Below are 72,089 nucleotides of genomic sequence, written 5' to 3' on the forward strand. Positions count from 1 at the left end.
GCTCTGACCCAGTCGTCCAGACATCACAATTTGGCCCTCGTCAAAAGTCACTCAGATCCTTACGCTTGCCCATTTTTCCTGCGTCCAACACATCAACTTTGAGAACTGACAGTTCACTTGTTTCCTAATATATCCCACACCTCGACAGGCACCACTGTGACGAGATAATCAATGTTAATCACTTCACCTGTCAGTGGTTTGAACGTAAAGGCTGATCGGTGTATATATATCCTACCGATCAGCTATATTTGCCATCTATTGTTCAGAGAAGCAGGTAACACTTTTCAGAGCTCCACCGTCCCTGGTTCGACGATCCTGAGCTCGGATTTTAGTTTCAAACGGTCTGGCCCGGGTTTCATCCGGGTTCTCCGGTTTCCTAACGAAAGACCATGCGTATTATAGGCGGATTAACTAGCCAACGTATCTAGGCGTGAACGTACACGTACAAAGCGCTGAACCGACCTACGCTCCGGGGTGAAATCGTCTCGCCCGGTGTTCCCTGGACAGGCTTCTGGATCCACCCTCACCAGGATATTTTTAAAAAACTATATATATATATATATATATATATATATATATATATATATATATAAAAAACTAAGCCCCCCACCCCACCCCCAAAACCCCCCAGAATAAATCAAATCAATTTGAGTCTACGAGCATTGTATTTAATTTAATCCGAAATCAACTTGAATCGCAGCTCTTTCTTTCTTAGAAACGGTCAAGTGTACATACAAGTGTCAAAGTGTGCATTCTTCGGAGGGGTGAAAAAGTTTATGTTTATGTTTATTTTTTAAAATAATAATAATAATAATAAAATTATTATTATTATTATTATTATTATTATAAATTATTTGTTGCTGTTGTTTTTTAAAAGAAAAGAATCTTTTTATTCAACCCTTACCTCAACCCTTACCCCAACACACACACATACACACACACACACACACACACACACACACACAGATGGCTCTTTAATCCTGTATGTAAATCACAGCCAATGGATGCGGGTGTTGAGCTGGGCTGGGATTAGCGAAAGCGAATGAGTTTCAATTTTACTGGATTACAGAACAAAGAAAAGGGGAAAGGGGACACTGTCCCTGCGTTAAAGACAAGAAAAAAGGACGGGGGGAGGAAAAAAAAACGCAGCAAATCTCGCTGTAATCTCACCCGGAAAGGAAGACGAACACGCTCCAGATTATGCGGGTTTTGTGAAGTCAGTGTGGCGTTGTTTTAGACGGGAATTCCGCCCTGCACTATTGGATTAAACACGGAGAATCAAAAACCCCAACAACAACAACAACCCAGTCTGGGATTGACAAGGTAAATACAAACCACAGGAGCTAAGAAAGCATTCGGTTTTTAATTTCTAATATGTCAAATTATAACCAGGTAATAACAAAACCTTTCTCGAACACGTGACTTTTTTTTTTTTTTTTTTTTTTTTTTTTTTTTTTTTTAATGGCTGAAATTACAGATTATAATTCTCCAGGGGGAGGAGGACGGCTAGTTTAGCCAGTGTTTCAACTGTTAGCAAAAATTAGCAATGCTAACCTGGGAGGGGGGGCAGAGGGGAAAACCCCCCCCAAACAAACCCGCCTCTGGATAGTGTTTTTAAGATATTTATATGAACTCTGCGGTGTTTAAGGAAACATATTTCAGTTTCCGGTGCTGTTTTGAACCGAGTGTACCCTCTGGTCGTTTTTTTCACCGTTAGCAACTTGCTGTAAAACTGAACACTTTCCATTGTTACTGGCGTGAAGAGGTGTGTTTGGAGAGGTGTGTGTTTATGTAAATAACAATAAAAATAAGAATGAGAGAGAGAGAGAGGAAAAACATTCAAGAAAATATTGTGGTGTTTTTTGTTTTTTTTTGTTGTTGTTGTTTTGTTTAGAGTTCTGCTTAGAGTGTAATAGACATTAAAATGTGCCATGAACCGAGAAGGTCATGTTTGCAATGTCAAATGCACATTATTACCGCTGGTTATAACAGGTTAGTGTATCACTAGGCTAATTGGAGTAAATGACACAAAGCTGGATGGGACAGCAATACAAACTCACACCTTCTTTTAACATCTTATACTTCAATTTAGCTGTATGTTTAGCTTATTTAAAAGGTTAACGTTATAGGGTTTGAAACAATAATAAAATATATATATAATTTAACATTCCTTCTAATATCTTTCTCACAAACCCTATTTGGATGGGATTAGTTTTACACCTGTAAGGCGAAGGAATGTGATTATAACCGGAGTCGGTCTAGGATTTTAGTTCCTTCTGAATGTAATGCATCTAATATATCGGTCCTTCCAGGATTTCGCAGGAGAAAATTCAAGCAAGCCGCGGTATTTCGGAGGGACTCGCGATTTTTCGAAATCGCCGCAGGTTTTCCGCGGGTCCGGGTCGAGACGCGTCGCGCGACGTCGTTCGCGTTCGGCCGAAGCGCCCTTCGATTCGCGTGTACGGCTAGGAGGTCTCGTTTTGTCGACAGACCTCACTGCGAATGGTGGCGCGAAACGATTTTGACGCGGTTGCAATTTCACAAGTCCGAGTAGTTTTCCGCTTGTAAACACGCAAAAAAAAAAAAAAAGCCGCAGTAAAATCGAGCATTTTTGGTCGCAACGATCGTGTAAAAATTCTGTGGAATCCAGTTCGGACTAGGGCTGGGTATTGCGAGCGATTTGGTGAATCGATTGTTCTTTATATATTTCGATTCAATCCAGTATCGTTTAGTTTCCTTTAATTTCATTTAAAGTGCTAGTTTTACAGACATGGAATCCACGTTTTAATATGAATGCTGGTAACGGAAACCCTCTTACTTAGCTATATTACTGAAATACACATTTACTTTAACAATAGCGCCCACACAGTTATCTTGAATTGCTTTTTACTTTTACTTTGAGTAAGAGACATTGTAATAAGAAATCATAAATATTTGCATACGATACACACAAGGTAAGCGCAATCTGCACATTGATGTAAAAAAAATAATAAAAACGTTGTAAACGTGCAACAGTGAAATTCATGAACAACTTGAAACGTGTTTAAGAAATAAAACTGTTTTCAGAATTCAAAACATGAACGATGGCGAACGTGTTCAGAACGAGAGGCTGACTACAGATAATATTCACATCATCTCAAGTAAAGCATGCGCGTTAAGAATCGATTTGGGGATTTCTCGAATCTGTATCGTTTCGTTAAATTGAACATCGATTAAATTCGGAGAATCGATATTTTTTACCCAGCCCTAGTTTGGACTTCCCCCCGTGCTGCGGGGGTTTCCTCCGGGTAGTCCGGTTTCCTCCCCAGTCCAGAGACATGCATGGTAGTCTGATTGGCGTGTCTAAAGTGTCCGTAGTGTATGAATGGGTGTGTGAGTGTGTATGTGATTGTGCCCTGCAATGGATTGGCACCCCGTCCAGGGTGTACCCCGCCTTGTGCCCGATGCTTCCTGGGATAGGCTCCAGGTTTCCCCACGACCCTGAAAAGGATAAGCGGTATAGAAGATGGATGGATGGATGGTTTGGACTGACGTCCCGTCCGGATAGACACGATCGCACCGCGTCTGGTCCGAACGAATAGGTTTTGCATTTTTTCTTTGGTGCAAAAACATCCCAGACACTCCAGGAAGCATCAGGGACAGTCGTCTGTAATTAACGTGCTTGTCCTAGTATGTTATCGTTTTTATAGTAGCGACTCCTTCATAGGGACTTGTATGGCAGATGCTCCACATAATCTAAGGCCAATGATTAAAAACAAACCATTATTTTTTAACGTACAGTTCTCCTTTCAGTCTCCTCTTTTGTCCATGCTCAGTGTTTGTGTAATGCCTCTGATTGATTTTCCCCCTCTTTTCTCAGCTTCAAAACGGCTTACTTTTCTCCCATAGACAGCTGTCTGATCTTCATGTTGGCTTATCGTTTTTAACAACAAACGTAGTCTTCACAGGTGAAACCGAGATTAGATGTTCACAGCTGTTTACTGTTTAAACAGTCAATCTAACAGGACACACCTGGGTCTGATGCACATTGTGCCATGTCTTTGAACACATCTACAACGCAAATACGAGGAAACGAAAGCTGAAATTCCCAACTCTCTTCTCGTGTTCATCTTTTGAGCTCAAACCCGAATGTCGTCAGTCTACAGCAACAACAAATCGATTTGACCCACTGTTCCAATAGTTACGGAGGGGACTGTATGTATTGATAAAATCTAGCCTCTCCCGGTATCGTGATGTGATTTCTTCTCTTTTTTTGGCACGTAGCTAAAACGCCACTAGTGCAATCTACCCAGTAGTCGAGTTGTTAGTATGGTGAAGAGTTTGTACTTTGTCGTCTTGTGGTGAACGGGGAAAATGCGATTCTAGTTGTCCAAGAAGACAGTTTTCATAAAGTTACAACATTCAATCAAGAGCTATTATACTCTATATGTTCCTGTACTTGCTTTAAATGTACTAGTTAGGATCAATTCGAATATGAACTCTTTTATCAAACACTCGCTTCTTGGCCACAGGGATTTCATGTTACTCCAGACCAAGGTTACGTCATGGCAAACCGAAGTACAGCGCCATCTCCAACACTGCATTTTTCTATTTCTGAATGAGGGTATTTGTTAACCATGATGTTCATAATGTATATAAAAAAAAAATCCAGATGTTATTGTTTGGATATGTACTGAGCGTCGTTAAAAGTGATTATCCAAGCTGATGATTTCGCTGGCCGTATAAGCTTTGTAGTCAGGAAGAGACTGATTGCAGCCATCACACAGTTATTAGCCTTTCCCATCACATTTCGGTGACATTTGCCTCTTTAGCACTTCATCACATGAATTTGATTACTGACCAACCAATGACAGGATGGTGGAGGTGAGGGAAAAGTCTTTAAAAAGACCGCGTGAGTCCTGAGCATGATCATCAGACGTGTCCAGGTGGAAATGTCATCGGACCGGATCGTCTTTTCCACCACGTTGGGTTTCGCTAGCAGCAGGAGCTGCACGCCTCTTACGGAGAAACCTGCTCAGGGGTCCACGAAACGGAAGAAAAGCTCTCTAAAATACCACACGGGCCGTTTGTTCAACAACTTAGATTTCCAGAACGTTTCTTCCAGGGCTCGAATAGCCGGAATAAATAAGTAAATAAAGAGCCGTAGCCGGGCAGAGAGACTCCGAGCGAAGCAGAAGTCATTAATCTGACCGCTTAAGCATGTCAGTCTGGCTTGCTCTCTCTACGTTTGGGAATGTTTCTAAAAAGCTGATGCCCTTTTTCTTTGCCTTTGTGGTCTCATCTGGTGAACTGAAAACGCTGAAAGAGACACTTTTACCCACCACAAGTTTTTTTTTTTTTTATCTTCAAAAAGTGCCAAAATGGTTGTTTCTATGTAAAGCAACCCCATAAAGGGACTTGGCAGCACTAAACATGGGTTTAGAAGCACGCAGCCTAAAAGCATCTACGATCGTTTGTGATTTAACACCTCGAGTCCGCACACTGGCTACGCGGTGACCTCAGGAATATGCACGCACATGAACCAATATGACAAAATCACAACTGTAAAGCGAATGCAGCGTCCCGGTTTCGCAATTGCACGCTAAGCGGGATCGCAGCCGGCCGGACGTGAGCCGTAATGGCTTTCGGAGAGGCCTCGCTCGGCTTCAGACGAGTAGCCGTGCCTGGGCTTCGCTGGCTCTCTTCACTGGGTTCGCGTGTGCGGTTTTTGGCTTCGCCCCGAGGCCAGGATAATGGCTCCCAGTGTCTGCAGAGATTAAAAGGCCCGGGCCGCATTGTTCGCATGCCTCGAGATTAGTTTCCAAGGAGACGGATTGCTGTTGCCATGAGAATGCAGGGCCAGGAATTAGGATTGTGATCTTGTTTTCTTCCCTGGACAATCCACCCCGTTTCTTTTTAAAGATTGGCCGTTTTTTTTATTTTCTTGGAAGTGTCTTTAGGTTTTGATTACACTGATAACACGTAGCTTGACCCTCAGTGGCATCGTCTGTGTCTTTCTTTGTTTAAAAATCGACCGGAATCATAAATGAGATTCTGGTGGTCATTTACAGCAAGTGTCTTCATTCAAGCAAATCGTTATTTGTTTATTTTCCAGTGAATTCTTTTGAGCTACAGTTCCCGACTTTACCCAAAATATGACTATTTTATCTTATTTACCTATTTATTACACGGATACTTTTATGATTATTGTTACAATACAATTATGTAGGTTGAAGTTATGATACGTTGCTTTTCTGTTTTCAAGAAATGGTGGCTTAGTGGTTAGCACGTTTTGCCTTGGCACGTGTTCTCCGTGTGCTTCGGGGGTTTCCTCCGGGTACTCCGTTTTCTTCCGCCCGGTCCAAAGACATGCGTTGTAGGCTGATTGGGATTTCCAAATTGTCTGTCGCATGTGAAAGTGTGTGTAAAATAGCGAAAACGTTTCGTGTCGCTTACGTTATAACGGCTACTTTTAAACGCTGTAAACAAACAGACGACACAAAACGATAAACAGCGTTACCTCCGACAGTTTCAAAGGGCCGACACTGGAGACTCCTTCTGTAAATGTTACATGAAGATCCCCTTACGGAAACGTCGCCATGTCGACGATTAAACGCTGTCTGTTTATCTTTTACAACAGGAACGAATGCATTAACACACACCTGCGATTCGAGTTAAAGCCGAAACGGCTGCTGTTATAGCGAATCCCAGCCAACGCTACTATTACTAATCGTACGCTAGGTCCGGGTCGGCATGACAACGTTTGTTTAATGCTAACCGCTTAGGTGTAACGTTCCCAATTTGGAAGCCAGGAATGTAAAGGAGCCTCCAAACACCACGGAGCCGCAGTTCAGTTACAGATTATCTCTCTCGCCAGGTGGCGCGTGGTTTCCGAGAGCGAATTAGCAGCAAAGGGCATTAAGGCAATAATCTGAGCCAGTTTTAATTGGTTGACAAAGGCTTATCGTAATTAGCAACTTTCGCATGTGTAACGGATTTCGGTGCATTAGCGCACATGAGGGTATTACTATCACTTTTTAAAGCTTCTTAAAGGTTTTTATATCCTCGACTGCGTTTCTCAGACACGAAAGCAGCTTTCGGAGAAGAGCACCGAGTCAAAACAGTGCTGTTTAAAGAGCAAAGACTGCGGTGCTGTTCTCATCCAGTCCATACGGTCTCGTCTATATCGCCGATTATCAGCGCTGTATCGTTTCTCTGAACGATCTTGATGTTGTACTTCTGCTCTGTGATACGGTATCGGATGTGATTTCTAACCGCGACGTTTGACCCTCCAGAGACATGGCGCAGCTGCGGAAGCTGGGCTGCGAAGGGATGAGGCTGAACTCTCGTGCCGAGCTCCGCGGACCACAGACGTCTGCCAGACACGAAATCCTGACCAGCTTGGTGTCGGCGCTGGACTCTGTGGTACGACTCGCTCTCTGCTTCAGTGAACATTTTTTAGAGGAAGCCGACTCCAAAATGCACCGTCTCTCTTTTTACTACAGGAAAATAATTAGTAATAATGATTTATTATTATTATTATTATTATTATTATTATTATTGGGTCCGGCAACGTTTTTTGTACTGGAATCAGCTTGAATACGCTGCATTATAGGCGTTCTAAATGCTGACTTTCTGTCATTCCTGCAGTGCACTGCTATGTCTAAGCTGAATGCCGAGGTCGCCTGCGTCACCGTGCACGAGGACAGCGTGATCGCCGTAGGAACCGAAAAGGGGAGAATTTTCCTCAATTCCAGGAAGGAAATACAGACAGACTTTCATAAATTCTGCAGTGAGTTATTTTTTTTTTTTTTCCCTCAGACGGCTTTTCTCCACGTGTACGAGGACGTGTACGTTAGACCAACATCTCTGAATTATGAATTTCTCGAAGATGTTATTCCTTTAGCCAGGAAAGGGATTTAGCCCTGCAGAGCATGACATTAAAATAGTATTTGGCACTGTTGTCTAGTTGTTTTCTCTGTATGTTTATTTGAATATATTTATATATATATATTTTTATTCCACAGGGGTGTCCTGTCTGCAAGCATTAAATTCAATCAGCTCCCACGCCAAAGCTCCAGACCCAGAAAGCAGCCATACTGGTAAAGACGTTTTACCGCCAGCGAAACAGCAGCGAGCCTTAACGGACGCTCACTCCAATATCTTTGTCCTGAGGAAGATGGTGGAAGAAGTCTTCAGCGTGCTTTATAGTAAGAACTTCAACCCTGTAATACCGAGTGCTCCTTTATTTCAGCGCCCAAGTCTGAAAGCTTTCTGCCGGTGTTTTCAGCACCACCCTGGCTGTGAAGCATGGTGGTGGTAGCATCGGGTTATGAGGTGTCCCTGGCCTCTCGGTTTATTTCCCTGACTAATCCCCCTTTTTTACTTGGTCACTCTTGCTGGATATTTAGATGCATCGCGTATCACGTGTAGTGCTGTAGATGTTTCCGATTTTTTTTTGCTTGAGAATTCAAATCACGAAGTGACTACAAGGTTATACCACCAGAGCAGCCGTCTTTTGACCTTTTGCAGCGACCTGGATCGCTGAAAACCTGATGGACCACAGAGTGTGATGTGTTTCAGGTGAGGCTGTAGGGAAGAGCAGCCTGGTCCCCGTGCCTTATGAGTGGATTCAGAAGGAGCCTGGTGCTGTGCTCATTCATGGCCTCCCTGATGGCGTGACCCTGAGGAGACCTGCTGATTACGACACCAAGACCTTAATGAAGATCCTGGAGCAGAGCAACCGCATTCGCTTCATCGTCAAACGGTCAGAGACGAGAAATCCTGCATAATAATGATCCTTGACACGTAGAAAACATACACGTGGTATGGTTTGTGGTTTCTGTCGTTGTATAATTACAAGCGCTCGAGTCTGATTTGTTTGTTTAGGATGTTATTGCTCTGTTAGTATGGCTCTGTTATTCGCATGCAGGCTTACGTAAGCGGGTGGCGGTTAGCTAGCTACCAACATGGGGATTTTTTTTACAATGTCCACCCACAGTTCTGAACAATAGAACATCTCTCCTGCTAAAAACAGATTCTACTATTGATTGTATAGGTTACTGTTAAGGGCTGATTCACCTCAGAAATGCTAGCATGACTAACAGAAAACCAAAGCTAACAAGCACCAGTTAGCAATATCGTGCTTAACACTATCTTCTTACCGTTAATTGCTAATAGTAATATTAGCAATTTTGTTTTGAAGTATTACTTTTTTTTAATATATATACTTACTATTTTCATTTTAAACTAAAGAATTTATATGGAGAAATTATAGCAAGGTGTATATTAATATAAAGGGCTAATTCACCTCAGAAATGCTAGCATAAGTAACAGTGAATGAAGGCTAAGAACAACTAGTTAGCATGGTTCTGTGCACTTAACTGCTCCTTCTCTCTCTCTCTCTCTCTCTCTCTCTCTCTCTCTCTCTCTCTCTTTTTTTTTTTTCCATCGCTAGCAATGTGAATAGTTTTCACTTAAGTACATCTGTAAAGGTCTGAGGTAAAATGTTGATGCAGAATTAATATACAGTACTGATGATAAAGAAGTTTGGCTGTGGATGTTCAAAGGGCTAGTGCAGTTAACAATTATTAAAGGCCAGAGGGTGCTAGTTCGTGCGATGGTAAAGCTTTGTGTGCTTATTATAGCTAGAAACATTAGAAGAATATGTATTTCCTAATGTGTGGGAGGTAAAATGTTGATATAAAGTCTAATTTAATGATTATAAGGATCCATATAGATTTGGTTGCTCTGTCAGTTGAAGGTATTAATTCACCTCCAGATCCCTTTTTATCGATGAAGCATGATTAGCGTTAGCATGATTTGCATAATTCTTCACCATTTTTTTTTTTTTTTTTTACACATCTATCAGGCTTTCATATGAATTTTGTGACATTTGTTGTGATGCCCACAGATATGAAACGCTAGCATGACTAACATAGAATGACAGCTAACAAGCTCCCGTTAGCATGAGTATTAGCTCTGATAGCAGAGTGAAGCAGCGTAGCTGGAACTGAGATAAAATTCTTTTCTGAATTCAGAGTGCCAGACGAAGCCCCACGCGATGGTAAATCCTGTCCGGAAACCAATCACCACCCCTCCCCTGCTGTTAAGAGTGCCAGCAACCACACGTCTGTTAAAACCCCTGCACAGGAAGTGCCTGCTAGCAGCTCCATGCTCTCCAGCTTCCTGTATGGAATGCCCGTGCCTTCCCAGACGCACCCGGACGCTAAGGGCGATCCAAAGCCCTCGGTGCTGCACGGCCTGGTCAAGGAACGGCTATCAGCGTGGGCACCGAGCGACGAGAAGGCGGCTGCGCCCAAAGAGGCCACTGACAACGGTGAGCGGTTTCCCACGTGCAACATAAAACATGTTACATTGATCCACTTTAGGTAGTATATCTCATTTCGGTTTTAGCAGACCGTGTTCGGCAATTTTGTTCGTGTTTTCCTCATGAGTTTTATTTTTTTTTGATTGATGGATTACTCGGGTGTTTTCCAGGTGAGCGGATACCACTTGCCGGAGACGTCGCTCAGAGCCCTCCCAGCATCCACATCTCCAAACGCCTACTCTTCTCCATAGTACATGAGAAATCAGGTGTGCAGCAGATCCAAAATCGTATACACAGTGTAATGATAATGATAATGAGTCTTTATTGGTCACATATACATTAAAGCAGAGTGAAATTCTTTTCGTTGGGGTCAACCGTGATACAGCGCCCGTGGAAAAGAGAGGGTTAAGGGCCTTGCTCAGGGGCCCAACAGTGGCAGCTTGGCAGTGCTGGGGCTTGAACCCCTGCCCTTCCGATCAATGACCCAGAGCCTTAACCGCCAGCCAACAGCACCAGCCAACAAATTAACACCGGAATTACTAAACACATTCAGTGTCGTTCAGGGTGGAGTGTTCCTTGAAATTTTCCTTTAAGCGGAATCCTGAGCAACCACTGGAATCAGGACCATCCATCCATCCATGCATTTTCCATTCCGCTTACCCTACACAGAGTCATGGGGGAGCCTGGAGCCTATCCCGGGGAACTCAGGGCACAAGCTGGGGGACACACTTGAAGGGGCGTCAACCCATCGTAGGGCACAATCGCACACCTTACAGACAATTTGGAAATGCCAATCAGCCTACAACGGATGTTTTTGGACTCAGGGAGGAAACCGGAGTACCCGGAGGAAACCCCCGAAGCACGGGGAAGAACACTTAAGCTCCGCACACACAGGGCGGAGGCGGTATTCGAACCACGAACCCCGCAGGTGCGAGGCAAACATGCTAATCACTAAGCGACTGTGCCCCCCTCCGCCCTTTAAAATCAAGACTTTAAATGTAAACACTTAAATACCATTGAGCCCCTAAAGAAATGACCAGTGGTGGATGATTTAAAAATATAGGAGCTTGGCCAGGACACCACAGCCTTCAATTTCAACTTCTGTTTCTTCAGAACGAGCAACAGGAAGCCCTCAGACACTGCCAAGAGTCAGGACCCGCGTTAATTGTCTCCACTGACTAATACAAACAAACCCAGTAGACAAAACAAAGAGCTGGATCTCGACAGCACGCTGTAGGAAAGACACTTTTAAAGCAGCCAGGGTTTTCAGACAAACGTGATTTAGAGCTGCTCTGATGCCAAAGGTTATGCTTCAGTGTGGCGCGAAATGAAATAACAGTATAATTATAACTGAAAAAGAGACACTAGGGTATTGATTCAGTCTTGGTCGCCTTCCAAGCTATTGTCTGAAACGCACTGCTTTTGTGTTCGAAAATATTAACGTCCAGTGCATCGATTCGGCTCTTTACATCTCTGCAGGAGACCACACGGTCTTAACGTTATCTTCTTGTCTCGTGCAGAAAAATGGGATGCGTTCATCAGAGAGACGGAAGACATCAACACACTGCGGGAATGCGTGCAGATCCTATTTAATAGCCGCTACGGTGAGCCGTCCACCATTACCTACTCTCACGCACACACAGGACTCTGTTCTTATAGTTGCATAGTGGTTTTACGGTAATACGGAAAGAAGGAATAAAACACAGCGTGGGCGTTTTATTAAAGGAAAATAACAAATGGGTGGTATGACGATGTGATTATTTTCTAATAACGTTTTGTTCCTCTTATACCGCAGCAATTTGCCAAGACTAATATTTTTATCTATTTAATTTTAGATATTTATTTATCTATTTATTTGTTCACTTTCCCTTGTTGGAAAACGTAGTTATAGCTTTTTTTTTTTTTTTTTTTACAACGCTCCGACACTGGAGACTCCTTCCAGAAATCTCCTCAGAGATAACTTCACCATATCAACAATCAGCCACATTTTTAAAAAAAATAAACATTCGTGGAACCTTCATCATACAAGTTTCTGCGTGCGTTGTTACTATAGAAACAAAAATGTATAAAAACATTTTTTTAAACCACATTCATATACTATATGTCAGATTTTCCTCCTGGCTGGCCTTTGACCAATCAGAATCGAGAACCCAGTAGAGCTGTGGTTTAAGGCAAAATATAATATCGTGATACTACAATATGTATCATAATATTTAGCTTTTTCAGATTGCAAGCAAAATGGCCTGTTCGATCTTTATTTTATTTCTTCCTCCTGTCTAATTGAAATGTTCAGTGTTTAACAGAGTCTTGAAGATATTCATGTTCCTGTCGTCTACTGTATTCGTCTATACATTGTGATACGTTTGTTTGATCAAATCGCCCAGTCCCGATTATCGGTACTTATAAGTAACCGTGACTAATTGTACGTGTTGAAACACCAGCTGAAGCGTTGGGCTTGGATCACATGGTCCCCGTGCCGTACCGAAAGATCGCCTGCGATCCGGAGGCGGTCGAGATCATCGGAATCCCGGACAAGATCCCATTTAAGAGGCCGTGCACCTACGGGGTGCCCAAACTCAAACGGATCTTGGAAGAGAGACACGGCGTCCGCTTCGTCGTGAGACGGTGAGTCCTATCCGTCATTTGATTTGTCTTTAAAGCTGATTCGTCTTTAGTCGTTCTCAGATAAAATCGCAAACGGAGACAGGACCACGTTAGACGTTGGGACATAGAGTATTACCGAGCCCATCCCAGTCAGATGGATGATGACATACTTTCTTAAAAGTATAGGCAGCAAGATACAAAAAAAAACAACAACATTTCCCCTACCAAATTTGCATAGAACGAATTTGCATTAACCAATAGTATGAATCTCAGCGTAGGCCTTTTTGTAGCATGTGCACGTGGAAAATGACGAAATAAATGACATCCGGTGTGCTTAAGGGTTCAAAATTTAGAGTTGGGATTATCTAGAGGGTCTTGACTTTTCCAAAGAAATGACTCGGATGCCACTGTTAAACATTTGTAAATAACTAGATCCCTGAAACAGATGTGACGGAGACGCACAAGTTTAGCGATTCGGTTCGTTTACTCTTTTCATTTCAGCTCAACAGCGACTGCATGTACAGAAGTGTCGCTGTTGTTTTTTTGTTTTTTTTGTTTTGTTTGTTTGTTTGTTTGTTTGTCATTCTCGTTTATCTCGTGAATAAAGCTTCCAGCCTCCTGGTGCCATCTGGCAGATTGGCGTCTGCCGTCCAAAGCGTCGCGCCGCTCGCTGGGTGTAGTACCCACTGCCATCCACGTGCCAGCGTGCGCCCGCCGATTTGGCTTAATGAGGAAATCTCCTGCTGAGTCGGCAGCCTTGCGCATCCAAATAAAGCAGTTCAGTATGCTGGGGTGCATGCCCGCTTCTAGGCTGTTGTTTGTTTACGTACTTGTTTATTCCTTTTCAGGATGTTTGATGAGCGGATCTTCACTGGTGAGTGACGGATTTACTGAATCGCATCTCACAGCGGGGTTTGTGTTTGCTGTGACAGGGTTTTGATGTGCAGCTAAAATTACATTTGAGCATTCTGTTGCTTAGCTTTCTTTTTCTTTCTTTCTTTTTTTTTTTAATCAGCTGCAGGGAAAGTAGCTAAAGAGGAAGGCAAGCAGGACGGCTCCTCCCCCGAAGACGGCTTCCCGGAAGGGCTTAGGGTGCCGAGCTCCGCCCTCGAGCTAGTCAGCAACACCCACAGCAGCAGGTACCTGACGTCGGCGTCGCGACTGGCAGCTCGGCTAATTAGTTTTAAACGCCAGAGCCTGTGCGCTCAGCCAAAGCAAACGGTGCTAATTGTTGTTGAACTTCAGCAGAGCACTATGCTCTTTAAGCGGACCAGCATAAAGCCCTTCAGCGACACTTTTAAATTATTCCCTGCCAGTCAGGGTTAGCCGTGTTTACTCGCTAAATTGCTCTTGCTTGTCCTCTTGCTTTGTTGCTTTAAAAGTCTTTGTCTTTCAGATCCACCAGCTCCTGTGTCAGTCCCTTAGCCGACTGTGAAGCAGGTGAGCCTCCATCACTCTAAACTCAGCTTAATGGCAGTAATGGCTTCAGAGTTGTTTTCTTTGAACATTCGTTTTTTGTTGTTTTTTTTTTGAGTTATGGACAAAGAAATGTGTTTTCTTTAGGGCCTTCGGGAGACTGCGTAGCTTTAAAAAAGGTCAAAACTGAGCCACCAGATGGAGAAATTATTCAGGTCACTGTACCAGGTAGGAGCTTCCTTTCCCCCTGCTGCACGTGATAGACATTAATTTCCACTTAACCCATAATCCTCTACTGCATGAATGATTACATTTACATACTTTTTTTTCTTACTTTAATTAGTTCAAGTAATACATTTTTATTTATTTTGTTTACTTATTTATTTATTTATTTATTTTGGGGGGGGGTTGGTATGTGCAATGGTGGAATGCATCATACAGTCACAAATAACACAAATAACATAACAATTATTGCATTTTCCCGACTATAAACTGTATTTTTTTTTTTTTTTTTACCACTTGAAGACGTGTAAAAGTCTAAAATATCTTCTAGAAAGGAATTACAATAGTAAAAAGTGTGAGGATGGATTTACTCACTCAGAATACATACAGAAAATCACACCCAGACATGTTTCGGGTGAAGTATCTTTTTAGTTCTTTCTCTTGAATTCTTAACTCTTTCTCTTGAAATATAGCATTTAGAAAATAAGGTGTAAAATGTCTGAAATTACGACCGTGTTTCTTACTTTGAATGTGAAAAAAATGTAAATATTCTATTGGAGAAAGCCGCTGTATTTATTTATTTATTTATTTATTTATTTATTTATGTGCTATGTAGGCCTGTTTCAATTCATGAATTCACAGTTCCATTATCGCATGTTGTTGCCGTATGGCAACAGTTACATTTGATCACTTAACTTCATACTCAAAATATATAAACTTAAAAAAAAGCTTCTCAGATAGTGTTTAATTTTTTTTAATACCTTCATCATGTCATGTGATTGCAGAAAAATGTGCACCAGTACTTCCTGGTCATGTGACATGCCATTTTTTTTTTTGTGTTCAGGTCCAAATTCAAACAATTCCTAAAAGGCACTTTATATCCTAACCCTAGGCTGCGTGTAAATGTATCTGGTCTTTTACATAAGTCAATGAGCAAGATGCCTGTTTTTTTTTTTTTTTGGCATATAATTATTTGTGTTAAAATTGATCGTTCACACAGTTTGAATCTGCAAGCTAGTTAGATGGCTCTGTTTGTAAAGTCAGCAGGATAGCTGTATAATTCTGTTATTTGCTATACGTTGCTGCTCCCTTAGGGGAATAAAGCTCATTAACGATTCAGACCCATCACCCTGTTTTGCATGGATTGCAGCGTCTCATCTCCCCACATTTGTTTGGATCGTTTCGTCTCGCTTAATACTATTTAGATAAAAATGTCTTCTGATGCATAATCGGACGTGGAGGAGGATACCGAGCAGGAGAACACACGACGACTCAAAACCGATTTCTCTCCTTTAGAGAACACTGCAGCTTCGGAGGAGCCAAGTGAGCCTCCGGTTGAACTTGTGACCCCTGATCTCCGGCGCCCCCTGGAGCCTCTAGCAGGTAACTGCATCCTTGTCTTTTCTCCCATCAGGAGCTGGGACGCCGCCCCCTTCTGGCTTTGGAAATCTCTCCTTCGGACACGGTGGTAGATTTCAGTGAACAAAAGCAGGGAACTGGTGACGGACCTTTCTAGATAATCACCCCGTCTTTTCCCTGTCGCTAACGTAGCTTCCTTGTCTGCTCCCTAGTCCACGTCCCCTTGTGCCTGTGTCGAAGAAATAAATCATTTTTAGTCCGATATTACACGGTCAGCTTCAACTTGTCTTGAAATCCAGCTCCCGCCTGTTAGTAATCCAGTATTGGATGACCATCATTTGTATATTGGAACCTGATTGGCTGTTATCGTTTATGACGCAACAGCGCTTGAGTGGGACATTTTCACTCAAAGTGATCACCTTTGAAAAAATCGGATCCTGAAAAAAAAAAAAACACGTTAAGTTTGCCTCAGATTGATAAAAGCCGCATAAAGTGTAGAATGGATTCGCGCATCGTCGCTGTTGAATCTGCTGTTTGTTTAGTTTAGTTGTTTGCTGAGAATCTGCGTTGGCGTTGGAGAAAATTCCGCCCGTGTTTTGTCTCGGAATAAGAAATCATTTTTTTCTTCTCAATAAAACTTTATTGGAATAAGAAATCATGAAATTTTTTACCTTTGCAAATTTGACACTCTCCGAAATTAGTCCGTAGAGGACACTTTCTGGCGTCAACTATATCAGGTATCAGCTAAACAATAGTCCCAGCTCTGAGAAAGAACCCCTTAGATGCCTTTTCTTCCCTGTATGTTGTTCTGTCAATCCTAGATAACTGTAGTGCTTTCCCTTAGTCTCCCAATCCTGGATACAATACCAATACCAACCAATACAGTGTTAGAGCACGAGTTAATATCACTGTTCAGCTCAATCCCGAGGTAGCCACGAGTAGTATCGGTCAAAACCGTCAGTGTGAATTCCTGATACTCGATATGAAAGAAATTCGGAATATAACCTGTGGCTGCACATCTGGAGTTGAATTGTTCCTATTAACTCGCAGTTATTACTATTATTATTATCATTTTTTTTTTATTTCATTCGATTAATTTCATTTAATATGTTATTTTAAAGTCTGCTTTACACAAATGGTCATTGGAGTAAGCGACAGGTGAGTGGAACATTAAAAGTAACATCTGGGAGTATTAAGAATAGCTAGTTTTACCCATCCACATACCAAAAGCCGTGGCTTCGCGTGTTGTGTAACGTGAGCAATCTTTGCTGTTTAGTCGAAGAATTGGCGCAGAAGTCCGCACCGCAAGGGCTCAAGAGAGTCGTTGAAGGTAAGCCGCATTTGATCAAACGCTCGCGCGCGTTTACGCAAACGCTAGTCCGTTTGTTTGATTGTCTGCCCGTTCTTCTAGAAGACATCGGCGAGATGATTCTTCAGCTGCGAAAGCAAGTGGAGAGCCTCTTCAGCACGAAATACGGTGAGGGAGCCGCGTGCGGCGTTACGTGGGTCCGTAACGGAATTAAAATGGCGTCACTTAACGAATATCGATGTGGTGAGGAGGTATTTATTTCACATTTACGGAAGGAGTCTCCAGTGCTGTTGGTGATTGTTTTCCTATAACAGCACTCCAGGGTATGTGGTCAGGGGTATATTTTGTAGAAGACTTATTTCTCATTTCCACACTCTTCTCTAGCGGAGGCTCTGGGCCTGCCTGAGCCAGTAAAGGTGCCCTACTCGAAGTTCCAGATGTATCCCGAGGACCTGTACGTCACAGGACTGCCAGAAGGGATCACTTTCCGGAGACCAAATTGCTTCGGAGCAGCCAAACTTCGGAAGATTCTCGGTGCCAGTAACCAGATCCAGTTTGTGATCAAAAGGTGGGTCGAAAAAAAAAGAAAACAGAAATTACAGCACATTTATGTATCCGATTAAAAATTCAGGGCGTTTACGTACAGCAGTCTATATATGGAACAGGCAAAGAGTAACGACAGATTAATGAAATGATTTCGCTCTCAATTCCAGGCCAGATTTGCTAACCGAAACTCAACTGAAGCATGAGCTGCCCTCTCAGCCAGTTTGTGATCCAGGTAAATCTTTTCAGAATTACAGTTACCCTTTATTTAGACACAAAAAAATAACCAAAAGATTTGAGATTGAGACTGAGATGTTTCTCGTCATTACGGCAGAGTGCGATCCTAAAGACAACCCGGCGGAAGACCCCGGACCTGCCTCCAAAAGACCTGGATTCTTAGGTAATCACGTGACCAGACTACACACGGTTCACGTTTGAAAAGACTCTAGGCCTAACCGCTGTCTCGTCGTCTCGATTCACAGATAGCTTAGAAGCCAAACTGTCTCGCATCGACTTGGCCAACACGTTGAGGGAGCAGGTCCAGGATCTGTTCAACAGGAAGTACGGCGAGGCACTGGGCATCAAGTATCCCGTGCAAGTGCCTTACAAGAGGATCAAGAGCAACCCCGGCTCGGTGATCATCGAAGGCTTGCCTCCGGGAATCCCGTTCAGGAAACCCTGCACGTTCGGCTCGCAGAACCTCGAGAGGATCCTGGCTGTGGCTGATAAGATCTCCTTTACCATTATGAGGTGAGAGAATTATTATTGTTTTGAATATGATGATGGGCAAGCTACAATGGAGAGTAGGGGAAAAAAATAAAAAATAACTGTACATTTGGTCCATGGCTTCCTATCTGATTTCCCCCCCCCCAAGCCCAACAGACCCCTATCTGACCCCCCTCCCAACAGCACAAGAGTTAGCATCTAGTCCACGGCTTCCTATCTGACCCCCCAACCCCCACCCCAACAGACCCCTCCTTCCAACAGCGCGAGAGTTAGCATCTAATCCATGGCTTCTTATCTGGCCCCCCCACCCCAACTGACCCCTATCCGACAGCCCCCCCCCAAAACGAGAGTTAGCATCTAGACTTTCGCCCATGAAAGGAAAAAAACATGATGAGGGTGTACAATTATAGGAAAATAATCAGTGATGCAGTGGTGCGAGGCAACTCGATTACCTTTCCTCCCATGTTATTCGTTATTTTCCTTTCTCAGCTCATTCTGAAGTGTTTAATTCCTCTTAAACCATGGCGATTTTCCAACACTGACAATTTGACAAATACAACTTAATGCCATGCGACCTCCTCGAAACAAACTCGTTCCTCTTATCTACAATACAGCTTTACCTTTGACCGTTACAAAGCGCTGACACTGGAGACTCCTTCCAAAAAATCTGCATCATTAGTTCCTTAGCAATAAATGCCAAGCTTTTAATAAATTGGCGAAATAAAAATATTTTTTACTGGCAACTTGTGGACTTTTCGGAAACTTTTCAAAGAACAGGAGAGATATTTAACATACTCGATATCTAAAATTTCATTCCAAAAGCAAACGTTTTGTTTTGTCTTTACAGGCCTTTCCAAGGACTTATCCCCAAACCAGGTACGTATTCTGGAAGCGTTTTACTTAATCGCCTCGCTTAAGAATGTTTCGCATTTTTAATCCCTGCCGGAAACCCCCCAAACAATCCAGCTTGCACTAGCACGGCTTGCTTGCGCTAAAGAGATTTTTCTTCTCTTCTCTTTACCAGCACCGAGGAGAATCACTTTACTGAAGAAAGCGTACTCGTCGATAAGCGGTAAGAAGCGTTGTATCGGTTCCTTGTTATCTACATTTTCATTTCGTGACGCCATAAATAAAAACGCACGTTCGTGACATCGCACGTTTGTCCCCCACGGAAAAAAAACCCCGTCTTCGTTATTATACAGCAGAAGAGGAAGACATCAATCGCATGGGTGAAAAAGTCATATTGAGGGAACAAGTCAAAGAGCTGTTCAATAAGAAATACGGTCAGTATAAAGATAACGTTAAATCGTTTACGCTTACGATACAAACGAGCTCATGGCTCGGACGTGTGTATATGTTTAGGGGAAGCTCTAGGTCTGGATCGACCCGTCGTGGTCCCGTACAAGCTGATCCGAGCCAGTCCCGACTCTCTGGAGGTGTGCGGACTCCCGGAAGACGTTCCTTTCAGAAACCCTAACACGTACGACATCATTCGCTTGGAGAAGATCCTTCAGGCTCGAGATGACATAACTATCAATATCAAAACACCTCTTCAGTACGTATAGAGCGTCTTATACGAGTATGTACTGTACTGCATGTTGCGACTTTGTAGTGAATTAATATGGTATAGTGTTATCTAATGTGTTTTTCTGTTTAGGCCTTTCGTACAGCTTTGTCCACAGACTTCAAGTTCAGGTATGTTCCTGGGATTCATTTTCACTAGTCAGCCAATTAAAAAAAAACAAACAAAAAAAAAACTCAACTAGTCACCTTTTTCATTCAGGGCATATAAATTTTTTTTAGCGCAGTTAAATGCTGATAAGCAAAACACTTCCTGCTTGAGTGTGTTTTTATTTTTTTTACGGCCATACTGTTAATGATAGAAAATAAATAAATCAGTGCAATAAATGTACAGAATAATTCATCTTCGTGGACGCTCGGCTGAAAAATGTCGATTCTGGAAACGAGAGCACGCAGCTTGGAAGCTCGCGTCGGTCCTCCCGAGCTCTCCTTATAGCTCTGTGAGCGCTCTTCCCAGGCTGATCATGAGCTGGGGGTTGAAACGCCGCCACCATGTTCTAGAGGCAACCGAAAACAAGTCTAGATCGCTCAAAACTAGCCGAACAGGATCGGAAAGCGATGTGCAACCCGTGGCTCTGAACACGCCCCTACAGACAGTGCTCGTGTCAGTGCAAGAATGTTATTCTGATTTCATTTCACTTTATAGGTCCACAGAAATAACTGTTGGAGGAGTTCTTTCAGGGGTGCACACCTCTACATGTCATACAATGTAATGATGTAGATGAAAGCAATATGGAGACTAGCAAGATCCCCCAAAGCAACGACTAGCGAGTGTGTTAGTTGAATAGTTTAACTCTAAGCAACCCCTATCCCAATATGTTCAGCAAGAGAAATACAGATTAATAATTATTTGGAACACGTTGTACATTTTTGCCAATCGCTTGCAGAAGGAAATGAAGTCGCAGTCAATCGACGCAAACGGAAACGAGTGCCGGATAACAGTCGAACTGCGCCGCCTGCAGGAGCGGACTCTGCCAATTCGACCAATCAGATCCCAGTGATGGTACGCACCAACCGCCGTTTTCACACTGACTGCTGCTAATTCAGATTTTTTATTTTTTTTTTTACATTTCCCTGGCTGAAAATGCTGAATATATTCCCTCTCTCTCTCTCTCTCTCTCATTAGCAATGGCCCATGTACATGGTGGACTACAGTGGAGTGAACGTCCAAGTTCCAGGGAAGGTTAAATACTAAGAAGGACAGAAGAACCCTGCGGGAGATCCCCGTTTTCAACTCGTTCGGAGCTCTGCGTCTGATCGCGCTGTATACCAGACCCGTGCGTGGAAAGCCGGCAATCATGAACTCCTCGAGCGTGATGACAAACAGAACGAGGACGTGCTCGTCGTGCTTTCAGGATGCCGGGTGCTTGATTGCGAAATTACACAGGCCGTCACTTTCCAATTTGTCAAGTTGTGCTTTATTTCCGAGAAGGCTGTTTGTGAAAGGAGTGTTTTCATTCTCTAGTGAGTAATGCATTACTTTGCATTATACGGTTGCCCTGTACATGAGGCCCTGCGAGCAATCATTAACTAACACTCTCATTAAGGATAATGCAAATGGATTCTGCTGGGAAGTGTCTATTCCTCGAAACGATTATTGATGGGAAGAAGAAACCTAACTGGTGCTGAACACATGCATACTGCATATCTACTCCTGTAGTAACTGGCTTTGCCTCATCGCTAAATGTTGTATTATTTATTTATTTATTTAAATAAAAGTAAAGGAATTTGCATATGCAGGGAATGTAAGCTGTTCAGTACAAAAGTACTACGTGCTGAATTCTGTGACTGATAACACTAAAACAATTAGCTACTGTATGTACTCAGAGAGGTTTTTATTTTGTATTATTTTCTTTCTTTTTCTTTACTGATTACATTGAGTTGGAGTACTCTAACATGATAGCACTAACATATTCCAATGAAAGGCTTTTTGTATTATTATTATTATTATTATTATTATTATTATAGCCTTGTAAGTTACTCCTACACTCATGGATCGTGGAGGGTGATATTTCACAGAGAAAAAACAAAGTGAATGTATTGTATGTAAAGGAAAGACTGGTGTAATGTTATTCAATATGGACCGTCTCTGGAATCACCAGTATTTATATGCTGTATTTTAATGCCATTTAGGCCTTTTTAAAATAAAATGTGTTGCCTTGCGTTCACTGCATTTGAGCGTGATGGTGCATTAAAGATGTCACACTGAATTTTTTTTTTTGAAAATAAATGCCCATAACACAGTTGATTCCATTGCAAGTAGATATTTCTGCATGAATGTAAAGAAACAGTATTACTGTAATATTCAAAATCGTTTTGATCTCCGGGGTCCAGTCACGCTTTGCCGGTAACGCCTTGTCGTGAATTGTTGCGCAAAACACTAAAGAGATCATAGATGAACATACTGCTTATGTACCATTCTCATACTGGTCGACACAGGTTTTGTGATGATAGCTCAGCGCCAACCCTGACAAATTCATGATGAAATCTGATAATCCAGTGTTTCTCAATTATTCAAGTTTAGAATTCCAGCTACAGATCATCACAGCAATACAGATACCAAATCTCAGCGTACAGCGCCCCCCATTGATGACCATGCCCCGAATTTAGCAGACGTCTCCAGACCCTTGTTCTAAACATACCGTAGCTTGAAATGTTTTGTGTGAATTTATTGCTGTCTGTTCAGAATTGACTGAGAAATGTGACAGCCATGTTTTGAAGATCTCTGAAAATTTAAAAAACTATAGCATAAGTATGGTAAAGGTTCTGTAAATTATTCAAATTAGCCTAAAATATAAGTGGGCAGAGCTAAAGAGTCAGAATTTCTAATTTGTTCAAAATTAACCAAGGAATCAGATGGTAAAAAGCGTCATCTGCTGGTATAATTTGGGACTTTACCCAGATGAACATTACATGTTTTTTTGACAATGGTAAATATACATGAAGAATAGACAAATTTTATTTATTTATCTATTTATTTATTTAACATATTTTTAATACATAACTTTCAGGAAATCAAATATTGATTTTGAGAATACACATCATTCTAGGCAAATAAGAACAATACTACTACTACTACTACTAAGTAGAAGAAGAGGAAAAACAACAATACTATTAGCAGTAGTAGTACTACTTGCTACTACTGCTAATAGTAATAATAAGAAAAAGAACAACAGCAACAATACTAGAAGGACTTTTACTACTACTACTACTAAGTAGAAGAAGAAGAACGGCAACAATACTAGTAGTATTTTTACTATTACTACAACTAGTAGTAGAAGAAGAGGAAGTGCTACTACTACTACTAGTAATAATAATAATAACAAGAGCAACAATAATACTAGTAGTAGTAGTACTCTTACTACTACTACTACTGGTAATAATAATAATAATAATAATAATAATAAGAGGAAGAAGAAGAAGAAGAGCAACAATACAACAACTACTACTACTACTACTACTAGTAGTAATAATAAGTTGATGAAGAAGAAGAAGAAGAAAAAGAAAGTGACAAAGAAGAAGAGCAACAATAATACTAGTAGTAGTAGTACTTTTACTACTACTACTTCTACTACTGGTAATAATAATAATAACAATAATAAGAGGAAGAACAACAACAACAATACTACTACTACTGCTACTACTAGTGGTAATAATAAGAATAAGAATAACAACAACAACAAAAACAACGATACTACTACTACTACTGCTACTACTACTAGTAGTAGTGGTAGTAGTAGTAGTAGTAGTATTAATAATAATAATAATAATAATAATAATAATAATAATAATAATAATAGAAGAAAGGAAGAAGACCAAGAAGAGGAGCAACAACGATACTAATAGTAAAATACTTTTACTACTACTACTAGTAATAATAATAATAACAACAATACTAGTACTATTACTACTACTATTAGTAGTAATTATAAGAAGAATTATAAGAAGAGCAACAATACTACTAGTAGCAGTAATAAATCTTCTTATTATTACTGTTATTATTATTACTGTTATTATTATTATTATTATTATTATTATTATTATTATTATTGTGTATTTGATGCGATGTTTTCAGTTTAGTTTCTTTCCTCAGGGGGCTTGTGTATTGTTCAGAGAGAGCACACTGTCGCTGGCTTCCCGCTTTTGTTTTCGTTTGTTTTGTACTTCGCTTAGCGACGCCTCAGTGAGCATAGCAGCGGACACACACACACACACACACTTCAGGACATTTTTAACTACTTAGGCTCATATAAAAGAGGGGAAAATGGTTGTGTCAGTAGTTTATCTCACTGTAACTTGATCGTTTATTCAGGGTTTGGCGCTGTGAAGCTGAACTGCTAGGTTGTAGGTGAATCACTGAGGAAAAGAGGCGCTAGCTGGCTAACCCCCGACAGCTAAATTAGCTAGTTAGCTTTAGCTGTTAAAAAGAAAGAAATATGCGAGCTGATTTTTAGCGAGACTGAAACACTTTGTAAGAGGAGCTGTGTTTAACAGACAGGCGAACAAGCTGGGTTATTCAGAGGAGAAGGCATTTCCAGCTCCTCAGATGAACCTGGTTAGCTAGCGGAAACGGCTGTTAGCTCGCTTTGGAAAAATTAGCTACTTTGGCACCCGCGCGAGCGTTTCCACACGAGCCTGGTCCGAGGAATGGCCACCGCTTCCGGTTTCTCTTCTGGCGTGAGCGGCTCGCGGAGCGGCGCGTCTCTGACTGCGTCCTCGTCCGGAGCGGGCGGCCAGGCGCAGGGCATGGTGGCGGTGTGGGAGTGGCAGGATGATGCGGGATCGTGGCGGCCCTACAGCGGCCAGGTGAGCTGCTTCATAGAGCAGTGTCTCCAGCATCATCGGAGCGCAGGCCCGACTGTCACCACCATCTCCCTGGGGCAGAGTGACCCGAGCCTGGCCGCCTACATCATCGACATCCCGAGTCTCAAGCAGTTCCGACAGGACACCGGTAAGCATCTCTTTCTAACACGAGCTATGGTTTTCCTGCCTGGTTATTAGGACACTTTCCATCCATAGGGGTGCCAATACATATGCGGGGACCCATAGTTTGTGTAATTCACTTTTCAGCCAGTGACACCACCTTATTGAACCCGGGACAGTAGAGCTGTGAGGTGCCATCACCACCATGCCGCTACCATCACCACCATGCCGCCACCACCACCATGCTATCACCACCATACCACCACCACTATGCTATCACCACCTCCTTAAAGATTTGTATTTTTATTTCAAATGTTATAATCCAGCAAGTCAAATATTAGGCTCGTTATTTAAATGGTCGTTTATTTCATCCGTAGTGCGTTTTTATTCCTGAACACTCCACTAAGAATCTTATTTACATTATTATAAACATTATTTATAAGGCCATTTGTTTTTCTTTTCTTTTTTTTTATTGAGGTTTGGATGAAGTCTATTCAATTCATGTGACAAGTCAAACATAAATAAATTATAGGCCTCCTGGCTATGCGTCACAGACCCAAAATTGAGATCAGCTGATTTAGTGTGTTCTTGGACAGTCTCGAAAAGTCCTGAAAATGGGAAAGAACCCTGTTTAAAGTGAGTCGGTTAGGTTTTATCCCGAGAGTCTATACAGTATGACGGTGCTGGGTGTTTCCAAAAGAAATCCTCATGATCACGATGTCTGAGCTTCAATAGAAAGCGCATGCCTGTGATCACCGCACCGGACCGGAGCCAGTACAGGAAAAGTCCGACGCAACTGTGTGTCTCTGCTGACTCTGTAAAGTCTGTGACACGTGGCCTTTTCCGCTGCGTCAAGTGCGGTATAGGGGCGCTATCGGTTCTCTTTAGTGTCTCCACGATGGCGACCTTGTTTTCGAAAGACTCGTGACACCTGCACTACCCGCTGACCGAACAGGACGGACGAGGAAACAATCGCAGGAAGCATGCTTCGGGTTTTGACAGGAAGGACAGAGTTTGTGGCTTAAAAATAGTACTTGCGCAAACTACGAGGTCATTTTAGGTATGTTTCGCATTCGTAAGCAAAAGCAGCCGGATAAGTTTTTAATGTTGCGTTTGTGGAAGAACAAACAGGCTCATAGTCGTGATGACTGCTAACCCGATCACGGTCGTATCGTATCATCGTGGACAGCCTCTTGTTCGATCCGTCTGTCTGCGCTGCTCTTATCTTCGGTGTTTTCTTTTCCTGCAGGTAAGATCCGCTCGGTGCGACGCAGCATCTTCCCTCAGTCGTCTGCACTGGGCAGCGGCGTGCTCTGGGAATGGGCCAACGACGAGGGCGGCTGGACGGCATACGAAATGCACGTCTCTGGTTTGCTGGAGCACAGTTACCTGGCACACCAGACCACGGCTGACTTGGGACCACATGGCCATAACTACGTGGTGGACTTCACATCGCTCGAACAGGTTAACAAGAGCTCCGGCTATCGGCGGCGCGTGCGCAGGCAGACCGGCCCTCCGTACCCTCCCGCGGCAGCCTCGGGCACGGGCTCGGTAATCCACTCAGGCCCAGCGTGCACGTGCCAGCAGTGTTTGAGCCACGGACCCATGCCCGGCCGCTCGCGCCACTCTTTCTCGGCTGGAGCCGGCCCGTCCTCGGCATACTCTCCGTATCCCAGAAGGCCGCTCTCTGTAGGGAACATGGCTTGGGGAGGACCCTGGAGCCCAGCAGCTACGTCTATGGCTCAGCCTCCAGGGCCGGTGCCGTCCTTTCCGAGTACTCCCAACGGCTCGAGGTGAGAACGAGCGATTTGGGCAGGGGGAGTGTTTCCAGATGTCAACCCTGAATGCTGGCCATTTGGCCCTTGTGCAAACTTAGTTGAGGTTCTGTATGATCCTGTTTGGAGGACGGTTTTCACAGACCTGGTTCTATAGCATAGCGTTTCTCTTATTCTCGAGTTCTCTGCTTTTGAAGTTTTTAACGTGTCGGATCAGTTGGATTTGACTCGGCTTCCCTCTGACGCTCAGAGCGTTGAACTTCTGCTCCTTGTTTCTAAAGCTCTTCTCACCTCTTTATTTTTTTCACTCTCTCTCTCTCGTTAGCTTCTTACCGTTGTCTGTAGCTTCCACGCTGAACGCAAAAGAACGAACGCTTGTTTTAGTTTAGCTAAGAGATTTTCTCGTCGATCGGAGGCGGGCTGGGACTCTACGTGGCGTTCAGAGGCGCTAGAGGAACGGCAGAAACTGAACGTCTTTTCCCACATACTCGGCGTCTTTGCGCTGATGTGTGAGCAAACTTGCGTTTTTAACTGGGGGAACAAAACCGATCTCGCAAGCGATCTGACGCACGCATGCCGCTCTGATCAAGCACGAGATACGAGTAACATTTTTGCTAACGCTTGAAATCGGACCGCCAGGCATGTGATTGGTGAAATGAAACGTTTCGCCTGCCGTTTGTGCGATAATGGAAAAACGTTTCCGTGAATGGGCGGTTTACAAACACGTGCTAAGTTGGTACAAAAGTGTATGGTTTATTATGTTTTATTACATCCTGATGGGGATGAGTTAATGGTGATGAGTCAGCTTAACAGTAGGCTGTTTGTGTGTGTGTGTGTGTGTGTGTGAGAGAGAGAGCGCGAGAGAGAGTCATTAGGGAAATTACACGGTCAAGTGCACCAGCACAACCTCAGTCACTGATGAAATGAAAATAAAATGCTCTAACATGGTATGACTGAAGGGGTGTAATAGAAGCGCTCCTGTACTGCTAATCGTATCCAGTCTTAACGCCATTATCTAGTTCTTTAAGCAAATGGTTCATGACTTGCAGCACTCCGCGGTGTCACGTGACGTCCAAGTGGCGTCAATGTTCTCGTTTTAGCTCTAGCCAACGTTACAAAGTTTGGGGAAAGGCTTTTGCTTTAAGGCGACGCCGTTCTACGGTGTCTACGTAGAGACGTCAAACACGGAACCTTTAAGGCGAGGCCGACGCGGCGATCCGGACCGCCGTCCGAGCCGCGGTCGGTGCGCAAAATGAATTATCAACTGATGATTTTTATTCTTTCTGTTTCCACAGCATTCCATCTATTCCCTTACAGCTGAACGGCTCCAGCAGCGTGAGTGCAGCCCTGGCAGGTACTGTACACACATGGTCCAAAAAACAACCCAGCTCCCACCACAACCCCCCCCTCCTCCTCTCATGTGTCTTTTGTCTTTAGTTCCTCTACGTTACCCCTAAATGTACGTTTAGACCTTGTGAGTGTCAGTCAGTCAGTCAGTCAGTCAGTCAGTCAGCGAACCTGGATCCCCCTGCCATGAAGATTAGTGTGTACCCTTGACTTGGCTCAGATATTGTCATCAATTCCCAAAAGTTTCCCAACTGGTCCAGTCATAGATCATCATCAGCATGGTATGTCCTTTTTTTTTTATTTTAAATAACATACAAAAGCTGTCCCCCATCTCAGCTTTGCTCTTATTTTTACCAGCAGGTCATACGACAGCCTAGATATTCTAGTTTTATAGATTGGAAATGACAGGATCTCGGGGGGAGGAGGAGGTAAGGGGGAGGGATTTTTTTTTTGGGGGGGGGTATCTGTAGCTTATCAGCAAGAAAGAAAGAAAGAAGGAGCTCGGCGAAAGACAGAACTAGGATAACGAGCCGTTGGCCGCACCTCCGCGGCGAGCCGGATGGGAGTCTGACGGAACGACTCGCTAAAGCGCAGTCAGGTGGATGACACTCACTGTCAGGTTTCCTTTCCGTCAAGGGACGCTCCGAACCCGCGCCCTCATCACAGCATGCAACCACCCCCTCACTTGTGGTTGGCCTGCTCCACTTTTTTGGCTCATCACTTTTCCTCTCCTCCCTCCCTCCCTCCCTCCCTCCCTCCCCCGCATGTTTTCCGCCTGGCTCTCGGGGCCGGCTGTCCAGGCATGGCTTCCATTTTGATGTCAGCAGCAGGACTGGGAGTTCGCTTCATGACCAGCCCGTCCGGCAGGCCCAACCAAGCCCAGGCCAGCTCCGTTAAGAGGGCAAAGAGACAGCACAGGACAGGTAGCTAAGCCGTGCCAAACCTAAACACCAAACCCCGCACCCTTGAACTTCCCCTGCTGCCCACACCCCTCTTTTCTTCTCCTCACACGATTCTGCTGCCTGCTCTAAACGCCGCTTTGCTTCGTTTCTTTTTGTTTTTTGTGTTATTTACGGAAAATTCGAATGTGTGTGTGTGTGTGTGGTATTGTGATTCACTGCTGGTCCGTGCAATAACGGAAATTACATTGCACATGCGCTCCACAACCACTCACGCCGCCGCCTTTTGCCATGCCTGCATCGCTTGTCTGTTTGTGCTCGTCCGTTACTGGCTTTGTGATGTGCACGTCCTTTACCCCCTGCGAGACTAAACGCACGTGTACACGTGTCGCATGCCAACACCGTGCAACGCGCTTCCTCTGGCTGCTTTTCGTTTCCGAAACCGTTCAGGCGGGGAGGTCCGACGAGGTTCAGACAAAGACTGACACTTACAAGCAAGCCTAACCCACTTCCTTTTCATATCCGCTAACAAAAGCGTTTCAGTGTCGACACGCTGCGCCGTCGCAGCATCGCACCTAGAATCCGTACCGTGAAGCGCGTCACAAAACCGCTGCGTATCGAATTCCCTCGCTATAGCTGGAGTGTTACTCTGGGAAAAGTGCTACTAGACGATTGATTTTTGTCTTTAGTAAATCGTACTTGCTTTGACGCCGGGTTGCGTGTTCAGGAAATGGCGCTGGTGCAACTATAAGCGAAACCCTTTCCCAGAGTAGGCCGAGCTTAAACTGCTTAACGTCTCAGCGTGGTCCTTTTTTTTTTTTTTTTTCTTTTCACGTGGTTTGTGGTTCTTAATGCTGGAGCGTGGCTTTTTTTTTCTTTCTTTGTTTCAGTGTAGAACTTGCGTTGTCACGGAGAGTCTGTCAGAATCGATTTTTTTCTGAGCTGTAGCTGCGACAGATTTGTGTATATATATATATATATATTCTTCAGTTGAAGGGATGCTTAGCTTTCGGATTTTTCAGTGTTTCCGTTGTGTGTCCCCAGCTGCCCAGAAACCTGAAGACGTCATTAAGAAGTACATGGAGGAAATGCGCGTGATCCCCGACGAGGTAAGAGTTGCGTCGTCATCAAATTGCGCCTCTCGGCTGTTTCGAGACGTTTATTTATTACGTGTCGTGCGACAGCACTGTGTCGCTCCACGGGTGTTTTATTCCTTAGTTAATAGAAATATAATCTCTTGTTGGACTTAACGCTAGGAAGATGACTGTGAGATCATGGGTAATGGAATTTAATCGCTCTTTGCCACTTTGTCGTTTCAGGACTGCATGATTTGCATGGAGCGTCTGTCGTGTCCGTCCGGCTACGACAGCCCTGAAGGTTGCGGCCAGGCCCTGCAGCCCGGCACGGTGGGCAAATTCACCAAGTGTGGACACACCTTGCACATGCTCTGCATGCTGGCCATGTACAACAACGGCAACAAGGTAATGACGCTTTCGATGCCGAGCCTCGCCGTGCATGATGTAATGCTAGATGTTCGCATGACCCAAAGACCAGGTGTGTTTTCGACAACAGAAACGGATTTGATCTGTAATTCGGTACCAGGGGTTCCAGCAGTATGGCTTTTAAATGGTCAAGAGTTTACGGTACTTAGGGGGGATGATTAGTTACGTCAAAACCAACAAATGTTTCACTTCTCAAAAAGAACCCCAAAACAACTTGTAGCACACAGTCTTTGAGTAAAGCCGTGTGTAAATGTTTGCATGAGCCAAACGGAGTTGAAAACATATGCCGGGGATTTATAGAGCTTTCGTAAATGTCCGCTTTTCTTTGTGTTGATTAATGGCAACGACCCATTTAAAAAAAAAAATAAAAAAAAAAAAAGAGCGGAAAGTGAGAAATGGCGACTGACTGGCCAAAAACAGAAGAATCTCTCGGAGGCCGAAGTTGAGGTAGTTTTGATTCGAGTCACAGCATATAAAAAGGCTAATTTATGGAGAGAATTTAGGTGTGTGTGTGTGTGTGTGTGTGTGTGTGTGTGTGTGTGTGTAATATTTCCGTAATGTCATTTAGGCCTATCCCTAGGTATAAGATTCAAAGCCGGTCAATCGAGGCTTACAGGATTTTCATGAATACCTGGTGGTTGTTGTTTTTTTTTTTGTTTTTTTTTAAGTTTATAAACTATTTACGTGTAAATCCATTCGTGTCCTGCTTCATAAATGAGTCCCATTGATTTTAAAGCATAAACAACGGTACTTTCATTTATTTATTTATTTTTTACAGGGGTTTTTAAAAAAAAATTTTTTTACCGGTTAACATTTTATTAGTGTTTCCCACAGGGACGGGGTCAGGGGTCTTTAGACGTACACGGAATATAACGACAGATGTTCGAAATAACAAAGGCAGCTTTATTTCCAGTTGTTCTGTGTGTGTTTGTGTGTGTGTGTGTGTGGGGACCTGCATCAGCTCAGCTGTGGTGGAGTTTCTGTCTCAGACGCCATTTGTTCTCCTGAAACAGTAGCCTGAAATAATAACTTGGCATCATTTCCTCCTCATTCTCTAGGCAGCGTTGTTGTGAAGTTCTGCGTTAGTTCACGGGTATTTATAACCAGCGTTTCTGAATTCAAGGGGGTTTTGTTATGTGGCTATGCATGCCACAGTAGCCATAACGCATGCAGAAAACGAAAGTGTGCTGCTCAGTGCTCTCTCTCTCTCTCTCTCTCTCTCTCTCTCTCTCTCTCTCTCTCTCTCGCTCTCACTCTCACGCTTACTCTTTCACTTTAACCCTTACTCTCTCTCTCTCTCCTCTAACCCCAAGCTGCGTTCATGTCGCAGCCACAAGGTGTGCTGTGTTAGCAATCAATAAAAATGAAAATATCTAAAATAAAAAAAAAAAAAATATATATATATATATATATATATATATATATATATATATATATATATATATTTTTTTTTTTTTAAACTTAAGAGCCTATATACCTCTGTGCCCTGTATGGAAACACTCGTCTTTCAAGTCCACCGATATCGCACTTCATCTAGTGCACGAATGAAGTAGAATTATTTCTTGGTGTGTTTGGTCACCCGTTTTGACGGACATTGAGAAAACGCTTTAAAACAAAATATCTTTACGGGCATGCGTGTTGTTTTGAAATGACCTCTGTATTTTTTGTATGCAGTCTTTTCTGTTGTGTGTGTTTCCTATTTTTGACTTTTTTTTGTTGTTGTTGTTGCTGTGTCTGTTCTACGAAAGGACGGCAGCCTGCAGTGCCCCTCTTGCAAGACAATCTATGGGGAAAAGACGGGCACTCAACCAAAGGGCAAGATGGAAATATACAGCATCCCTCAATCCCTCCCGGGCCACCCCGACTGCAGCACTATACAGATCATCTACAACATCCCACCTGGAATGCAGGTAGGAAATGTATTTCAAATGCAATGCTACATAAAACAAAGGCAACCTGTGTAAACACTCTATATATATATATATATATATATATATATATATATATATATATATATATATATATATATATATATATATATATATATAATTGAAACCAAAAAAAATAAGTGATCCAACACCCATCACCAGTGTGAAAAACGAATTGCTCCCTTAAATGTTCAATCTGGTTGTGCTACTCTTTAGCAGCGATAACTGCAACCAAACGTTTCAGATAACTGGAGATCAGACTTTCACAGCGCTGTGGAGGAACTTTGGCCCGCTCTTCTTTGCAGAACTGCTTCAGTTGGGGGAAGATCTTCGAGCATGATCTGCCCGTTTAAGCTCCTGCCACAGCGGAGGACTTTGACTAGGCCACTCCAAAACTTTAATTGAGGTTTTTTTTTTTTTTTTTTTTGACCTATTCAGAGGTGGAATTTCTCCTATGCTTTGGATCATTGTCTTGCTGTATAATCCAGTTGCACTTAAGTTTCAAGACTGGACATTCTCCTTTAGGATTTTCTGCTGGAGAGCAGAATCCATGTTTCCCTCAACCCTGCTGTAGCAAAGCATCCCCACACCATCACACCCCCACCACCATGCTGGACTGTAGGTATGATTGTTCTTTTTGTGGAATTCAGTGTTCGGTTTGCGCCAGATGTAACGGGACCCCTGTCTTCCAAACAGTTCCACTTTCGACTCATCAGTCCACAGGACATTCTCCAAAAATGTTTGAGGATCATCAGTTTGTTTTGGTAAAATTCAGACAAGGCTTAATGTTCTTCTGGGTTAGCAGTGGTTTTCACCTCGCCACTCTTCCACGGATGCCATTTTTGCCCAGTGTCTTTCTGATAGTGGAGTCATGAACAGTGAACTTTACTGATGCAAGAGAGGCCTGTAGTTCCTTTGATGTTGTCCTTGGGTCTTTTGTGACCTGCTGGACGAGTCGTCGCTGTGCTCTTGGAGGAATTTTGGAAGGTCAGCCACTTCCAAACCTTTGGAAGGTTCACTACTGTGCCGAGTTTTCCCATTTGGAGATAAAGGCTCTCACTGTTGTTCTTTGGAGTCCCAGAGTTTTTGAAATAGCATTGTAACCCTTCCCAGTTACAAATGAAGAACCGGACACGTTAATTACTTTAATCAAGAGTTTTGCGTTTCTGTCCTTAGGGTCCCGAGCACCCCAATCCCGGCCAGCCGTACACCTGTCGAGGTTTTCCACGCTTCGGCTTCCTGCCTGACAACGACAAGGGCAGAAAGGTATGGAATGGTTTTAATTTACACAGTCAGTGAGGAAGAGGAAGAGTTCCCCCTAGACAAAACAGCCAAAAGTGTGTAAACGACAAAGAATGGTCCAGAATGTCCGACAAATAAGGTCTGAGTGTTCTATCATTTTTGCCAGTTACTTAACAGTTCTTCACTAACGTAAGCCAAAGCATTTGTTATTCGCCGACGGACCATAGTGGAGAACACGTCGAGGAGATTGCAAATAACACTGTGTGTTAATATCATGTAAGCGTAAACATATCTTAATATTGTAGAGTAAAACAGTTGGAATTTGGCTTGTAAGAAATCAGTTTCAAGCAGTTCTCTCAGTTTCTTTAACAATAAGTATAAAATCTAGTGCCTATGGAGTACGTTATCTAATATTTCTTCTTCAGCAAACTGCATATGAAACGACTCTAGATCAGTCTAGTGGTCTAGATTACAGTTACTATTGCGTCAGGGATGGCTGGTATAAACGGGGCTTCATTTTTCATCCAGATTAGATTGTACATTGTTAACAATTGGATTATTTCAGACTTTTACTGAACCGAGTGCAACAGCACCACCAAATGACATAAAAAATAAACCGATTGGTATGAAGAAGCGATGCTGCGACTGAATTCTCTCTAGCCCAGACTGTAGATTCATGCAGCTCAGTGTCAGTCGATTACACAGAAAGAAACACCCCTAGTTTTGATCTCCGTTTGGGATGGTTTCCTAACAAGGACGCAGATGAAATACCATCACTTGTACGTTGTGTTTGTTTGCGCTAAAAAGTTTATGCTTCCAACGTGCTCTATGCTATTCCTTCACAGGTTCTGGAGCTGCTAAAGGTGGCGTGGATGCGGCGGTTGATCTTCACGGTAGGCACTTCCAGCACGACAGGCGAGCCTGACACGGTGGTGTGGAACGAGATCCACCACAAGACCGAGATGATGTCGAACGTATCGGGCCACGGCTACCCGGACCCCAACTATCTGGACAACGTGCTGGCAGAGCTGGCGGCGCAGGGCGTAACCGAGGACTGCCTGAAAAGAGACACGCCTCGGTCACGTGAGCCCGAGTAGCTTGCCAGACCCCTACGCGAAATCTGTGCAATCGCTAACCAAGCTTGACAATAAAGAGACACCGTGTAAGATCATAGTAAGATTTTGGAGCATGTAGAAATGCTTGGATTAATGGCGTATAATCGTAAGATGCCGTCACTGGAAGAAAAAAAACATACAAAAAAAAACAACCTGTATTGCATCTTTCGCGAAAATCACCTAGCTAGGATTTAAGAACTGATTCTCTGTAACATCTAGGTTTTTAAAAAATATATACATATAACAAAACGGCTGTGCACGTAGGTCCAACATACATGAAAACAGCCTCCTGTCAGTGATCGTTCTCCATCGATTGGTAACACAGACGTTCAGAACCTTTACGAAATCTTACTTGGTACACGAGAAAATAAGGGAAGGTCGGTTTACAGTATGTTTTTAGTGAATGTATATACGCGTAGGTGGTGATGGGATCAACGGAGGATTTCTCCCCGTCACTTCAGTGTTTCTGAACGCTCCGGCGTCTCCATTTCCGAACAGCTACGTCACTTTTACGAGACCATATGAGAGGCAGCTATGATTTGGGTTCGAACATGCAATTTTCCGTAGCACTTTAGCTTTTGCGGTGCTGTGAATCATAAAGGGATTTCTAAAAGCCAAGTGTAGCTTTAAAAAAAAAAAACCCAACAAAAAAATAAACATTCTTTCCCGGCATGGCATGTATTAAAATACACAGTTTCTAGTACATTCCGACACTTCTTCCAACTTCCCTATAACAGATCTCTTCATATAAACCACCAGGGAAAAGATTGACGATTCATGTTTAAAATAAAAAAGCAAAAAAACCAAAAAAAAATAGCAGTGGCATCGTATAGTGGAGTCGTATTACAAAAAAAAAAAAAAAATTATACTATGTAATTATTGCAAAACAATGCAAATAGTTTTTACTAGTACTGTATTAATTGTATTACAAAATTAAAGTGTTACAAATTGCGACCATTTTAATTCATGCTTTTTGAAATGCTTTGTTGCTACTATTAATAGGATATCTGAAAGCACAAGGGAATTGTTTTTTGTATGATCTATTAATGTTTATGATGTTTCTCTGCCCCCCCCCCCCCCCCCCCCCCCCCACACACACACACACACAAACACACACATCTTGCCTCTACATCTTCCCCCAGACAAAATTGAATGGACTCTTCATTTGGAGAAACTAATAGCACGTTAACTTAAGATGAATAGGGAAATGATTGCAGAGCCAGAATTCCCACAATGCAGTGCAAGTTCCATTACTTGCCACAGCTGGTGACACTCTGTCCTCAGTGGCTACACGTTGTGCTGCTCGAATTTTCTTCCCAATCATCATCTACGACGAGCATTGGGGGAAATAAAATGTATGCAAACATCGATCCATTTATCTCTTTCTCTCTCTCTCTGGTGTGTGTGTGTGTGTGTGTGTGTGTGTATATATAAATATATATATATATATATATATACACAGTGGGGGAAATAAGTATTGAATGCGTCAGCATTTTTTTCAGTAAATATATTTCCAGTTTTATTTTCACCAGACATCAGTATTAACTGAAGAAATCTGGAAATATAAAGAATTCACAACGTTAAAGTCCATAAATAAAGTTATGTGTAATAAAGTGGAATGATACAGGAAAAAAGTATTGAACATGTTAAGAAAAAGCAGTTCTCCAAAGCAAGGTAAGGCAAGGAACCAGCTGAAATCCGTAAGTAATTATAAATAATTTATAATTTATTATTGTTAATAAATTGATGGTCTATAAAAAGGCTTTTCGTTATCAAGGTGTCACACAAAAAACATCTCATGATGGGTAAAAGCAAATATGAATTTGTATTACGTATTTCAAAACTTCTGAATCTTCCAGTAAGCACCATTGGGGCCATCCGCAAGTGGAAGCAACATCACTCCATCATCAACCGGCCACGCACAGGAGCTCGTCGCAAGAATTCTCAGCAGGGAGTCAGAAGAATAGTCAGAAGAGTAGTCCAAGAGCCAAGGACACTCAGAGCTCCAGAAACACTTGGAGGCAGCAGGTGCCATCGTAACAGAGAAAACATTTGGCAATGCACTCCACTGCTCACGCTCACCCCACAAGACTGCATTACTAAAGAAAAGGCATGTCGAAGCTCGTTTAAAGTTTGCTACAACTCATTTGGACAAGCCTATGAAATACTAGGAGAGTGTAGTCTGGTCAGACGAGAGCAAAGGTTTGTTACACCATGTTTGGAGAAGAAATGGCGCTGCACATCACCCTAAAAACACTATAATAACAGTGTGGAGTGTGGAGGCATCATGGTATGGGGCTGTTTTTCATCGCATGGTACTGGCACAGACTTCATCTAATTGAAGGAACAATGAATGGAGCCCTTTACCGGGAGATTCTTGAGAAGACTCCACCAGGATGATGAAGAGACGTGGGTGGAGCTTCCAGCAGGACGACGATCCAAAGCCTACAGCAATGGAAACTCAATGGGTTTCAGAGAAAAAAAATCAAGGTGTTAGAATGGCCCAGTCAGTCACCTGACTCGAATCCCATTGAACAAGATTTAAAGACAATATGTTTAGAAGAACGGGCCAAAATCACACCTGAATACTGCGGCCCATTAATTTCTTCATACAGGAAGCGTCTGATAGTATTTTATCATCTTCAAAGTAGACACGCTTTTTTGCTTAGAATTTCCAGAAATGTGTTCTTAGCATTTTCTCGATCAGTTTCTTGAGGAATCGCCCTGAGATGCTTTTTAAACAGTATTAAAGGAATTCCCGCCTACGCTGGACTTTTTTCGGCTGCTTTTCGGAATATTTCGCTCCGAGTCATCAAATGAAATAAATGAATATATTAGCACAATTATAGTTTTGTCTACATCACTGATTTCAAACATTTAATCATACACTTTCAGATTAAAAGATTTTTAAGATCATGGGAAACATTTCGGTCGAGTCTCTCAGAAGTTTTTACATACACACACCGATCAGCCATCACATTAAAACCACATGCCTAATACTGTGTAGCTCCCCTTTGCGGCACTAAAAACAGCTCTGACTTGTCGAGGTATTGACTCCACAGGGCCTCTGAAGGTGTGCTGTGGTATCTGGCACCAAGACATCATGAGCAGGTTCTTTAAGTCCTGTAAGATGACTCTTTGTCATGTTCCTCAAACCATTCCTGAACAATATTTGCAGTGTGGCACAGCGCATTATCCTGCTGAAAGAGACCACTGCCATTAGGGAATACCATTCCATGAAGGTGTGCGCTTGGTCTGCAGCAGTGTTTAAGTAGGTGATCCGTATCAAAGTATAATCCACATGATTGCCAGGACCAAAGTGTTCCCAGCAGAATATTGCATAGAGCAGTGGTTCTTAACCTGGGGGTCACGTGAAAACTTTTATTTTAAACGATTGTACACCGAGGTTCACAGAGAAGCTACTGGCGGATTTTTGGATATACGTGCACGCCGAATACGGAGAACGGAGTGACATGGCATAGAAAAAATCTCCCATTCACATCAACCTATCTCTGTGAGGCTGTTTTTCTAGCACAGGTGTACCTGAAGAACAAGTATAGAGCCAGACTCGTGGTTGATAGTTTACATCTTTTCCTCAATCATGACTTGACCGCATCGCATCCTCTATCCAAGCGCAACAATCCCACCGAGTTAGTAGTCTGAAACATTGGGCGGGGCAAGTGGGGCTGGGTGAGAGGGGTGGGCTAACGGGGGGGGGGTTGAGGGTGGTGTCACAAAACGATGTCATTCTTAAAAGTGGGGTTGCACTCGCAAAAAGGTCAAAGAAAACAAGGAAGGCATTCATCCAGGCGCTTCTCTGTTTTGGCACCTAGGTGGTGGAATGAACTTCCCCTAGATGTCCGAACAGCTGAGTCACTGGTGGTCTTCAAACGACGTCTAAAGACCTACCTCCTCTTAAAATAGTTAAATGAAAACTTACCTCCCCAACAGAGTTTTCAGACTGATGGTATTCTTAGTCCGTGACCTAGTGAACCAGTATCGGGATGTATTTATTGCTAGAGACTTCAAAGCACTTCTGTAAGTCGCTCTGGATAAGGGTGTGTGCCAAGTACCATAAATGTAAATGTAAAACGTGATTCATCAGACCAGGCCACCTTCTTCCATTGCACCATGGTCCAGTTCTGATGCTCACGTGCCTATTGTAGATGCTTTCAGAGGTGGACAGGGGTCAGCATGGGCACTCTGCAGTTACGCAGCTCCATACACAGCAAACTGCAGTGCACTTTGTGTTCTGGCTCCTTTCTATCATCGCCAGCATTAACTTTATCAGAAGTTTGTGCTACAGTAGCTCTTCTGTGGGATCGGACCATCCAGGCTAGCCTTCGCTCCCTACGTGCATCAATGAACCTTGGGCGTCCATGACCCTGTCAACGGATCACCGCTTGTCCTTTTTTGGATGACTTTTGGTAGGTGCTAACCACTGCATACCAGGAACACCATACTAGACCTGCCATTTGGGAGATGCTCTGACCCAGTTGTCGAGCCATAACAATTTTGGCCTTGTCAAAGTCACTCAGATCCTTATGCTTGCCCATTTTTCCTGCTTTCAACACCTCAATTTCGAGAATTGACCGTTCACGTCCTGCCTAATATGTCCCACCCCTTGACAGGTGCCACTGTAATGAGATAATCAATGTTATTAAGTTCACCTCTTAGTGGTTTTAATGTTATGGCTGATAGGTGAATATATGCAATACACATTTAATCATACAATATAATGTTTCTGCTCTAGTTATTACAGTTCAATCAAAATTATTCAACCCTCATTGCAAATCAGGTTTATTGTCAAAATTTACAGACTTCCAGCTGTTTGCGATGAACAAATCAAACAAAAGCAATTCAAATAGTTCAACACAATGATTGCTTCAAGTGGTTTATCCCCAAATTCACCTGAAAATGCAACTTATAATGACTTCTCCAGTTTCAAAATTACAACCCCCTGAATAGAATCCCTCACAACAGCACAAATATACAAAACAGGTGTTGTCTCAAGCACACATGATGCAATTAATCAAGGGCTTCATTAGTTGCAAAAGTTGTGCTTGAGCTGGAACACATGAAATACCTGAACTGGCTAGGGGCACAAAATATATTAAATACCTGGACGGGGCAGAAAAAGGAAGCTATCAACAGCTGCAAGCAGATTTCTGAGAAGGCAGGTTGTGAAAAACCCTCGAGTGACTGTAAAAGACCTGCAGAAAGACTTGGTGCTAACAGGTGCTGAGGTTTCAGTGAGCACAGTAATGCGCGTACTACATGCAGAAGATTTCCATGCCAGAACTCCAAGACGTTCACCACTACTGACCCAACAGCACAAAAACGTCGGGTCAAAATCATATAAATAAGCCACAGAAGTTTTGGGATTCTGTTCTGTGGAGCGATGAAACAAAACTGGAACTTTTCGGCACGATGGATCAGCGGTATGTCTGGAGGAAGAAGAATGAAGAAAGAACACTGTCCACAGTCAAGCATGGTGGAGGCTCGGTGATGCTCTGGGGCTGCTTTGCATCCTCTGGCACTGGAAACCTGCCGCGTGTGGAAGGCAAGATGGATCCATTGAAGTATCGGGAAATCCTAGGAGAAAACATCATGCCGTCTGTGAGGAAGCTGAAGCTTGGGCATCATTGGTCCTTCCAACAGGACAATGATCCCAAGCATACCTCAAATTCCACCAAGGCTTGGTTGCAGAAGTCCTGGAAGATTCTACAGGACCATCACAGTCACCTGACTTGAAACCCATAGAAAATCTCTGGTGGGATTTGAAGAAGGCGGTTGCAGCACGCAGTCCCAAGAATATTACAGAACTGGACTCCATTGCTCATGAGGAACAGGCTAAGGTTCCTCAGGAACGCTGCCAGAAACTGGTGTCTGGCTCTGCATCTCGTTTGTAGCAGGTCACATCAGCAAAAGGGTGCTCTACTGGAGAAAACATCATAAGTTGCATTTTCAGTTGAATTTGTGGAAACCACTTGAAGCATTCGTCATGTCGAACTATTTCAATAAACCTGATTTGCAATGAGGGTTGAATCAATTTGATTGCAACTGTAAATGCACAATAATTTAATTTGTTTTTATTTGTTTGTTCTTCCGAACAAACAAAAATAGGCGAAATATACGTTCAAAAATTTATTAGTGAACCTGATTACAGTTTTTTTTTTTTTAAAAAAACAACAACCTTCCCTCACTTCACCTTGTGCTAATCCATGCAGCTTCTACTAATTCCCCCAAAAGCCTTACAAATTGCACCTGTTTAATTCTTAAAGTGACAATAACAAGAGCATTAAGCACTATTGCTGTCGTCGGCAAGTTAATTTATCCCTCTAATATGGATTTGCTGAGCAAAGGAAAGCAAGAGACGATTTGTCTCATTTTGTATAACGTAAACACAGTGTGGTCGTGTGTTTTTCTGTTCTGTGCACATCTATACCTCCTGGTTTTAGGGTGCCTTGGATACATAAACAGGTCTGGGTTTTTCACAAAACCCCATGCAACCAAACGTATTAAATGACCCCCCCCCCCCCCCCCCCTCTTTTCTTTCTAAACAATCTTCCTAGCAGATCCTTTATATTTCCCTTTCTCCATCAGAGGGCAGTATTGAACTGTGAGATTTGTACCCATCCAAAATCTCACCCAAATGACTCTCCTTGCTCAGAAATGATATTGTGGGGGGGAGAGAAAAGAAACATGTTTTCTCAGATGTTGTCGGAGGCATGATAATGTCTCGCAGTAAAGCTGTTGCACCTACCTGTCATAACTAAATAAGCATCTTCCACAACAGAGGCAGAACAGGGCACGCTCCATTCGTTTAGGCCATTGCGAAGATGTTTTCTTCACGAAACGTTGTTTGCTCGAAGAAGCCGTGGCTCCTCCCTGACACGCCGCACACTTTAAGCCTCGGATGTGTGACTAGGCCATGTTGATGGTTCATTACTCAACATAAATTCAGCAGTGCACGAAATGAAGTGAAAGGTGAGTAAGCCATGTTCACTTATTTTATGTAGACGATGCCACTCTGTTGATAACTACAGGCTCAGATGTGTGGCTCGTTATTATTTAAAGGGATTTGGATCCCAGTGGGAAAAAAAAAGTGTAGGTTTTGACTTGAACAGGTGAGTAACCCGGTTGTCACAAAATATCCGCTGAAGCTGAACGCACTAAGGTAGGAAATGGCAAACGATGTGATTTATTCATTTTGCAACAATTCCATTTTTATTCATGAAAAGAAACATACTTTTTTCCCCCGTTTATTGTTAGTTTTTTTTTTCTTTTTCCTGAAGTTAAGATGAGATAAAAGTTCTCTTACATTGCACTGACATTGAACACAACTTCCTTCCAAACATACCAAATAAACGTCTCCTCCCAGAAAACTACACCATATCGACGATTGCATTTCACACCATACAAGTCCCAGTGTAGGTTGTTACTGTAGAAACGATAATGTATTAGAACTAATGTCAGAGCCAATGTGGTAGAAAAGTAATCGACATCATCTGACCAAACAGAATTGAGAATTCAGTGGTGTATGTAGTGTACGGGGTACAGGTGTGACCTTGCTATAGAATGAATTCACTTGGAGAAATTATGAGTTTGGATGCAAATGATTTTGTACACATTACTGATTACTAATTATAGTAAAGGAAGCGTTTGAAATGTGTGTGTGTTTTTTTGTTTTCTTTTTCAAACCACTGCACTCAATTATAGATAAATGCGACTAATTCGTAAATTCTTAATTCATAAACATCTACACATCTAGCCTGAGCTGAAATCAGAGACGGTAAATGAGACGGATGGTCATGTTTTCTAACAATAAAATCTGATTGACATATTGCGCACAAGCCTAAAACTGACCTTATGATTGCATTTCGCCTGGGTGCTATGTCAACATGGACTGAAGCTCAAAATATCCGAACACAATTAACTAACAATGCTCCAACGAGCCAAAAAAGGCTCGAAGCCGAAGGCCTCTCAAAATCAATTTAGTCAATGTAGCCGTACACAAAGTAAAGCCATGTCAGCTTTTTGAGCCGCACGCTCGATAGATAGAAAAATAATTCTGTTATGTCTAATAGTGCTCCTCTAAATGACTATAGGCATTTACTTTGAAGCAACGCGTCGACGGGCCGACGTGCGAGAGCTTACTTCTTTTCTTCTTCTGATGAAGACTTCCATCAAACTCAACTCAACACTACTTCTTCAATGAAACAAAGAAGGGGGTGAGAAAAAAAACCCTTGCATTTTAACTTCACTATTGTAACGTCTATTTTAAGCTTTGGCACCTTGGAATTGTAAGATTTTACTTGACCTTTCTGTGAAACTGACCTTCAATAAAATCACAACAAAAGGAACTTTTAAACTTTAGATTATTCAAGATTTTTTTTTAAGTGTAAAACTTTTCAGTATACAATCATAATAAAAAAAAAAGACATAGATTTAAAACATAATTTGACATTTATAGCAACATTTAAAACTTATAATAATAATAATAATAATAATAATAATAATAATAAGTTATAACTAGTAATTACTACTTAATAATGGATCGGCATGTAGCCTAGACAGTGGCGCGCTCTTCCTATGAAAGCTATCTCTTCACGCTCCATCTTCATGGACGTAATGAGTCCCACTCTGACTGCATCTTATTAGGAAACATCTATGCTGTTTGTTGTCGGTAATTAAAACGAGTGGAGAGGGGAGTTGTGATGAATGTATTCCAGTGCAAATACAGTTCGTCCCTCAACACACTGCTCGTTTCCCTCCTCGTGCTCGCTATCGAAAAGGCTGCGATGATGGTTTTGATTTTGGAACGGACGACGATTTTGAGGCCGATAATATAAAAGACACGTTTTTTAAAACAAAAGAGAGCTAATTTGATGCTTTTAAAACGAACCTACGTTACATGGCACAGGCATGCGGAAGAAAAAATGTTTGCTTAACGACTGGCCATTGGAGATAAGGAGGTGGAGTCACGTCTGGTTTTATGGCGCCATCCATTTCGGCTTTCAATCGGAACCTGACCGAATCGAGCACATCGGCTGCATCCTGTAAACAAATGTGGTCAGTTGTGCTGAAACGAAGCTGCATCTTGACCACCGAGCAGGATTCATTAACGGAGATCATTTGTCAGCACAAAACCTCCAGCTCAAAGTTGACCTCCAGTGCAGCTGATTATAATTCAACTCTCACAACGCCAGACCACTCGGGTCATCATTTCCCAGATTCCACTGCAGGAAAACAAGCTATAATCAGTAATCTGCTGATAGGGAAGCTCCATCAAACTCCAAGCCCTCTATCTTCCCAGAATCAAGTGCAACCCTTTAAGAATTCCCAAAGTAGCTTGCATACCAAAATTACAAATGGGGTCATGGTGTGGCGATTGCAGGACTTGTAGCTTTTCTGGTGTCTTTATTTACAGTCAAGGCAAATGTGTATATATATCCAAATATGATCAAATGTATTCATGAGTATGAAAACTATTTAAGTTAAAAGAGAAAATTAATTAATGTGGGAAAATTATTTGGAAACCACAAATGACCGACATTAGTACTTTATTCCAAGCTATTGTTGGCAATAGCAATAGACTTTGAGACGTGTGATAAGAAGTAATTAGCTTTTTACAGCATTATGGCTCAGTTTTGGCCCATTGCTCTTGGCAAATTGTCTTCAATTCCCCAAGGTTAAGAGGATCCCACTGATTGACTCGCAGTTTTAAAATCGTCTATAAAGTTTCGCTGGGATTCAAGTCAGAAGATTGACTACGGCATGCAAGGGCTTCTTGAGTTGTCTTCTTGAACCATCCATCTTCAACCCAGATTCAGTTTCTTGAGATTAAAATCTCTAATATGTCCTGGTACAGTACTTCGCTCTGTTCGTGCTTCCGTTGATTATGCGTAAAGCTGCGGTAGTGTTTGCAGACACGCAGCCCTGTATATCTTCATGCTCCCACCACCGTGCTTCACTGTAGGCTTTCTTGGGATTATAAGCGCAACCCTTTTTTCTCCAAACATGACGAGCTGAATTATTGCCAAAGAGCTCTATTACCAGGTAATATTGTTTCAAAAAAGCTCTGATTTGTGTAAATGCTTTTAGACACGCATGTCTGTGCTTCTGGAGTATTGAGTGAGGTGTAGGAACTGAGATGATTGCCGTCCAGTTCATTGTGTATTGTTCTCTGCTGCTTTCAGGTCATCCTGCAAGTCTTTTTGAGTGAAACTGACCCCATTTTGGTAACATTTTATTTTAAGGTACATATATGGTTACTTAAGGCTTTGTTACTGGTATAATAACGATCAAAACAGACACATGTTTAAAAAAAAAAAAAAAAAAGTTAATGATTTGAGCTTAATTATACAAATAACTCAACTTTAATTAACCCCTTATTTGTGTTCTTTAAACTAGAATGGTCCTACAATTTCTAAGAAATTTCATGTGAATTCTACCCCATCAATCAGTTGCACTGCCACATCTCATTAATGAATGCTGATCACACCGGGTATGTTCCTGACTCCTGCTGGAAAATTGCTAATTTCCAGGAGTTCTGCCTCTTGTGAGTTCTCATAAAAAATTCTGCTCCTCCTCACAGTTGAGCCGATCTCAGTTCATTACCGGCGACTGACAAAGCCAAGCTTCCCAGCCCTTATCCTGCAGCTTGTAATTAATAATGTAAATGGATAGGAATCTCATGCTCCAAGGGGTTCCAAAGTGCCATAACATTTCCATTTCTGCACCACGTGTGTGTCGGAGACTGGTTCCGACTGTGCTTCGCTTCCTTTCATCTTAGCCAGCAGTACGAAAATGCCAAAAACAATGTCCTTTAGAATAAATATTCAGCCAAGAGGGCTGTAAGAGGTCTGCTAAATTAGCTCCAAACCGTGGCCTCTGGCTCGCCTCTCTCAAGCATATCTGCTTCCTCATTAAAAAGATATGCTGTATGTTTTGCTGGATCAATTTGAGCAAATGGGAGGTTTCCCACCCCCCCTCTCTGTGTGCTGGCTACTCTTAGGATATATGAGGTAATAAGTATTTTTTGGCTGCACTGTCAGTGCTGCAAGTTTGGATATTAGCTTTTTAATTAGATAATAAGTGAAATATTGGGATGTTCTGTCAGCGTCTCAGCATTGCGTTATGGCCTCACTTCAGGCCAGTACTTGGGACTCATTCAGAGACTGGTCTTCTTTGCTAACAGCCCTCACGAGGAATAATCTAGACTCTCCATTTCCTGATGCCATCCATCAAATTATCTATCGATCCTCGGCATCTGAAAATTGGACAGGAACCTCTATCTAGACTGAGGCCTAACCTGTCTCTCTGGTTTAATGGGCAATATGAGATGACGAAGAGCTCTTCAAGACAGAGAATTTGAGGATAACTCTAGCAATAAAAATAATAAAGACGACGGTGCAGAATGATAACTGTGGGTTTTGTAAGTTGGTAACAGAAATATTAACAAACCCAAGACTCTCAACAGTGTCTGCTTTACCATTGTGGGATGATATGCTTCAGTATAGCAAAAGCAGGACTGGGTTAATCAATTATGTGGCCCTGAAAACTTTCTTCGGGTGGAATTCCTGCAGTTAGAAAGCACTGACACTGGAGACTCCTTCCCTAAATATTAAACAAATGTCTCCTTACAGAAAGCGTAAACGTTTATAAGTAGTCATTGATTATGTGGAATGTCCGCCATACGAATCCTGAGTCTGCCAGTGCTATACACAGTGATTAAAATTTTTTAACATTAATCTTACATTTACATTGATTCATTTATCAGTTGCTTTTATCTGAAGCGATTTACAAATGAGGAAATACAAGCAAAGCGATATCTCAAGCAGAGGACAATACTAGTAGTGCTACCATACCAGATTTTTAATTGAGGGGGAGGGGCAAGTTAGGGGTTAGTTAAGTGTTCACGGAAGAGGTGGGTCTTTAGCCATTTTTTGAAGATAGTGACAGATCTGCTGTCTGGATTGAGGTTGGACGTTCATTCCACCCTTGAGGGACAGTCAGTTTGAAGGTTCTGGAAAGAGAACTCGTGCCTCACTGAGTAGGCACAACCAGGCGTCGGTTGTAAACTGATCGCAGGTTGCGTGAGGGAACATAAACCTCTAGGAGAGCGTTGCGGTAACGGGGTGCTGTTCCAGACAAGGTCTTATACGTGAGCATTAAGGCCTTGAATTTGATGGGACAAATTCGTGGGTTCTTTTGGGCCGGTTGAAGACGACACGTGCTGCTGCATTCTGAATTATCTGAAGGGTTTTAATGGAGCTGTCTGGGAGGCCCGAGAGTAGTGCATTGCAATAGTCCAGTTTTTAGATAATATAACCCTGGACAAGTAGCTGTGTGGCCTGTTCGGTGATATAGGGTCTGATTTTCTTGATGTTGTACAGAATGAGCCTACAGGATCGTGCAATTGTTGAAATGTAGTCTGTTAACATCAAGCTGTCATCGAAAGCCACCTCAAGGTTTCTGGCTGTCCTGGTTGGCTTGAGTGTGGTTGAGCCAAGATGTACGGTGAGGTTTTGGTTGATTGAGGGGCAGGCAGGGATGACGAGAAGCTCAGTTTTTGGCAAGTTGAGCTTAAGGTAGTGTTCCTTCATCCAGTTGAGATGTCAGACAGGCAAGCAGAGATTAGTGCAGAGACAGATGGATCATCAGCCTGGAAGGACAAATAGAGCAGGGTGTCATCAGTATAGCAATGATATGAGAAGCCGTGAGACTCAATAAGAGATGTAGTATAGATAGAAAAGAGCAGTGGGCCCAGAACTGACCCCTGAGGAACCCCAGTTTCCCAACTGAATATGAATATCTGAATTTGCTCGAATCTAGCAACACGTAAACAGCTCATAGCAACAAGGAAGCACAATCACAGCTTCTATCTGACAGTTAATGCTAAAACTAATTTCAACTAAAAATCAAGAAAGAAATGCTTACCTGCTGCTGTTTGCCCTGAATGACTAATCGCTTACCCATTGTTTAAACTTAATTTGTGATCCAAAACAGTGTATCTCTATGCGTGAAACAAATGAAAACTGCGGCAAGGGCTAAAGTGTCATTCACACATATGATTAAAGATAGACCTTCCAAAACCAAAATACTGCATTCCTAATATTTACTGAAGAATTATCAGACTTAATTATGCTGTACTTCACATGCTCAACAAGAAAATCTGGACATCTTTTTTTTTAGCAAAGAAAGTCTTTTCTTTGCTAATAACTCGCTGCAAAAAACAAACAAACAGATTGTGGTTCATTTTTCTTCCCGGGATGTGAGAATAAAAGCATACTTGTGTGATATTTTTGTTTTAGGAGAATCTACCAAACTGGTCTGTGTGGGAGGGAATGTGACTTTTTTAAAGGCTAATTCAGCTCTATGTCTTTACTCTTAAATGTCATGGCTAGTCTCGTGTTTCATTCTATTTGAATACGATAAGACTTGGAAATTTAGAGTGGAGCGGTCAGTCAGAATTTCCGCTCAGAAACTTGAATACGCCACCTGGAATACTTGGCAACTGAAAAATGGTGCTCCCTTTGCACCCCTGCCCAATGGAAATTTCACTGTACAGGGTGCCTGGTTTGATCCTGAGCTCGGTTGACTTTCTGTATGTGTGGAGTTCATGCTCTCCTCATGGCTGTGTGGGTTTCTTCCAGGTTCTCCAGTTTCCTCCCACTGCCCAAAAACATCCTGGTAGATGAATTGGTGTGTCTGAATTGCCCCTTAGTGTGAATGAGTATGTGTGGGGTGCCATGTGATGGACAGTCCCACCAAGTGTGTATTCCCAATGTTCCCAGGATAGGTTCCAGAGCCTACGTGACCCCGACCAGGATAAAACAGTTACTGAAGATGAATGAATGATCAGTGGGCGTCCATGTTTTCCAAAGAAGCTCAGGATAATTGAATGCCGTATAAGATGCACGTTGTTCGTTTGAAACAGCCAGCTATCTTCCTAAAATATAAAAGCACCCCAAGAAGTATGCATGAAAAGAAATCAAAATTTGACTTCTTTATGGAGAAACTACTGGTTAAGAACTACTACCTCAGAGAAAATCACTGTTGCCTTTTTACTAGGCCCATAATACTCGTCCCTCACAATCCCATACGTAGCGCTTCTATCCGCATGAAGGTGACATATTCCCAGACACTCTCCGCCTTGAGCGTGCAGTGATTAATGATTTGCATTAAACTGCTATGCAGAGTGGAGGCTAAAAAACCTTGTCCTTTAGGTTTTCTTTATTTAAGTCAGTGATGCAAAATGAGATGAGAATGCTTGAGAATCTCTGTCCCCAAATAAATTCATAGCTAACGACTGTTACGGCTCAATTAGCAACCTGATGGAAAACGTGGTGTCCTGAACTGACAGCATTACAAGCCACACTAACAACAACAACAAAAAAAAGCTGATTACAGCGTGCTGAACAATAATTAAGATGTTATAATGGGCACGGTGCAGTTAGTCATTAAACAGCCATGTGGTGAGGACAGCGCTGCCTGGCAGTTCATCATTCCTGAGGTAAAGAGCTGGAGAAGATGTCTTCTGAACAGGCACAACCCTGATCACGTTGATGCTGTAACCTTGAGAGTAATAATACATGTAGTCAGGTGCATAAGTATTTGGACACCTTGGCACACCACCATAAGGGGGGTGCACAGTGGCTTAGTGGCTTAGTTTGCATGTGTTGCGGGTGTTTCCTCCGGGTACTCCGGTTTCCTCCTCCAGTCCAAAGACATGCATGGTAGGCTGAGTGGCATATCGGAAAAAGTGTCGTAGTGTATGAATGGGTGTGTGAGTGTGTATGTGATTGTGCCCTGCGATGGATTGGCACCCTGTCCAGGGTGTACCCCGCCTCGTGCCCGATGCTTCCTGGGATAGGCTCCAGGTTCCCCGTGACCTGAAAAAGGATAAAAGCAGATGAAGATGAGTGAGTCAGTGCGTGACACCACCATAACGGATTTGAAATGATGAAATCAAAGATGTGATTGAAATGTAGACTTTCAGCTTTAATTCAGACCTTTACCGCAGCCACCTTCAGTCGCTGATTGTTTGTGGGTCTTTCTGCCTTCAGTTTTGTCTTCAGTAAGTGAAAAACAGCACAGTTAATTTGAGGTCATCGGACATTTAAGAACATTTAATCTCTTTGCCTTAAAAAGCTCTCGTTTTGCTTTCGCGGTACGTTTTGGGTCATTATCCATCTGTACTGTGAAGTGCCGTCCCAGCAGTTTTGCAGCATTTGACTGAATCTGCAGAATGTATGGCTCTATACGCTTCAGAATTCACCTTGCTACTTTTCAATAAACACCAGTGCCTCAGTACCATTGGAAGATATACATAATACTCATAACATAATCATAACACTGCCTCAACATGTTTGCAGATGATGCGGTAGGCTTCGGAACATGAGCCCTTCTTTTCCTTCTCCATACTCTTCTCGTCCCATCATTCTGGTACAAGTTAATCTTGGCAACGTCTAATCTGGCCTTTCTGTTCTTGAGTGTTACCGGTGGTTTTCATCTTGAGCTAAACCGTCTGCATTTAGCCTCATGAAGGTTTCTCTTGATTGTAGACTTTGACAATGATACGCCTACCTTCTCCAGAGTGTTCTTAACTTGACTACATGTTGTGAAGGGGTTTTTCTTCAACAAGGAAAGAATTCTGCATTCATCCACTTTAGTTGTCTTCCATGGTCTTCCAGACCTTTTGGTGTTGCTGAGATCGCCAGTGCATTCCTTCTTTTTAAGAATGTAACAAATTGTTGATTTGGCCACTCTGAAAGTTTCTGCTTTCTCTCTGATAGGTTTGATTTGGTTTTTTTTTTCAGCCTAATGATGGCTTCCTTCACTTGCATCGACACCTCTTTGGACAGCATATCGAGAGTTCCCATGAACAGCTACCAAACACTTTGACTCAAATCCAGACCTTTTTATCTCCTTAATCTGTCATGAAATAATGAGGAAAAAGGCCACACCTGGCCACGAAACTGCTTATCAGTCAATTGTCCAATTACTTTTGAGCCTGTGAAAATTAAGGGACTCTGTAAAAAACAAAAGTCTATAATTCCTAAACGGTTAATGCAATATTTATGTTAAACCCCTTTAATTAAAGCGGAAAGTCTACATCATGTCTTGACTGCTTCGTTTCCAATCCCTTGTAGTGGTGTACAGAGGCAAAAAAAAATAAATAAATAAAAATTGTGTCCCTGTCCAAATACTTATGGACCTGACTGTAAGCAGTAAACAAACAGGCATCTTTTTAGCTACATTTCCAGCAGTTGCAGTGTCTGTCCAACCCGATTTAATCCATCCTCTGACTTTGAAAATAGCACGCTTCACAGTTTCCGAAGATGAATGAATGAACGCAACCTGTGTGCTCCAACGTTAAAGAACGAGGCCTTTCTTTGTCCTGCGAACCTCTTATCTGACCTCCGGGATTAAAGTTTAAAGTAAATCCGTGACTTTCTGTCCCAATGCACTCCTCTACTCTTAGTCGGCCTGGGTGATGCGACGAAAATATATATCACGATTCTCAATGTAATTTCTATGATACACGATATACAAGTTTGATAACAAACTGCCAGCAATACAGCAGAATTGAGTTAAAATTCTTATAAATAATGATTTGTTCACACTTAATACACAAATTTATAGTAAAATGCATTTTTATTTATGCTTTTTTTTTTTTTTTTTTTTAAAAAGCTAATATTTATTAATAAACAACGAACATTTTACAAGTGCAAAATTTTAACATCACATCAGCTGGTTCCAGTCAGTTTGCAATTTCTTATATATATATATATATATATATATATATATATATATATATATATATATATATATATATATATATATATATATATATATAAGTTTATTGTCACGCAACATATCATGATATCGGTCATCATATCGCCCAGCCGTACTATTGAGACATGTGTTTTGAACTCGAAATGCATTTATCTCCATCCATTCAGTTCCCATCAAAAACCTCCCATTTTGACCTCTCTAGTTCACTCTGGCCTTTAGCTAAATAATTTACATAAATGCATGTGATTGAATAAACATCAACAGAGGATCTACTCCAGAAGTCAAGCTTGTCATGTTTAGAAAATTAGACTCGATGAACTATAACTTTTTTATTTTTATTTTTTTTTAATTCATTGGCTCTTCTACAGTATTTATTTTTTTCAGGAGCTCAGGTCGGTCCAATATAACATTTTGCTGGGTCCCCAGGAAATGAGCTCTGACATAAATAAAACCTCAAGTGGCTTCTAAACCGAGACCTGTGGCCTCTCCATATGATCTCTGCCTACTCTGCTCAACTCTGTTATGAATATATGAATGCAGTTTATCAGTGTAGCTGCTCCACTGCTTCGCCTCATATTGAAAGGAAACTTTCTAGCATCATTTGTGATGCGTCTAATGATTCTGGTCCTAATTTGTATGTAGGAGCTGTATTTTCATGAGAAGTTAGTGGTCCTGACCTGCACTGATGACACATGAGGACATTGCTATTGCCTTTAATAGGAGTAAAATTGTAAAAGTAAGCGATAACGGTCAATTTGGGCTGTTAGCTCCTAAAAACAGAAGCACAAGAGGATCTTTTCTCAATCCCCATTTTCCAGATCACATTTAATGAGAAAGTAGTGGAGACATTGACGCAGACGCCAGACTCGTGGATCCAGAATGCACTGCAGGAACTCAGCTCGGCTAGTCAGTGATCCACGTGGCAGCTATCATGTCGCCATTGATGTCGTTATTAGCATATTAGGTGAAGCTTTGGGAGCTGATTTGTTTGAGCAGGGTGTACAGATGTGGAGGTGAGAGAGCTGGACAGAATGAAAGACTAACGCGCCGCTGCTTTGCATTCTTTAGAGATGTAGAGTTGACCGCAGGGCTAAATCCCGCTGGCAACACTACCAGCATTTGAACGTTAACCAGAGTGAAAACACGACCAAGAACTTTAAAAAAAAAAAAAAAAAAAAAAAAAAAAAAAAAGTCAGCTCAGAATCTCATTATGAAATAAATCTCGGACGGCACCGGAGGTCACATGTTAATCATAAAAATTAATATGCAAGTCATTCAGGGAGGATTTTTTCCTTTAACAATAATAAACTTGTATGTATGGTTGTAGTTGCAAAGTCTTGCGTTTTATTATAATGCCATTTTTAATACCCATTGGGATAAGCACGGAAATGGGGCGTGGCTTGTTACGTCACCGAGACGTCTCCTTTAGATAGTTATAAAAACATTTAATATAGTTGATATAACTTGAAGGAATTTATTGCCACGTGACGTATTGTACAGGATTCACACATTGTTGGAACGTTGCAAATATTAATAATAAATAATTATTTAATAATAATCGAATTCATGCCCAATTTCTCGCTCATACTTTGACACGCATGCTATGCATCCACAACTACTTACTGTACACACACACACACACACACACACACACACACAAATAAGCCCGCATTGACTCAGTGCCAGGAGACAGTGCTGCTGCCAAGAGATGGCAAATCAGCAGCGGACACTTGGGTTAGAATCATGCATCTTCGAGCAAACAGCCGTGACTGTTTTTCTCCAGCAGTGCGATAGCAAAGGGTCAGAGCAGGACGTGCAGCCGAAACCACAGATTGTTTAGGCTTTTTCTCGTTAAGAGAAAGTTCTTTCCACCGCCTATAACTTCCACTCGGGGGAAAAGGAAAATTGTTTTACTAATGCATTGGGCATTAATCAAATGTGGGCTCCTTTGGCAGTCACGCGCGTTATTGGGTTGAAAGCAGTGCACCTCGTTTCTATCTTCACTCCCCTTTTGTTGTTCTTCGCTGAATTAACAAGCTCTCAAAATGTAAACCGAGTTAATTGACTTTCGCACCTTCGCTGAGGATGGGAGCGATAATGGAGCACTTGGAGGTGCTTTAAAACGTACCGACGCATACGGGGGGGAAATACATACGAGTCTATGCGTGTGTCGGCCTCGGAGGTGATTTATGCTCAATCTGAGGCTGAAGCAAATAGAGTAGGCAGCAGAGGTGCTATACCTAATTCATTCGTTGCTTATTCCTCACCTCCCGCCTGCGTACACTTACCGCCCTGCAAGGCGCCTTTACTGGTTCGGGCGGTTCATTAAGAATGTGTGAGTGATGAATGAGTTCCACAACAGGTTTTGCTCATTTGGAGGTTAGGGGCTTATTGATTTCGCTGCGCCGTGCTTGTACGACGCATCGGCATGAATCAGTATGTGCAATGATGCTCTCCCGTTCATCATCCAAAGATCTGCGGCGCCCTACAGCCCAATGTAACCTGCCTATCCATACTTCCTAACCCTTTGGAGCTTAAACTGACTGACAGTTTTATTTATTTATTTATTTATTTATTTTGTTCACATTTCCCCCCCATACATTTTCTAGACATTCAACAACTCCCTGACGACTGTTTACCATTCCCGTGAATTATCAGTGGGCGATCTGACAATATAAAATATGAATTATAGCATTTATTGTCTTGCCATGATTATTCTTCAGTAACATAATACAGCTTACCTCTGTGTGCACTGGAGAGATCTCCTATTACAAACAATGCTGCTGCTCCATTTCAGAAAATCCTAGGCTGATATAGAAAATATTCCCATGGGGTTGCTCACTGTATCAACACTTTGCCATGATGTATCTCTTACGAGATGTGGCTAAATATTATTTCTAATCACCCCAGGGCTTTATGACTGATTGGTTATAAAGCATTCTATCAATGAACACCAAGAAAAAAAAGAAAGAACGTATATATATATATATATATATATATATATATATATATATATATATATATATATATATATATATATATATATATATATACACACACACACATACACACACACACACACACACACACACACACGTATATATACTGGGTTTCGTATTTCCTATGTGTGAGAATACAAAACCCAGTATCAAGCTAAACTTTACAGATGTAAGTTTATGTACATATGCTACCAGTCAAACATTTGGACATACTAGACACACACACACATATATTCACACACCTATTCATACAGTATGGACAGTTTTGGACATGCCAATCAGACTACAATGCATGTTTTTGGACTGGGGGAGGAAGCTGGAGTACCCAGAGGAAAGCCCCAAAGCACAAGGAGAACATGCAAGCTCCACACAGACATAAACTAAATTCTAATTCATTAGATGAAAACTTTACATAATACCTTACATAAATGCAGTTAAAAAAAGCTAGGTTTTTCTCCAAGTAATCCTCCAAACTCCTCTTCCTTTTTTTTCTTTTTAACTGGAAGAAAAACAGAACGTGGCCTATCGTTCTGGCCAAATTGACCCTGTTTGGCTCCTCAGTGTACAGAAATACACAGGATCAAATGGCAAAATGTCAACAAAACAAGGTTCCTGTGTTATAAATTTGTATGTTTTCAATGGTTAAGGTTAGGAGCAAGGTTACAAGTTGAAGCTTTTTTTTGTTAGAATACCTCCAAATTTTGTGCGAGATTAAATTGGATCCTGTTATCCATAAATCATATACAGTCTATCAAATGCTCATGCTTCACCAGACTGGATAGACATAGGCAGTGTTGCGTTAGTATGCTTGATGTTACTCTTGAGATGGACACTAACTCCTTCTAATGCAATAATGTGTAAACACTGAGAAATGTACAGCGGGTTTCCAAATGATCAATAAATTCAATTTCAACAACATACATCGAAAGCTTAACAGAAATCCAGAGCTTGAGAAAAGCAAAAGTAGTAGGGGCAAGGAAATGTCCTTGAGGGAGCACAAGGATGAATCCTTGACTCAAATGGGTAACCCTGACATCACGTAATATTTATTGGAATTCTAATTAGCTAAATTGATTTCGTTGAATTTCATTGAAAAACAAGAGCTCAAACCGCTAACCCCAGTCTTTACCTTAACCTTCTCTTACATCCACACTAGCATGAGTCACTGACATTTTAAATGTGTCTCTATGGCCATGTTTGGCGACCATTTCATTTGGACCTTGCCTGTCCAATTGCTTCAGCTGTATATTGTTCATATTCTAATAAAACCCAGGAAAAATTGGCACCAAGGTGTGTCTTCCATTTTCGCATGTGCAATTAAAAACTGAAGGGCATAGGATTGGTCTGAGGAATTCACTGCAGCCAATCATTTCTATTTGTATCGTAGTTGCTTTATTGCATTATAAATAATTTGCACAGAACCCCTATTTTGGTTATTTAACAATTCCCGTCCACTAGCCAGCTTTCTGTCATATCACACGCCAGCTACCAACCAGAAAGGGTGCTGGCATGTGCTTCCTCCAAGACACATGAAGCCAGCCATCACATCTTTTTGAATTTCTGCTCATGTTACATCACAGGAAAGCATAACACACTCAGGCGGAAGCGCTATCTACACTTTTCTGCATACTAAGCACTCCACCACCATAATCAAAGTTCACAGACACAAACAGTTGGTTAGTGTCGCTCTGACTGACAGGGGAGAGTGCAACCCCATCCCATGCAACCAAAGAGCATGGCCAATTCTTGGCTCCTGGCCACGGATGGCTGTGGAATTGAAAGGGTTTAAACCTGTGATGTCCTGGCGATGGGGTAAACTCTTTTCTGTTGCACCAGAACTGAGAAAATTGCTCATGCAAGTGTGCAAGGATTAGTCTTGCAGTCCAGATTTCTTGCTATCAGTAGACTCTGGTTGTTTTTGTCCACTGGAGTGGACAAGAACTACCTACTTTAACAAGAATACCTCTTTTGAGGTATAAACAACTGTAGTTGGTTGGTTGGTTGTACTGCTTGACATGTAGTGGAACGGGTCGGTCCGGTGGAACAGTGGCTAGCGTTGCCGCCTCACAGCTAAAGCGTCCCAGTTCAATCTTGATCTTGCGTTGTTGTCTGTGTGGAATTTCACACACTCTCCCCATGTCTGCGTGGGTTTCCTGCAGGTTCTCAGTTTCCTCCCATCTACCAAACATGCCAGTAGGTGGAATTTGGTGGCTCTAAATCGCCCGTATAAGTGTGTGGTGCCCTGTGATAGACTGGCTTCCCATTTCGGCTGTTTTTCTGCCTCACACCCAGTGTTCCTGGGATAGGCTCCAGATCCGCTATGACTCTGACCAAGGTAAAATAGTTGTTACCACCTGAAAACTATGGTTTGCTAGACTTCTAGATGCCTGAGGACAAGACTAGGACCTAGACTAGGACTAGGACAGGGACTAGACTAGGACTAGGACAAGACTAAACCTCATAAATAATCCAGCGACTATATCATGCTTCAGAAAGCTCCTTGACATCAAGTTTATTTCCTTTGTTTCCTTGTTTCCCAGCGCATGGATGTGTCCTGACGTCCAATGAAGCTGTAACTGACAAGATTGCGATAAGGGTGGATTAGCAAGATGAGAGCTGCCAAGTCGAATCAACTTCCTGGGATGCATCATGCAGGTTTGGAGAGAGGGATTAGGGACTCAGTCGCCCTTTAAGGTGGATCAGCGTAAGCCCAAGCCCTATTCAGTCCAATTTGGACTAATGACCAAAGAATCCTTTTACATTGCGTGATTTTTGTTTTTTGTTCAAAAGCGCACTCCACCACCATAATCAAAACACCACTTGAGGGAATATATTTTGGAAGAATACTGTTCATCACTCCAGTACAAATCTAGAGACTTGTAGAATCAATGCCAAGCTGTTCTGCTGGCCCAACCGCTTACTAAGATGCTTCATGTTGTCTTTTCCTTTAATTTGTCGATAATTAATTGGTACATTTTAAATGACACTAGTGAATTGCCCCCATTTATAACGCAATTGGAATTTATTACTTGCACTTTAGTTGAGGGAATAGAAGCCTGCGAATAGCTCTTTGTTTACATTGGGCTCATCAGTTTAATTTTCACCTTTATATTCTAATCAGTGCTCAGCTCAAATAACTGCTCTGTACAAAATAAACATCGTCCCCTACTGAAACAGTCAGATCCACTCTAAATCTCAGGAGCACAGTCAAACATCCATAACAAGTGAGAACATACTGCGTAGGCTCTGCTCTGGCGTAGTGGAGGTGTGCGTGGGTGTAAGTGAGCCAGGAGAGGGGAAAGGAGCTGTACACACGTACACTGGAGAAAACACCATGCTTACTTTCTCAGCAAGTGCTAATCAGGTAGAACAGAAATGAGTGTAGTGTTCTCTGTCCCACTGTGTGGGTTCAGTTCTGCAGGGTTGCTAGGTCTGTGTGACAAAACCTACGAAAAACAGTTGGGTTTTTCCAAAAATCTGCTCCTGCAAAGCGTGTACTAAGCTGTAAAATCATGATACTAAAGCCACGTATACTGTAAGGATGCCTTTGTACATAATACAACATTTTTATTTATTTATTTCTTTTTCTACACGTTTTCCCTCTAAACATGCCTTAAACGGTCTCATTAATACATTTCTCAAGAGTATGAGAAAACAAATTCGCAGATACAGCACAAGCCCCTTCATACATTTTTATTTAAATGTATGTACCATAGTTATAACTTATTTCTATTGATGCCATTTCACCAGGCATTTACTATTCGCCTGAAGAAAAAAAAATCTAGTTCATGTATTTGGCATTAAAGGGGACCTATTATGCAAAATTTACTTTAACATGGTGTTTGAACGTAAATGTGTGTCGGCAATGTGTGTACACAACCATTGTACAATGGTAAAAATCCACCCACTCCTTTTTTTTATACTCCCCATAAATCCTAAAGTGTGTCTCAAAATGAGTCGTTCGCATTTTCTATCCAACGTGACGTCACATTAGAACAGGCCCCGACCATGACTGGTGACGGACTCTGCTTCATTAGTAGAGCTCCTCCCCTGCGTGAGCTGCAGTCCGCCATGTTCTCCACGCTGGAGCAGTCTCCGCTTCGTAAGCGGTTTGTTGTTGGCTGTAAGAATGAACATAAGAACCTTCATGCACTCCCGGCATCAGAGCCACTGAGGACGCAGTGGAGAGGTTTTATTTCTGAAGGAAGTGTGCCCCAAAAAATAGCTAAATTCGTGTATGTTTGTTCGAATCATTTTACACCAGACTTTGTGAACGAGGGTCAATACAAAGCAGGATTTGCTGAAAAGTTTATTCGCAAGCACGGATCTCTACCGACTGTTCGTGATCCGGCTTCGTATCCAGAAGACGCAAGTATCGCACTCTATATTTTGTGAATGTTTGCAAATCGCCTTACCGAATGCGCATGTTAGCAAAATCCACGGCTAATGCGGCTAAAAATTCCATCGTTTCTTATTGTATTCACAGACGCTTACTGTCTGTATAACTCATACATGTAGGGCTGAACACCGGTATTTACAGTGTCAGACATACCGGTTCTCCTGATTTGCTGTTGCCGTAGTATGAGAAGCACGAGCTGTGAAGGCACAGCCGTCTTCCGGAAAGGGGGCGGGGAGCAGCGGCTCGTTTGCATTTAAAGAGACACACGTGAAAACAGCGTGTTTATGCTTCCACCCAAAAAGCGGCATTTACAGCATGGTATAATAAACGATCCGTGGGGTATTTTGAGCTGAAACTTCACAGACGCATCCTGGGGACACCGGAGACTTGTATTACATCTTTTTAAAAGGGCATAATAGGTCTCAATACAAATAAAACACAATTCTGGTCATTATTGGGAATAAGTCAATCCATTATAAAAGCGTCTGCAAATCTAAAACCCAATAATTTTAGTTCCTCTCACATTCACAGACACACACACACACACACATCAATCCTGAGATGATTTGTTCTTGTTCTTGACCAGTTCATTCACAGCATCTTGCTTTCAATAGAAAAGACACCATCATTGTTTCACAGAGACACTAATCAAGCTCTTATTTTCTCATCTGCTTGTCGTTGATTAAGGCTTGTGTTGAAGGAATTTAAACGTGCTTCTTTAATCAGTCGTGCGCTTCTTCACCCCTTACACTTCTCCAATCTGGAGGGAGACTTGTATGCACAAAGAGTCCTTAAACTTTTGCTCATTTGCTATAGGATAAGCTTCAAATTTCTTGACATTATCTCACTGTAAGCCTATAAAATGTGCATGTTTGTTTAGTGTGATGCCCTGATTACCCAGGCTTCCTGGATATCACTGACATTCACCGCATTCGCAAATTAAATGAATAAATGTGAAATGCTCATGTTTCCATTGATATAAAATAAGCAAAGAATCAAATACTTGGGAGGTGTGCTGTTATGTTATGTAAATAGTCATATTAACCCGAGATGAACCGGAGATTTTATTACCGCCATGTAGTTGATGCAGAGAAACAGCCTCGTATCACGATGCTGCCACCGTGCTTCACTGTGGGTACGGTGTTCTTGGGATCATAAGCACAACATGTCTGGGACTGATTTAAATAATTTAATGAACATATAGTTGCTAACGTACCTGCAGACATTCGAACCAGTTGTGCTAACAGGGATGTTTTGCTACGGCTCTGTAGCTTTTTCCACTCAAGTATTTAAATTCAAGCGCTTAATAATATTGTCCCTGGGTACTTTAGGAAGCTCCTTAACCTTCACCAAGATTGCTACTTATTGGGTGAAATCTTCCCAACAAGTGGCAACATCTTGACACCAGGGTCAATTCGCACAAGAACATTTTTATTATTATTATTATTTTTTTTTTACAATGTTTATATTTAGAACCTTTATGAAACCTTTACAATATCAAAGATTTGTATGGGAAATATGTACAATACTCATGTCATTCCTAGAAAACAAGGGAGTGAGTTTAAAAAGAAAGAACGAAAAGAAATACACAAAATCAACTTGTGAGCAAGTGCTATATAATTGTTAAATATGACTAGATGTTTCCACAGTCACTTGCTGTCAGGCATAGCATTCGACCATAAAACTTGCATCAAAATGATCGTAAAAACACCATGCTCATTAGTTCCATGGATAACGAGAAGCTTGATTGAGCATGGAAGCAAATCAGCACTTTTCCAGCTTGTGCTTTTCAGATGCAAACTCCTCATCATCTAAATAATGACCTTGTATGGTGAAATATCTGCTGGAGCTGCTTTAACTGATGATCAGTTAGACGGGTGGTGGTAGCTCACAGGTTAAGATGTTGGACTTATGATCAGAAGGTCAGGAGTTCATATCCCAGCACCACCAAGCTGCCACCGCCTGAGCAATGACCAGTTAAATGAAATAACTCTAAGTCGTTCTAGATAAGGGCGTCAGCCAAATGTCATAAATGTAAAAGTAGTTTCCCAATATGGCATCGGTTGTATGAAAACATGTCTCTGAAAGGCTTCCTAGTGAAGGACCAGAACTGTCAAGAGTTTGTTAAAATGACTGTTTTTTCTTTTTTTGGATGAAGCAAAAGGAATAGATTAGTGGGGACCTTTGTAAAAAGCCCATTGATGGTGCTAAAGCTTAATATTATTCTCATTTACCATTACCTTTTAGGTTCTTATGCATTGTATCTGAATAACACAGAGTAATCTGCTCATTATCCTATCCTAAATGCAGTTATGTTTCAAATCACTAAAGAGTTCTCAACAGGAAAGCACAACATTAATTGTCTGCAATTTCAGCTGATGCAACGCTCTCTTGTATTATCACAATTTTCCCAGCAGCCTTTGCTGGACAGTTATCTGTTGAATTACAGAGTTACAGTGCCTTGCATAACTATTCACATGGAGTTTATTAGGAGGTCATGAATTTACACCAATTCAAATAAACCATTCTACTGAAGCGGTTACTTGAACACAATATGAAATATCTGGAATCTTCCGCAAGTTCAAGAAGAAGAACATGAAGTTCCTGCACTGTTTAATTCCCACTTAATATTCAATGATACTGAGATAAAAACTGACGCGATCACTATTATGGGACAACACTGTTACGCAAATGATCAATTAAAGCCAAGTTATTAATAAAAAAAATAAAAAAAAGATTATTTGAAGTAAAAAATTAGAAAGGATTTAAGGTCCTCATGCCATTAACATGGATGCTAATTAACCGTATTTTGTGTATTTGCTAATTCTATGCGAAAACCTCAATCCTGCCACTCATTTAAGAATTGAACGTCAGATAAAGAAACCATATGAAAAATGTAATATTGGTTAATACATTTTTAATTAAATGCATGTTTTCTTTGAACTGATGTTCAAAAATGATAAATAAATGGCACCCTAATCATGGAATCGCCCGCTTCCTGTTCTTACTAATTATAAACCTTGGGAAGATAAGTTTAGGAGTTTGTCATGGCCACCGCTTCAAGAATGTTGGAAAGTGGCCAGGTCTTCCTGGGAAAGTGCGGCCGATGCAATATTGATGTTCAAATATGTTACCATGGTTTATGGTCCCAGAGCACTAAAAGCTGCCCAGAGAGCACAGGTTCGACCCTGCAATGATGAATTTATGAGAGGAGACAAATTGGCGTCAATTAAGAAGCTCTGCCAGGACATCTCCCATTGGTCATAAAAAAGTCTTCCGCTTGAAGCACCTTTATATAGCCAGGAAAGTAAACGCAAAGTGCACACAGCACTACCGGGAAGATTTTACACTGTTTTAAATGGAAACATGTGACAGGAGATTAGACGTACGGTATGTTTGCGTGGCATAAATACCATTTAAAATGATCCTGTATGCATGATTTAAAAAAAAAAAGCTTTAATATAATTTCAATCTGAGAGTATAGTGAGTGGTTGTACCATGTGGTGGTGCGAGACACAAGTTTAACATGAACGGTGAACACGTCCATCTGTGAAAGTGCCTCGCTTCACAGGCGACATACATAAATTATCGTTAGCTAGGTTTATAGGTGATGCCACTTAACGGAGTGCCTCAGAAACTCAGTTTCTTAGCCAAAGCTAGCCATTTTGAAAATCCCGATCCAATCAAACTTCACTGATCCCTCCAAAGCCACAAACATGCGTTCAACCTGCCTAAGCGAATCGCCTGATTTCCAATCCAAAACAGGGAGCTTTCTGAAAGTCCAAGCATCATGACTGTTAGAAAGTTCCCTCATGTTTACTAAATCTGGGATACTGCTGAGAAACATGTTTTATCCACTCATATTTTAAGCCAATTGGATGTCGTTGTGGCTGAATTCTGGCAAACAACCAAAATATAAAAATTGGTTTTGGCCCAAGGTATGTTTTTCTACCAGTAAAATACTTCAACTTTAAGAAACCATATATTTCAAATATATTTCACCAAAACTGGGTGGAAATGTTCTTATTTTCTTATGTACTGTATGTTGGATATAACCCTAGTCTGAATACAAATAACTTTCGCCATGTAAACATTGATATTGGTAATTTAACTCACCAATTTTTTATATTGAGACCTTAATGAGAGGGAGAGATTTTGTTGGATTTTCTCACATACCAAAGATGTTATCAGAGCCGTGAACCCTTCATACAAGTTTGATCATGTGATTTTGCTTTGATGAAATTTGCATTGGGTATACGTACATTTGTCTTTTCTTGAACAATACATTCCATTCAATTGTAATTCCATTAGCTTGAATTGAACCACTTTATACAGTAATAGCAAAGTTTCCTAAGAACAAGATGGCCAGTGCTTTTCTCTCTCTCTCTCTCTCTCTCTCTCTCTCTCTCTCTCTCTCTCTCTCTCTCTCTCGAATATATTATGAACAGAATGCAAGCTACTTCAGTGTCCATGGAAAAACTGTTAAAACGTCAAGCACAGCGAGGTCAAACAGTACTTTAATAATGCTAAGGGTTTCTAAATCGGAAAGACAATGGGCTAACTCACCTTTCATCTATGTAATGAATTGGAGCCGACTGTGCTATAATTCAGCAGAGCTTGGCAGTGCGGAAACCGTGAGCACTTTGAACCTGATGGCTTAGTCACGCCTCAACGCCTCTCATAATTGTGACTTGGACCTCAAAGCAGCCGTGATTCACATGAAAGTTATCGCTCTTTTGTTTTAACCCTCCAAGAACATCACATTGAAGAATAGCTGAGACAGGAAATGTCATTTGTGCGCCAGTGGTATTTAAACAGCAGACTAAAACCATGTTTGCAGAGCTACTTATCCATCCAAAAAAAAAATAAAAATTTCAATTTAATGTCATTTATGAAACCATCTGTGCCACAACCCTGTGGTTTACACTCAGAGTCCTGTTCATTTCTGTTTATACTCTTAAAATAAGCAGAATTGAATCTAATGAACTAATTTTCCTTAGCAGATTGGTCCGAGCTGCTACCTTTCGATTCGACCATCTGCCTTATGAGTTTGTAAAATGCAACGCTACCCTTCCTGACGTTAATAATGATTAAAATTCAAAATGACAACATTAAAATAGCAAAGTCTATCGGTTGAGACATGCCCTTACTGTGCAACGTTCCATGTTTTTCCTCTTTGCTCGTAAACAAAGAGAGAAGCCCGGGCCCTGTATCCTCACATCAATCCTGCATGTCTAGTTGTCCAGACGATGACTGATGGATCGATATGCTAATGCGCCTGCTGCTAATGCGACAACTCCAGCAGATTGAGAGCAACCATGATAAATCACCTGGAGAAATAAACACGCAGAAGGTTACACCGTTTGTCTGCTCACCTTCTGCTGTGACGGGGGAGGCTTTCTTGTCATCGCTTTTATGGAACTCAAATCAAGTCACCTGGATTCTTCTCACCTACACCTACTTGTATGCAACTGAATTGTGGGAAGGAAAGTCAATGAATCTCTGGTGGCCTGGGACACATCTGTCCCTGTCCAAACGCATTAGGGTTTAACAGTGGGGTTTTTTTATATGTGGGGGTGGAGTTTGAGATGTCATATTCTACCAGTCTCAGCACTGTCAACTTGAAGACCTCGGCCCAGAGCGTTTGTAATATCCCAGCTGATTGCCTCTTACACTTCACTCTTCAGCTCACCTGGGGCAGTGTCAAGTGCTCGGATGGGTCAATGGTAATTCAGGTTTCCATCAGCAGCATGTTCTTGCTCTTTCTGAACAACAGAGTTGTCTTCAGAGCGCTTTTGCCAAGGTTGAGAGCACTCACTTCCCTTACTATTAACTCCATATTTGAACCTGGGATCCTGTATCCCATGGGGTTTGATGGTGTACCACCAGTATACATGGCTTAAGGATGAAATACAAACACATTATTCGGAATGAACAGATATGTTCTGAACAGATACAAATACAGACACGAATAGGAGGATTTTTGTTAAAAAGCTTGCCAGAAAGGTTCACATGGCATCTGGTTGAAACGACAGGACTGGCATCCCACAGACGGCAAAAAGCCATGCGAGTGGAAGGTTTTCATTTTTATGTGGGCCTTGAGTCAGTGGTCATATATGAAGCTCACAGGACTAAGAAAGACCACCTTTGATGAATGTATGGCCATAATAATTTATACTTGCACTGCTATTACATAGCTCCAAAGTCCTGAGTTTGCGTCTACCATCCAGGGTGTCTTTCTACCAGCCATCCAGATGAGTTTTGGATCTACAGCAAACTCTGAACAGACTAAGAAGCAATTACCCCTGCAGTGGTATGTCATTGAATGTCATCTTGCATGACAATTCAGAAACAAAAACCATAGTATAATCAGAGTTGAACTTAGAGGGCACACAAATACAGACATCGATTACCTCCCATACACACCCTCAATATGTGGATATTGTCTGCACAAGGCCATCATTCACATAGCCTCTGTTCAGAGATAAATCTGCAGCATTGTTAATGTAGAGCCTTTGGGATTAATAGCAGGTTGAACATATTATCATTCTCAATTAGCTACTCAGTGCCTCTATGTAATCAGTGTCCTCTTTAGTGGAAACCTGTCACTCCCCCATCATGCAGAGTTGGTAATTGTCCTGCATCTACTGTGTTTGTGTGTATGTGTGCAAATGCTGCTATGAAGCTAGGAGTTTATTAGTTAGCGAATGTCAAAACATAATAATAATAATAATAATAATAATAATAATAATAATAATAATAAAAACAACGACCATGTGGAGAGGCTTACTGGTTAGCACATTTGCCTTGCACCTCCAGGGTTGGGGGTTCGATTCTCGCCTCTGCCCTGTGTGCATGGAGTTTGCATGTTCTCACCGTGCTTCGGGGGTTTCCTCTGGGTACTCCGGTTTCCTCCCCGAGTCCAAAGACATGCGTTGTAGGCTGATTGGTATTTCCAAATTGTCCATAGTGTGTGAATGTGCGTGTGAGTGTGTGTGCGATTATGCCCTGCGATGGGTTCGCACCATGTCCAGTGTGTCCCCCGTCTTGTGCCCTGAGTCCCCTGAGATAGACTCCAGGCTCCCCACTATACTGTGTAGGATAAAATGGATGGATGGATGGATAAGCATATGGTGTCACAAAGTGCAAGAAACGACAAGAAAGCTAGAATGGAAAGCATTTGCTGGTATGTCATTCCTTTGGAAATTTGTATACATGATTATGTCTGGAAAAGTGTAGAAAGATATTACAAGCTCCATGGCCTGTGGGTGGACAGTCTTATGCTGAGACTGCAGAGCAGAGTCTTGCAGCTGGCATTGACTCAAAGTCTAAGATTGCTTAATCCTGTTTTTCTCCAAAGCAGGTGCTATCCAATAAAATGTGATAAAACAAACTAAATGATGCATTTTTTTTTGACTCTGGTATGGTTAAATATGGAGGAATCATAATGATGACCTTCTGTGAATATCAGTATGGTACAAGTACTGAGCATAAGTGCGATTTGACACGTATATGAAATGAACTGTCTGAATACTATTTTGGAAAGGTGTTCCACACCCAAACTGCCTCCTAAGCTATGCCTCTGGGTCGTGTGCTAGATAATTGGTTTGTATTTGGTCAGGGTGAATGGGAAAGTGAGGAGGCACGGTCCAAATGGGGTCCAAATGCCACTGAGCACAGTGAAAGAGATCTAAGATTATCATACTGTGAATCCCTGTAGCAGACTCTTCCAGGCTCTCGCTTTTCTCCTAGGCCAAAAGACGACTCCAATGAAGGGTACATCAAGATTTAAACGCAGTTAGAACACAAAGCCATCATTCATGCACAAGGATTATTAGCATAACTCTACGCTCGCAATAAATAGACCAGAACAGGAGCAGCGAATAATACATTTACATCAAGGCAAGCAGGACCAGGGATTATGAAGAGATTGGATCCAATTTGGGTTATCATCTTTGCGAGCGGAAAAAAAAAAATCCAGACAATTGGTCGCCCAACAAATATAGGTCTGGTTGATTTGGTTACCAGAGCTACGCAGGTCCAGAATATTGGCGCGTATTACATTACACGGGGAGGTTTTCAGATCTGTTTGCAAACTCTCATTATCTCGTTAGGTTCATTCAGACAATTACAGAGACCCACCAAAACAATGTTTGGAGGAAACCAAACAAAACAGTGCACATTTAGTACTCCATGAAGAATGTTTAAACTGAGTCAGTTGGGTTAATGGGCGGTAGTTGGAAAACTTTTTGCTGATGCAACAATTAAGCGTTAGTACTTTAGCGTGGAAGTTTTATACCAGTCTTATGATAAAATCTGTTGCTTTGCACCTGTTCTGCTACTACAAATCTTCACAAAATCTTGTCTCTAGTTTTATACAGAATAGTGGGTTGTAAGAAGAAGCTTCCATCAGGATCTTATTGAAGACATTATTTAGCAGCTGGTTCTTTTGGGAAATGTATCCCAATAATCCCCAATTCATTATATTGCTTGTGCCCAGAAACGTTAACCTAGTTGTGTTTGTAAATGTTTCACTTAAAGCTTCTAGATGTAATCTCTCTCTCTCTCTCTCTCTCTCTCTCTCTCTCTCTCTCTCTCTCTATATATATATATATATATATATATATATATATATATATATATATATATATATATATATATATATATATATGTTGCTCTTTTCTACCACACCAGTTAATCTGAAGTAAATGCCTTCAAGGATTCAAGTCTGCATCTCAATAGCACACTACACACTAAATAGGATGCGTAAAGAGTACTGGAGCAATGACATACTAAAACTTTACATTTTTGTTTTTTTTAAAAATACAAACGATCAACAACAGGAAAAAAAAACAAAAAACATCTCACCTGCTGTAGGTTTAATATTTTGTTCTGTAACGTGTACATTTTCTAATTTGGCCACTGTCGTAAATGAGTACATGCTTTCAGATTTAAAGAAAGAAAGAAACTGTAATAAGTCAACGAGCAATCGCTCTCCATTTCTTTCTGCAGAGTAAAATACATTTTTAGAAAAATAGAGTTAGATTAGATTTGGGTTTGAAAATCAGAACAGAGAGTTGATGCTCATGACCGCTGGGTGTAAAATTGTAAAATGGAGCTATGATATGGTTTGACCGTCCCACCACAGCAGTGCACAGCGGTTTGTGTGTGTGTGTGTGTGTGTGTGTGTGTATGGAGGGGTCTGCTCCCTGAAACAGCTGCTGCGCCTACCGCTTCAGATGCGCCATTAACACTTCAAGCTGTGAGTGGGGAATGAAATTAACTTATTGATCTTTGCTTTAATGAAGCTATTAGGAAACGGAAACGGAGAGAGGAAGACAGGAGCGGAGGAAAGCGAGACAGACTGAGAGAGAGACAGAGAGAGAGATAGAGAGTCTCTGGTCTCACATTTAAAAGAGGAAAGCTTAAGTAGCTGGGCATTAAACGCACCAGGCATTAAATGGTTTTTAGAAATGGAACTTCGCTCTGTCTCGATGACCGATTCGTGCTTGAAAAAGCGAGTCGACGTGTGCATTAAAATGTTGCTGGTGCTCCAGTAACACTTTTATCAGTTTATCCCTCTCCTCTGCTGCATGACTCGTAATCCACCTGATTTCACACAAATAGGATTTTCGACCCCGAACTCAAGATTCTCTACATTACCTCTCAGGCTTCTTGTCCCTCTCCATTAGGATCATGTTTAAATCTGCCACAGTGCTGTTGGTTCATACAATCGCAGGTGTATTACATGTAATAAAGCAAATAGAGAGCCGATACGATTCTATATTTGAGCTTGAGTAGTACTTATGTACTACTACAACTCTTACAATATCATACCTAGCACTCCTGCCCTACCTCTTGGAACACCTTATGGGCTCGTTTGAACAACTAAATCCACAATAAATGTACCCATCTGCCAAAATCTATCTGGTCCTCAAAGCCAAATGCTGCCTGTTTTCCTCTCGATACACCTACACTGTATCTAATCCACCGCCTTCGTCTGCTTTGCCTCCAGTCACTTACCTCTTTTGTTTTTTCACTGCTACAGATAAGCAGAAAATCTGCCACTGCATGGCCAGGTTTTTATTGAATTATTATTATTCTTTTTTTTTCTCTCCCAAAACTTCCTCTGGGCTGTTTCGCACCACCTAATAAAGCAGTTGTAAACCTCACTCACTGATTTGATGCAATTAGGTTATAGTTCTTATTATAATGCCGTTATTGTTCGGGTGGATGAGTTCAGTTGATGCCCGTGGCTATGGATTCGGTTAGAAAGAAATGAAGTCCTGTGTTTGCTTTGCTCCGGGTAGATTTATTGATTATATGTGTCAGTCTAGGATACAGAGGAAATCTGAGCCCATTAATAAGGCACTCGTGCTGCGCTTTATTTCTAAAGCACGGAATATGTATTAGATCTTTACACGCCGGATTTGCAATTACCGTCAACAGTATGAAAGCTCTATTCGAACCGACGAGCGCAGGTAAACGAGACGGCGAATCCTCCTGCGAGTATATAATGCTCCGTTTTGGCTTTAATAATGCACCGGGGGGCTAAAGGCGTCCAGTTCAGTGACCAGTTCATGAATTTGTCAGTGTTCAATTACACACCACGGCCTGCACCTTTGCACTGGTGTGATCATTGAGGGAGTCAGCGTTTTTTGATCGCGCGTAGCTCTGAATACAAATAAACATCGGCATTCAAGAAACCCGGAGGTGTGAAGCAAATTCGCAGGAATAAAATTCTTCAGTTCAAATAGTCTTTTTTTTTTTTGTTTTGTTACCAGTAGGTCTCACTTATTATTAGTATTAAGTATTAATTAGTATTTAGTATTGATAAGTACCAGCGTTTTTAAATTGGAGAAGGATAGAAGTATTGATGCGTACGTTTGAAAGTCTTGCACCATTGTTAAACAATGCTCTTCTTTTTGGATAAAAGCTTTCGAGACTTTACATGTCTTGGAGGAACCACGTGCTAACCTTAAAACCTGCTTGGTTGTTGTTTATGTGATAGGGAGAGCTAGCTTGTGAGTGGGTACTGGAAAATGACCAAATTGCTTTGAGAAAACGATGTATAAATAATCCCTCCAGCAAGAATCCTATTATCGCAAAACTGCTCGGAAATCACACGGAACCTGAGGGCTGAAACTCTGCTAGGTTTCGGAGTCCAATAAACAAGCAAAAAGTAACCTGTCTTTAACACTAAAATGTGCCCGATCGATAGTGTTTAGTCTGAGCCTTTATTTTGGAACAATACCCCACCAATGAGCCCCAAGTCGCTAGGAAAATGCATTACGTTTCCTTTAACTGACACACGGAGAGAGTCCTCTACTCTGATTGTATAGAAAAGTAAATCAATGTGTCATTTCTGCTCTGCAACTAAAGGGCAAGGCCTTGTCGGGATAAATGTCAACTGTTGTATCGGCAGCCGCGAGATCAGATTTAGCTGAAGAATGAGGCATTGTCTGACTGTTCAAACATCAGAATAGATCCTGATCAAACATCACTGAATTAACACACGGAGGTTGTTTGAGGACACAGCGAGTGCTTTAAGAGCTGTTACGTAATACCATGACGCATACCACACCACAGCGCCGTTGAATTCTCGAATCCGAACGTGTGAAAAAATAAGTACACCCCATGGAGATTGTCGTCTTTTTTGACATATTTGGACAAGCGAACATTTGATCCTCTGCGCTCTATCAATTGACACATAAAATTGACAGTTTGTTGTAACTTTCACAATCCATAAACTTCGAATCGGGTGCCAGTGATTAGAACCTGCTTAGGGAGTGCGGGTGTAACCTGTCTTATTTAAACCTCTCATATCTAGTGTCTGCTGTTCCCTGAGTTATTGAGGTGTGTGGTGTCTAACTCTAAAGACTTCAGAAAAAAAAAAAAAAAAAAAAAGGTTGTGGCTGCCTATGAGTATGGCAAGGGATTTAAAATGATCGGCAAATGATTTGCAATACATCGTTCCACTGTAAGGAAAATCAAGTGGCGCGGATTTCAAACGACTGCTAATTCAGACCGTCTGATGCACAAAGAAATCTCCAAGAATCCCAACATTTCATCACAGGATCTGCAGGTAAGTCTTGCAACTGATAGCGCGTGCTTCTACAATCTGAAAGAGTTTCACAGATGTTCCACAACATTGACTGTAACCATAAATGGATAAAAAAAAGTATCGGGTAACAGTAAATGCACTTCCTGCGTAGCCACATCACACCATCTCATCATTAATTATTATTCTATAACAGAACATCCTCAAGCGTTCCATTCCTTATATGGTACATGGTGTTATGCTGAATTAAAGACAGGAATGAGGAAAGGCTGGTACAGTATAGTACTGTTCAGACACACACACACACACACACACACACACACGTATTTTTGCTATAAATGGCCCAGTTCCTTTTAAACGTTCATTTCATTTACTGTACTTGGGCACAGTTAATTGCAACCTGTAGCTCTATAATTCCTTCTGAAACATTTTCTAGCAGCCAAAAAGCTGTTCGCTCTGAGAATTAGCACCAAACCGAGTCACAGCGTGAGATCTTTGTACCTTGGAAGCCGTGTCTTGCCAATTATCGAGACAAGATTTTCTCTTAACCTGAGAACAAACGGAGGTTTTTTGAGGATTTTCTCTTAAATAAGAGGATGCGTGTCCTCGTGTTCCTTTGCTATGTGAAGAAATTACAGGGTTTTTTTTTTTCCCTCTCTGAAATGAGGTATGTTATACAAGAACACCATTATAAATGATTAAACCTGCCATCCTCTCACTTTCCAAATGCAAAGAATGTGTGCCTCATCTGATGCAACCCCAAAACCCCAAAAGCATTTTCATCACTCTTTGGAAAAATTCCCTCGAATTGATACAGTATTTATTCCCGGATGTCACGCTGTTCTGTGGAAAATAATAGTGCCCTTTAAGTCAGCGCACCTCAAATGTGTTTCTCCAACCTCCCCACCCCCCACCTTAATGATAAACCTGGCCGCTAATATGAGCCTACAGATGAAATATGGAGTTCTCGGAAGAGTTAAACAAACAGTGCTGAAGTCTACCGTGATAAATGCGCAGCAAGGAA

General features: G+C 41.8%; 2 protein-coding genes across 6 annotated transcripts; both read left to right on the forward strand.

Annotated features, from left to right (window-relative positions):
- The first annotated feature begins 986 nt into the window (after positions 1-986).
- Positions 987-22,317, forward strand: gtf2ird1 (GTF2I repeat domain containing 1). Of its 4 annotated transcripts, none has more exons than XM_053677308.1 (27): positions 987-1,323; positions 7,275-7,404; positions 7,630-7,771; positions 8,007-8,189; positions 8,563-8,746; positions 10,020-10,318; positions 10,480-10,575; positions 11,830-11,913; positions 12,751-12,934; positions 13,762-13,787; positions 13,935-14,052; positions 14,310-14,353; positions 14,477-14,557; positions 15,848-15,934; positions 17,187-17,240; positions 17,322-17,387; positions 17,604-17,787; positions 17,933-17,997; positions 18,097-18,162; positions 18,245-18,512; positions 19,336-19,364; positions 19,513-19,560; positions 19,691-19,771; positions 19,851-20,043; positions 20,146-20,183; positions 20,957-21,072; positions 21,196-22,317. In XM_053677308.1, the coding sequence occupies exons 2-27, from the start codon at positions 7,279-7,281 to the stop codon at positions 21,262-21,264; spliced, it is 2,931 nt and encodes a 976-aa protein (XP_053533283.1). In that variant the 5' UTR covers positions 987-1,323; positions 7,275-7,278; the 3' UTR covers positions 21,265-22,317. The 4 variants fall into 4 exon arrangements, with proteins under 4 accessions (XP_053533283.1, XP_017316105.1, XP_017316106.1 ...); XM_017460616.3 differs by having other exon boundaries at positions 988-1,323; positions 13,929-14,052; XM_017460617.3 differs by having other exon boundaries at positions 988-1,323; positions 13,929-14,052; positions 19,694-19,771.
- A 1,902-nt stretch (positions 22,318-24,219) lies between these two features.
- dtx2 (deltex 2, E3 ubiquitin ligase) lies at positions 24,220-36,170 on the forward strand. 2 transcript variants are annotated; one of them, XM_017460462.3, is made up of 9 exons: positions 24,220-25,020; positions 26,242-26,785; positions 28,063-28,121; positions 28,915-29,037; positions 30,058-30,122; positions 30,333-30,494; positions 32,264-32,425; positions 33,620-33,709; positions 34,531-36,170. In XM_017460462.3, exons 1-9 carry the CDS (start codon positions 24,717-24,719, stop codon positions 34,780-34,782), a joined length of 1,761 nt encoding a protein of 586 aa, XP_017315951.1. In that variant the 5' UTR covers positions 24,220-24,716; the 3' UTR covers positions 34,783-36,170. The 2 variants fall into 2 exon arrangements, with proteins under 2 accessions (XP_017315951.1, XP_017315953.1); XM_017460464.3 differs by lacking the exon at positions 28,915-29,037 and having other exon boundaries at positions 24,222-25,020.
- The last annotated feature ends 35,919 nt before the right edge of the window (positions 36,171-72,089 follow it).

This window comes from Ictalurus punctatus, chromosome 28 (genome assembly GCF_001660625.3).
Source record: "Ictalurus punctatus breed USDA103 chromosome 28, Coco_2.0, whole genome shotgun sequence".
NCBI classification, from domain to species: Eukaryota; Metazoa; Chordata; class Actinopteri; order Siluriformes; family Ictaluridae; genus Ictalurus; species Ictalurus punctatus.

Bases quoted from the DNA above. Each gene is read 5' to 3' on its own strand.
- gtf2ird1 (XM_017460616.3), top strand. From the start codon at position 7,279: ATGGCGCAGCTGCGGAAGCTGGGCTGCGAAGGGATGAGGCTGAACTCT. The intron at 11,914-12,750 runs GTGAGCCGTCCA...TTGAAACACCAG, and splicing joins CCTATTTAATAGCCGCTACG to CTGAAGCGTTGGGCTTGGAT. The intron at 19,772-19,850 runs GTCAGTATAAAG...GTATATGTTTAG, and splicing joins GCTGTTCAATAAGAAATACG to GGGAAGCTCTAGGTCTGGAT.
- dtx2 (XM_017460462.3), top strand. From the start codon at position 24,717: ATGGCCACCGCTTCCGGTTTCTCTTCTGGCGTGAGCGGCTCGCGGAGC. The intron at 25,021-26,241 runs GTAAGCATCTCT...CTTTTCCTGCAG, and splicing joins GCAGTTCCGACAGGACACCG to GTAAGATCCGCTCGGTGCGA. The intron at 26,786-28,062 runs GTGAGAACGAGC...CTGTTTCCACAG, and splicing joins AGTACTCCCAACGGCTCGAG to CATTCCATCTATTCCCTTAC.